At 35.5% G+C, this 72,089-nt stretch overlaps 2 protein-coding genes and 1 long non-coding RNA gene across 7 annotated transcripts; all 3 read right to left on the bottom strand.

Moving 5' to 3' along the window:
- Nucleotides 1-29,954: 29,954 nt before the first annotated feature.
- Nucleotides 29,955-34,558, bottom strand: LOC109158786 (disease resistance RPP13-like protein 4). Its single transcript, XM_019306679.1, has 2 exons — nucleotides 33,863-34,558; nucleotides 29,955-30,074 (listed from the first exon to the last, which is right to left on the bottom strand). Exons 1-2 carry the CDS (start codon nucleotides 34,556-34,558, stop codon nucleotides 29,955-29,957), a joined length of 816 nt encoding a protein of 271 aa, XP_019162224.1.
- Nucleotides 34,559-38,215: 3,657 nt separating this feature from the next.
- On the bottom strand, nucleotides 38,216-68,561 carry LOC109158970 (putative late blight resistance protein homolog R1B-14). Of its 5 annotated transcripts, XM_019306922.1 has the most exons (5): nucleotides 68,552-68,561; nucleotides 65,113-65,118; nucleotides 53,198-53,453; nucleotides 50,129-52,762; nucleotides 49,652-50,021 (listed from the first exon to the last, which is right to left on the bottom strand). In XM_019306922.1, the coding sequence occupies exons 4-5, from the start codon at nucleotides 52,694-52,696 to the stop codon at nucleotides 49,863-49,865; spliced, it is 2,727 nt and encodes a 908-aa protein (XP_019162467.1). In that variant the 5' UTR covers nucleotides 52,697-52,762; nucleotides 53,198-53,453; nucleotides 65,113-65,118; nucleotides 68,552-68,561; the 3' UTR covers nucleotides 49,652-49,862. The 5 variants fall into 5 exon arrangements, 4 of the variants coding, with proteins under 4 accessions (XP_019162468.1, XP_019162469.1, XP_019162467.1 ...); XM_019306923.1 differs by lacking the exons at nucleotides 49,652-50,021; nucleotides 50,129-52,762; nucleotides 53,198-53,453; nucleotides 65,113-65,118; nucleotides 68,552-68,561 and adding exons at nucleotides 38,216-38,546; nucleotides 38,812-38,925; nucleotides 39,038-41,679; nucleotides 43,081-43,193; XM_019306924.1 differs by lacking the exons at nucleotides 49,652-50,021; nucleotides 50,129-52,762; nucleotides 53,198-53,453; nucleotides 65,113-65,118; nucleotides 68,552-68,561 and adding exons at nucleotides 38,216-38,499; nucleotides 38,812-38,925; nucleotides 39,038-41,679; nucleotides 43,081-43,193.
- LOC109158973 lies at nucleotides 45,085-46,546 on the bottom strand. The gene is made up of 3 exons (XR_002050478.1): nucleotides 45,974-46,546; nucleotides 45,760-45,853; nucleotides 45,085-45,228 (listed from the first exon to the last, which is right to left on the bottom strand). It is a non-coding gene; the product is annotated as an uncharacterized LOC109158973 (long non-coding RNA).
- Nucleotides 68,562-72,089: the final 3,528 nt, after the last annotated feature.

Below are 72,089 nucleotides of genomic sequence, written 5' to 3'. Positions count from 1 at the left end.
TTTGATGATACCAATGTAATGTAGAAAAGTAGACCCCTAACTATCAGCTTTTTCGATCGCTGCTTTCGTCCTAGACGAGAGTTGCCATAACTCCTTTGTAATTTATGTTAAGCTAGACAAACACACGAAAATGAGTTATGACTAGTTGTTAGGATCTCCAAGACGAAAGAAGACACAAGGCATGATGAACAACAACAAAAGTTAAGCAGGAGTTGTCAACCATCACGAAAGGACAGTTTTGTTAAAGACGATTCTTACCAAGCATTACTTCTCTTCAACAACGAGAAGAATGTTCTACCTGTCTGATTTGACAACATCCTAGGATAATAAGGACCTCATCTTATGGGACACACTAATCGAGGAGCATTAAATGAAGATGTACCATCTCTTGGAGCTAAAGGACAAAACCCTAATGCTTTCCATACCTTCAACGGCTACATGGTACAACCTCATTAATGGAGCATTTAATGCATGAAGCTCCCCGGTCCTTGTCCATTGGTTAAAAGGTTCGAAAATTTCATCTCCCTCCAACGGATGAATTTTCATCACCTATATAAACCCACCTTCATCAACTAAGAAGGTGCTGGTTCATTATCACTCGACTTACTTACTTGCAAAAGCTCTTGAACGCTCTCAAATCTCCAAAAGCTTTTGTGAACCAGTATTAAGGTGTTAAGTTACTTGAAGAAGGTTATTGATCATTTTCTTACACCTTAAAGAAGTCTTGCCATTTGTTCGAAGAAATCATCTCTCACAGTCAAGACTTCATCGTTGAAGAAATCAAGAAATCATTTTCTACCAACCTCAACTCTAAAGAAGAAGTTGATAGAGGCGGAGTAAACTCGAGGAGTTGAAAAACCTACGAAGGCTGTCCGTCTTAGTGATCAAGGAAGTCTTTGTGTAATTGTACTAAAGAGTGATAGTGCAATCCTTCCATCAGTTGTGGAAGAAGAATGGTGTAGGCAACGTTAGCCAAACCACTATAAAATCTCTTGTCCCTTCTATCTCTTTACTTACGCATTTTATTTCTGCATTCATATCATCCTCTTTATCACCCTTGACGAAAGTTTCCTAATATTGTAAACTAGTGCAAAGCATTTAAAACGAATCTGACTTTTTCGCTGCGCCAAAACACCGAAAGGTGACTTTTAGGACATTTCACGAAAAGAGTCTATTCACCCCCCCCCCCCTCTAGACTCTCGCTACATTCTTTCGGGACCAACATTTGGTAGTAAAAATTAAGAAATTTTGAAATTTAGGAATCTTAAACTAAACTGAATAACGAATCGTTTCAAACCGAACCGAAATCTAATGTTAAACCGAAAAACCAAAACCGAAATCCAAAAAAAAAAAAAAAAAAACGAATCGAAACCCGAAACGTCCACCCCTAGTAGGCACCGTTAAAATTTTAAAATATAGAAAATATATATAGGAAAAATTACATCTTTGGTCCTTGAGTTATACTCAAGTTTTGACTCACTCCCTGAGTTATGACCATATCCATTTTTAGTCCCTCAGTTATGAACCAAGTGGTGTATTTGGTCCCTGACCGTTAAAACTGACCGAAAAATTAAAAAATTTAAAATTTGATGGGTAAAGTAGGAAATTCACATTTTATTCCCTTTTTATATCAAACCCACTTTCAACATTATTTTTCCCTTCTTAGCCTCTTATTTCAAGATTGTTCAATTCTAAAAGCATTTCAATAACTTTAGTATGACTTGTTAGGAATCTGACTCTCGTATAACAAACTTAAAACTTAGCACAAACAAAAAAACAATTGATCATTGTCTTCATACGTGTGCAATACACTATCCTATCAATTTTCAATGTTCTTTACTAAGTAACAAAGATAATCAAACCAGAACTTTTGAGATACAAAATGATATCAAATTTCTCAGGTTGCTTTTATGAGAAATTCAACAATGGAATGACTATTTTTTGGCAAATTACCAACTATAAACGGATTTAGCATGCCTTTACCAATAGTCGTTTGCTCCAGGCTAGGGTGTCACTTCACCATTGACACTTACGTTTAAAAATTATTGTTTGAAAATTATAATTTAGTCATAGTTGATAAGTGTTTTTGTCTTTTGGAAGGAATTATTTCCTCATTTTGTGTTGTCATGCTACTTAAATTTTAAGTTTTGACACTTTAGAAGCAATTATGATTATTTTTTGGGGGGACAAACTTGATGTTCATTAAGATTTTAACTTAAGTCTTAAATCTTAAATTTGAATCGGACTCAATGTCCATTGTCACATATGAACATGAATCCTAGTTCCAAACAATCATTAGGACACAACATGAACAAGGAATCTAACTCCAATAAAACTGTCTTTGAGAAATCAACTGACATGTTGAAAATTGCAACAAATGCCATCAGGTTGTCTTGCACTTAATTGTATTTAATTAAGGCTCTGTTTGGCAAACCTAGCTAAAAAGCTATAAGTTAGGAGCTGAAAGCTGAAAAGGAGTTAAAAGCTGAAAAGCTATAAGCTCGGAGCTAAAAACTGAAGTGCTGTTAAGCTAGCTGTTATGATTGAAAGTGTTTGGTAAAATTAGCTTTTTGATAAACTGATAAATGTAAAAAGACCAAAAATGACATCATCATAAAATTTAAATTAGTTTGTTTACATATTAAAATGTAACATTTTGTCTTTTAAAAAGTAACATTTTGAAATAAAACTATTAGGATAATCATGATCTAGCATCTTATAATGAAGTATCAATATTGTTGCAAATCTCATAATAATAATAATAATAATAATAATAATAATAATAATAATAATAATAATAACAATAATAACAATAATAACATTAATAACAATAATAATAATAATAATAATAATAATAATAATAATAATAATAATAACAATAATAATAATAATAATAATAATAATAATAATAATAATAATAATAATAATAATAATAATAATAATATTTGCGGTGAAAGTTGCGGATAAAAGGATAAGAGAAAATGATTTTAATTGGGAAGGGTATATTATGTCATTTCTTTAAAATAATAAGGATAAAGATGGAAAAAAAGTTAGAAAACTAGGAGCTTATTTTGAAATGCTACCTAAGGTAGCGTTCCAAAATAAGATCTTATTTTAAGCTAGGAGTTTATTTTAGGAACATTACCAAACAGAGCTTATAATTTATTAATAGTTTAAAATAAGCTATAAGCTCCTAAATAAGCTCTGTCAAACAGAGCCTAAATATATATGGGGTACTATGTACGTAACTTTTGGCCCTTATGGATTTTTACTAGTTTTTTACGCGCATTGCGCGATTGAGATAATGCCCAATATATTTTTTTTAAATAAGTACTTTAAAGTATATCAATGCAAGATTATATTGGAATTGTTCATGCATAGATAATTGAATGTTAAATTTGCCTACTTAAATAGACAATTCTAAGTTTACAAATGCAATATAATATAGTCAAGATTAATTATAATTGTCAATAAAATAATGAGCAAAAAAAACATTTTTGGTCCTAGACTTATAGTGGCTTGGACAATTTTAGTCCTTTATAAAAAATTTTGTCATTTTATGGACAGAGTTATTGTGGCAAGGACATTTTTGGTCCTCCTTCTATATTTTTGTTAGATAACCGTCTGAGAGAGGGGTAATTACGTCAGTTTAGGCTATCTCCTTCTATATATTATATCTATATGTGTTTTGTTTTCTTCTCGGTCATAATTCGAAGGAGTCGGAGAGTCCAAGTTGCAGTAAAGGCATGGTTGTGTGCAGAGCATTTCGTAGTGCAAAACTACAAATAAATGAGGGTCGGAGTAAAGGCATGGTTGTGGGACCAAAACCGTCCATCTCACAATAAAGAGATAGCCTAAATTGACATAATTGCCCCTCTCTCATACAGTTATCTAACAGAAATATAGACGGAGGACCAAAAATGTCCTCGCCACAATAACTCTGTCCATAAAATGGCAATTTTTTTTATAAAGGACTAAAATTGTCCAAGCCACTATAAGTCTAGGACCAAAAATGTCTTTTACTCTAAAATAATTGTATAGGTATGATTGAAACCAAATAGGGACATAAGGGAGAGCAAATAAAAATTAGGGCATAAAATATTAAATATATACTAATATTAAAGAGCTAACTGCTGATTGGCAAACAAGGACATTGCGAGATAGAGAGAGAGAGAGAGAGAGAGAGAGAGAGAGAGAGAGTTAATTCCAGCAATGGTCCTCCGACTATATTGATTTTCCAAAATTAGTCCTTGACTTTTAAATTGGACACTTTAAGTCCCTTGACTTTCAATTTCTTTCCAATTGAGGTCCTTTCGTCAGATTAGGGTAAAGTGGACTTTAAATGAAAGGTAAATTAGTCATTTCATCTGTCTAATGTATAATTCTTCGTATTTCTTCCTTGTATACGCGACTTCGGACATCAGATTCACTTAATTGCTTAATCTCTAATGGAATTTTGTTCTTCGAGTGGATTTAGGGATTAAGCAATTAAGTGAATCTGATGTACGAAGTCGCGCATACAAGGGAAAAATACGAAGAATTATATATTAGTCAGATAAAATAACCACTTTACCCTTCCATTGAAGTCTAATTTACCGTAATCTGACGAAAGGATCTCAATTGGAAAGAAATTGAAAGTCAAGGGATGTAAAGTGTCCAAATTAAAAGTCGAGGACTAAATTTGGAAAATCAACATAGTCGGAGGACCATTGTTGGAATTAACTCTCTCTCTCTCTCTCTCTCTCTCTCTATATATATATATATATATATATATATATATATATATATATATATATATATATATATATATATAGGCGGGTTCAGGTGCGGCAGTGTCTTACGGTGCGGCAACACCAATAGTTCACCAAATATGCACCATCAACGTTAGGAAATACACCACACAAAACAGAGTAAACAGAGCCCTGCATCACCAAACACACACCATTAGGTGTGAGTAAAAACACCATACACTGTTCGAAAATACACCATTGGGGGTGGTGAGTTATATGGTGTGTTTTTTTGAGTCTGTGGTGTATTTTGTGATGTTTTATTACATTTCATTGGGGTGTGTTTTTATTACACTGTTGGTGCATATTGTTAACACTGTTGGTGTATTCTGGAATTTGACCACACCGCCGCACCGTAAGACCCCGCCGCATATGAGCGCTCTTCTATATATATATATATATATATATATATATATATATATATATATATATATATATATATATATATATATATATATATATATATATATATATATATATATATATATATATATCGAATAATATTTTATATAATTTTGTGTGTGTATATATAAATATTATTTTACGATATTAAATCGATTTTTGGTTCATTATCACCAACACTAATTATGCCAACTTTGATTGGGATGAGGTTGGAACCTCAGACCTTTCTTATTGAAATCAATGAGTAAGTTAACGGTGAACTAACAGAAATTAACGGAAAAGATAATATTTAACGGAAAAGTTAAGGGATAATCATTTTCATTAAGGATAAATTAGGAAATCTTAAGGAAAAATTAAAATCTGATCAATCTGAGGCATTCATTTGATTAAACAATTTGACCGCCATTTTTTCTACCCATTATAGGCCTAACTCTCTTGGACTCTTATTAGTATAGTAGATTAAATCTTTTCTTTCAAAAATATCTTATGCTAAATTGCCAGCTACCATATTATGGACTATACATAGTGATAACTCATACATTTTTAATTTGGATCAAATAGTCTTGTTGGTTTTATGAATTTTTACCAGTCAACGGGTGGTCAACATTACTGTTAAATTAATGGGTATATAGAAAAAATATAAAGAGAAAATATGGAGAAAGTAAATATGTGTTGTATAGTTCAGAATTACTTGTTGAAAATTGTTCTCCTCCTTCCCATGCAATCATTATATATTGTGCACCAGGGCACCCTGCCTACCCAAAACGACGTCATTTTGTTAAGTTGTGTGGGAGTTGACGCGACAGAGTTTATGAGTATTCTGTGTTGGTCCCAAAAGAGGTAAGGTGAAAGTCTAGAGGGGGGGTGAATAGACTTTCAAACTTTTCCGCACAGCACAACAATTGCTAAGCCAGAGATAAACCAAAACTTTTAACTAGATTGTTAGAGTATGGTGCACAGTGGAATTAAATAAAGATAAAGTGTGTGTGAGATTGTGTGAGTTATATCTCGTGTAGAGCAAGTAAAGAGCAGTAAGTAAAGAAAGCAGTAAAGAACACAAGACAATTATAGTGGTTCGGAGGTGGTGTAATCCCCCTACTCCACTTTCTCTTATCTCCAAGAGCAATTCACTATATCCACCACTTCTTGGTTACAAGATACAATGAATTTCCGCGATCTAGTGCTTTGATCACCAAGCCCGCACTACTCACGCCCGGTGACACCACACTGCTGCTTCGGGTTTCACGTCGTCGCGCTACAATCCCAGGATTTCACGACTCCGCGTTACTTTCCACCCGTCTTCCACACTCCGGTAGAAACGTGTCCCGTGATCTAGTGCTTTGATCACAAAGCCCGCACTAATCACGCCCAGTGCCTCCGACACTGCTGCTTCGGATCTCACAGCTCCGTGTGACAATCCAGAATTTTACAACTCCGTGCTACTTTCCTCCCTTCTCTTGTTTTGCTCCAAAACAAGTGTTGTCTTGCTTCCAACTTCGAGACTCTGTAATTGATCTTCAATGATGCGCTTAGTCTCTTTGATGAAGATGAAACACTCTGGAATGATTTCTCTTGATAGCTCTAAGTGTTTTTTCTCTTTGAAAATGTGACACCCCGAAATCCAAATTCGGTTAAGGGATTAATTAAGTAATTAATCCTATCTCAATATGTAATTTAATTCCTTAAATTCCTGAAATTTAATAGTCGGGGACTAGTAATTGACTAGTCAACCCCATAGTCAAAGTTGTACCTTGAGCTTTGTAAAGAGTTCCCTTGTTCCTTACACCTTTCCATGTTAGTATGGGTATTCTTGACCTTTCACCTTGTGTTAGTATTGTAACCTAACCTAGTGAGAACACCTCATTTCTATCCTTACGCTTTCCAAAATCCTAGCTCCATCTTCTCTCTAAAAAGGTGGGTAGCTTTTCTTCCAAGCCAAGTTGAAACCTTGTCAAGACTTCAAGAGTTGCTTCCAAGATTCAACCTTTCATATATTTGGGCATCTAGGAGGGTAATATCCATGTTCATCTTGTGTTTTTAGTGTTCTCTTAGGTGTCTTTTCTTAAAGATAGGATCTTTATGATCTTTTGGTGTGTTTTTGAAGTGGGTTTGGAAGGTGGGCTTTGATAGGAGCTTGGTGTGGTGTTAAGTGAAGGTTTTTGGTCTACAAGAGGTAATCCATGCTCTACAAAATCTATTTTGCTTACCTATATGAATATTTCTTGCATTCTACATGTGTTTTGCTATGAAATGTGAGTGTTTATGCATTGTCTTGTGAAAATGCATATCTAGAGCTTGTGTTTAGGGTTCTTGTATGCCATTGCTTGGCTATTCATTTGATTCAAGTCACTTTGTTGTATTTGGTGAGATTTGGCATGTTTTGGACTTGAATTTGAGCTTGGAGTTGAAAATCCCCGAAGGGATTATTTTGGACATAGGGATGTACTCGCGGGCGGAACGGTGGGTAGAGCCCTACCCGCCGCCCCACCCGCGGGGAACAAGGCTTGTGGGTGTATGTACCCGCGGGCAGGACCACGGGTAGGGGCCTACCCGTGGGTCCACCCGCGGGGTACACTTTGGTGTACGATCGGGATTTGTTCCCCGTGATTCTTTTGACTCGGTATTTGGTCTTTTGACTTCCCGTTGTTCTTTTGTGGAACTATTTGAGTGTCTTCTTGATGTTTCGTATGTCTAGAACTATATGGTAGGAATCCATGTAGGTTTTGATGTTCTGAATCGTGCTAAGTGTTCAACATTGTGATTCGTTGAACCGTGATGAGTCTTGTGTGATCTTCGGAACTACGTTTGGTTTACCCGTTTGATAAGCATGCTAGTTCGGTGTTTAAATGTTAGCGTGTGTGTTGTTTGTACCTTCTTGTTGGTTGATGATAAGTTGTGTTATTCATCGTTGTTGTTGTTGGACTGTGATCCATTCCTTGATTGAGTATGGTTTCATATCTTCGTTGTGATCTGTTGATTGATTCCTGTTGTGGTGTGATGCGTGTGTGGCTTTACCTGGATTGCACGATTAGTGGTATGAGACACTAGTCACCAAGGTATTGCAGTGGTCCTCGTGGTGGGCATGACGTGATTATGGAGTTTGTGGCCTGAGTGATGGGTCCACGTATTTCTTGGGTGGCATGTGTTGCCGTGTGTGTGAACGGTACCCTCGTGTACTATGAAATTGGTGGTTTGTTGGTGGGGGACGACGGTCCCAGGAGGGAAAAGGTTGGACTAAGAAGTACAGGGGTCCTGGAGGTAATGGTTGGAAGAAGATATAAGGTTGGGGATAACCATAAGGTTGGAACCGAGCATAAGGAAGGCATATCAACTAATGATGGGTGATGTCACGAGGGCTTGTGTAGCCGTTGTTGTGAGTTCTCTTCTTGTGACGTGTGTAGTCACAAGGCCATGTATTGCCTTGACATGTGTTGCCGTTTGTCGTGTCTTATTCCTTTAAGTTATGCATGTCAGGTGTTGGTCTATTGTGTGATGATAGACCATACCTTGAGACTTCTTGTGAGTTGTTGTAGTTCTTTGTGGCTTGGGATGTGTTCCCGTGTTCTTGTTGAGAGTGTTGAGTCTTGTGATTAACTATTACTCTTGGTTTTTGAACTTATATATATGTATTCCGTTTCGCAAATGATTTTACAAATGTATATCTTACCTATGTATGATATTTCACATGTATTGGTGGGTTACCAGCATTATTCGCTGACCGGGCGTCGTCCCATGTTTATTGTGTTCTTTCAGGTGATGTCTAGACGAGTGCGCGGTCTAGTGCTTGCTAGTATAGCTTCTCCTTTACGTTTTGTGGCGTGTGAGCCAGCTTAGATGTAGAACAATGAGACATTTGGTTTAGATTTAAACATTGCAGATGTTGCATGTGCGTTCATCCCTTTGGTGAACGTGGCATAGCACCCCGTATTCCAGTTTATTTATATCTATCTATTTTTCAATCTTCCGCTGTGTTAGCTGTTTGGTTTAGTTATCTGCATGTTTAAGGTTTTAAATTAGCATGTTTCTTTGGGGGTGTTATAGAAAATATAAGTAAAGCACTTGATTTCTATGCTTTGTTTAGCTTTGTTTAAGAACTCTCTGAATATTTCTCTTTTGAAGCTCCCTGAGTTCTTTTTCTTTTCTCACTTCTCACTTGAAGATTTTTGGTATGCTCTATACCAAATGAGATTTTTTCTCTTTGTATTATTGCTATCTTGCTCGTTGGTTCCCCTTCTTCAAGTCTTCATATCTTCATCATTTTATAGCTGGTAATGAGAATCTGTCCGTTGGAACGGACGATCTCATTTTTGAAATCTTGTATCTTTTGTCAGAGATCTTATCTTATCTTCTGGCAAGGTGTCAGAAAGAGATAAGCTAGCCGTTGGTAGAGCTTCAACTTCATGCAAATGAGTACCCAAACTTCATTTGATATTCCTCTGGTTTTCTTGTCAGAGATCTTATCTTATCTTCTGGCAAGGTGTCAGAAAGAGATAAGCTAGCCGTTGGTAGAGCTTCAACTTCATGCAAATGAGTACCCAAACTTCATCTGATATTCCTCTGGTTTTCTCTTGTTTCTTGGAAATATCTGGGTCTCAGTTTTGTGTAGAATGGCTTCTCTGATTAGCTCTGAAGTAGTTCTTGGGATTTAAATACTTCAAAATATTCTTCAATTTAATCTCATACTAGTTAGACTAGTATTTTTCCTTTTTTCCTTGTGTATGTAAGTTTTTCTTCATCTTCTTCATTCTCACTTTGACTTTGACTTCGAAATTGGCTCCCAGACTTCTCTTGGTATTGAATTTCATCGAAATTGGCTCCCAGACTTCTCTTGGTATTGAATTTCATCTCAATGTCTTTTTTTTTAATCGGTCCCCAATTTTGAAATTCTTTTTTTTTTTAATCGGTCCCCAATTTTGAAATTGCATCCCATACTACAACTTGAATTGGCTCCCAATTTCAAAAACTAGCTTGCCACCCAAGTGAAATTGCTTCCCAATTTCCACTCAAATTAATTTTGGCTTCTCAAATTTTTACCTTGTAGAATTGTTGATGGTGAGATTTGAACTTGAGCCATTTCACACAATAAATCAAGCATCTTCCACTTCATCCAAACAACTTATTGGTTAAATCTCCAATCATCTTTGATGTACTCCTTTCTTTCCATAGATGCTTGATCTCCAAGTCAAATTCATGCGATCTTCCAAATTTAATTTTATTTCACGAAAATTCTTCTGGGATATCTTTTTGAGTAGCATTGACGTGAAACTTCATATTATTCATCTTCTTCTATTTGTCATTTTCTCCAGACAAATTCTTGAATTTAGACTTGATATCTTCTTCTTCTATTTTCATGCATCTTCCTCTGTTTTTCTCTTTTGCAATTTAAATAATTTCCCGATCATGGTCTAAGACTCTACTAGACCTATAAACTAAAATTGGGGGATCTACAAATACATATTTGACATATCAAAACCATTACACTTTATTCCTAACAATTTCCCCCTTTTGATAATGCCAAAACCTATACTCAGTCATTGGCTTTAAGTCTTTGAAAAATAATCATTTTGCTCAATTTTATTTGACAAAGCCAAGATGAGTTTAACAAATGGTTTTCTAGACACAATCAAAAGAAACTTGTGAATTAATTTTTAGACAAGCTCCTAAACCCATCTTGATTTATTTTATTTTTGAACATCATTTTTTTTATGTGCGTTTTGACATTCCTTGTCTTTTTAATTCACGAAGGTCTAATTACAAAAGACAAATAAAATACTAAACTCAAAATAGACCATGGGAAATTATTATTGATATATTCTGAATTCTTAGAGAAAAACGCAACAGAGGTTCGAAAATAGCGAAAACATCAGCTTAAGAGATTTTTCAGATTACCTTCTGGGTTTCTTCACTCTCATGTCTTTCTTCAAAATTTCCTTGACATGTTCTCTGAGCTTGAAGAAATCATCTTTGAACTTCGCATTTTGAAATCTCTTTGTAACTTGCCCGGCCATGTAATATCCAAAAGCTTCTTTGATATTATTGCCTTGAAGAACTCCAGCTTCCCACCATAAAACACATTTTTCGAAGCTTCTTTCTTCTCAAAGATTCCTGCCGATATTTCCAGTGAAATCTCTTAGTTCATACCACATCTCGGTTCTTTTCCTTTTGCCTTCTTCTTCTTTATTCTTCTCCGAGATCCATTGGGCTTGATCGGCTGCAAGCCATTTCTTGATCATGCTTGGTAGATTTTCCTTAGTCCATATTGTTGTCTGAGTGGCGGTATCTTTAGAGCATTCAAACTAGCCACGAGTTTCAGCAACTTTCGATGTACTCGTACCAAGACTAGGATTCGCGAACTGAGCAAAACCAATCTGAGATGGTCCTTGGGTCGATATTACTGGCTGTTGTTGACTTCCAAGAATAAATTCTTGTTGTTGCAAAGCCAAGTGACTGAAAATTTCTTCCCCCCTTTTGGCGTTATCAACCAAAAATGCAAGGGTTTTACAATCTCGGTCTTGGTTCGCCTTCACAGTATCAACACTATTGTGTGTTTCAATGGAAACAGCCTGCAAATTTTCCAGCTTGTTTGTTGCAACTGTGAGTTCAACTTCAAGTTTGTTGATTCGGCTTTCTTGATCTTGAATCACCTTGATTTGTCGCAAGTGGCGTTCGTTGTGAATATTTTCAGCTGCTTCACGTTCCTTCTTCATGAGTTGAATCACTTCAAGTAAGCCTTTTGTCAATTCTCCTTTCAAGATCTTTTCAGCTTTGTCAATCTGAGTTTTCAAAATATTTTGATACTCCATTAATTCCTTCAGACTGATTCGTGTATCCGTGTGTTGTTGATCCATCTTTTGATTTTGTTCAATCAACTTCTCTCCAATGGTTTGACAAACAACATCACCGGATTCGGCAACTTTGGCAAATAAGGATGTAAAAATGTCATCTTCTTGATCACTTGTCTGCACAAAATTTTGAGGAGATCCGAATGGACTCCTCCTCGGATCTGTGAGAACGGGTGTGTCAAATAGTTGCATCCTTTCTTCTTCTTCAGGTGATTCAACTTCTTGATTGAGATCACCAATCTCTTCTTCTAAGACTTCTGTTCTTGTATAATTGTCTGCAAATAAATCTTCATTTTCTAGAACAGGGTCCATGATAGGTATGGTAGACTCGGTATGGTGTACTGGCAATACATTGGATAAATCCTCTGTGATTTGTTGTCTACTCTCAGTAGCAACTTCTACTGCAACTTCCATTGGTATATCTCTTCTTATTTCTTCTGACACTTCTCCACTTAATTCTTTTCTTCTTTTATCCCTTTTTGTAGCCATAATATATTTTTTTAAATTTCTTTTATTTCCCTTTTTTTGTTTTTATTCATATTTTTTTTTGTGTGTATCTTCTTGGCTATGAAACATTGTTCTTTTATAAATCTTAGGGATTTTTCATTTTTAGGAGATAGAGATAGAGAGAACCAGAAGCAAAAACATTCATAATTTTTATTTATCTCCTTCTTAGGGAGAAGGAGAGAGAGAAAGAGATAATAGGACACTTTCAGCAGGCAGAGAAACCAGTACTCATGCAATCATCTGAGTCATAACCTATCCCATAGCCTCCTGGCGGTGAATGAGCGTATCCTGGTCCAGAGTCATCACTAGACTCACTTTCCTCGAGCATTGACCCGTTTGAGCTTGAAGATGAGTAGGTTTGATTGAAAAACCTTGTAAAGTCCACAGGAGGACGGATGAACGGGTTGATTGGCATTTGCTGAGGAGGCGGTGGAGGAGCAGGAACTTCTTGCGGCAGAGGTGCAAGAACTGGTAGACTTGGTGGAAACTTCGGAAGGGGTTCTGGTGGTGGAGGATGGTAGAACCCTTCGAAACCAAGAGGGGGTAGAACCGGTCCAAACGTCAGTTGTTTCAAATAATGGAGATATTCTGAATTACTCATATTCAGAATTTCAGCATACATATCAGGTTGAACAACTGGTGAGAACTTCATAAATGGAGGCTCGGACCCTTCCACCTTGTCTTGTTCCGTTGACGGTTTCTTGTCACCATCGCCTTCGTCATATATAAAGCCAGGTTCACGTGGTGGTGATTCTGGTACTGCTCGAATTTGTGGCGACTCCGGTTCATGCTCCTTTTCTTCTGATATTAAAATCAGAGAATTGCTTGGGGTTTCTCCTTCTTTTCTCCGTACGTCCGTTCGCGTTGCCCTTCGAGGTTGTTTGAGAACATTCTCCGAAGTTCTCTAAGTTGGCTTCCTCATCTCGTTCTCTTGTGATTCGTTGGACACTATCTTGCACCTGCAAAAGAGTTCAAACAAACAAAATCTTCCACGAGATATATTGCTCGGCTGTCTCCCGATATATAGGGCGGTCAGGAAGACTATCGATTCACTTGCCGATGGGGAGTTAATATTTCTGGCCGTCGTTTGAGATTTACGGGATGTGACGGATAGCGGCAAGGCTTCTCATTGGTCGAGATGGCGGTGGATGGGAAGAGATTTGATGGGCAACGGTTTAGAGGGGAGAGTTTAATGAGGGGTTAGGTTTTAATTGCTATGTGGGAGACGATTTATATTATTTAGCTGAGAGGAGGTATGGGGGTGCCGATTTGAGAGAGAGAGGGTAAATCTGTTTGGAAAGATTTGATCTATGAGAGGATTATGGGGGGGGGGGGGTGGTTTAGGTTGGGTGGAGGTTTAGAAAGGGTAGGAGTTTATGGTTGGAGGTTTGATACTCAATTAAACTTCTGATTTTCCTCCTTTATCTCCTGATTTCCTTCTCAAAATCGTGTACCACAAATACAATCATACTCAAACATCTCGTTAGTAGCATAAATCAACTATAAATAATCAATCACACATAACAATATACATTAAACATATATACGGTAATTTCCAATCAAAACAAACATATTTTGGAAATTAACAAAATTAACACATATATTCCAAATGAATATTTAGAAACCTCTTCACATAAATTTCACACAAATCAGATTCTAAACATTTTAGAAACTAACAAAATTATTTAACTTTCAGCTCAGATTTCTAAAACATTTTATAACAAATTATAACACATAAACGATATATGCACGAGACACATATATAATTCAATAAACACATTAAATTAGATTTTTAAAGCAAATTGTTCATGCAAACAAATTATTTAAATTATACAAACATGAACAAATACTTGTAGACTAAACAACACATTGAAACATGCAATTTTAAACAAATTGTCAGATAAATCACGAATTGCACATTTTATCAAATTAATTTGCATGGCATATGATCTCACGTTAAATAACACATGCAAATACACAAATAAATTCCTAATACATATTGCAATTTTATCACATAAAAATTTCGAATAAACATATGCATATAATCTCATAAAACAATTTATTCACGTAAAACAATTTATTTTGAGCACAAGTATCAATTTAAATTGAGAAATTAAGTCCACTGATACTTAGCTCATTTCGATCATTCCCAAATCGTGCCTTAAGGTAGAAAATCTCGTTTCGCATAAAGGCTTCGTGAGAATGTCAGCAACTTGGTTTTCCGTAGGGATATATTCGATCTTTAGATTCTTCTTTTCAACGTGATCCCTTATGAAGTGATGTCGAATGTCGATATGTTTGGTTCTTGACTGAAGCACCGGATTGTGAGTGATAGCGATTGCACTAGTATTATCACAATAAATACTAACGTCATCACAATTAACTCCATAATCCTTCAATTGTTGCTTCATCCACAAAATTTGCGCACAACAATTTCCTGCAGCAATATATTCGGCCTCGGCAGTACTAGTTGCGATGGAATTTTGTTTTTTGCTGAACCAAGAAACAAGCCTTCCCCCCAAGAACTGGCATGTCCCGGAAGTGCTTTTTCTGTCTATTTTGCAACCTGCAAAATCCGCATCTGAAAAACCCATTAGAGTAAAATCTATACCTTTTGGATACCACAATCCAACATTGATTGTGCCTTTCAGATATCGTATGATCTTCTTTGTTGCGGTGAGGTGGCTTTCTTTAGGATTTGCTTGGAATCTTGCACACACTCCCACAGCATAAGAAATGTCCGGCCTGCTTGCAGTAAGATATAGAAGAGAACCAATCATTCCTCTATATTTTGTTTGATCGACATCCTTTCCATCTTCATCTTTGTCTGGCCTCAATGATGTGCTCATTGGAATTTTGATCGATGATTTTCCATCAAGGCCAAACTTCTTTATCAAGTCGCGGGTGTACTTTGCTTGATTGATGAATATTCCTTCTTTCAGTTGTTTGACTTGTAAGCCCAAGAAGTAATTCAATTCACCCATCATGCTCATTTCGAATTTATTCTGCATAAGCTTCGAAAATTTCTCACACAAAGAATTGTTAGTGCTTCCAAAAATAATATCATCAACATAGATTTGCACTAATAAAATATGATCACCATCTTGAATTCTAAATAGAGTTTTGTCAACAAGGCCTTTGGTGAATCCGCAGCTTATCAAGAACATTGACAAAGTATCATACCAGTGCTTGTTTCAACCCATACAATGCCTTTTTAAGTTTGTAGACTTTATCACCTTCGCCTTTTACCTCAAAACCTGGCGGTTGTTCGACATAAACTTCATCTTCGAGTAGACCATTCAAGAATGTGCTTTTCACGTCCATTTGATAAATGGTGAAATCTGTGTGTGAGGCGTAGGTTAGGAAAATTCTGATTGCTTCAAGTCGGGCTACTGGTGCAAAAGTTTCATCAAAATATATTCCTTCTTCTTGAGAGTATCCTTTTGCAACGAGCCTTGCTTTATTCCTAACAATCACGCCTTCTTCGTTTGCTTTGTTCCGAAAGACCCATTTGGTTCCTACAATATTGTGGTTCGCCGGTCTTGGGACAAGTTCCCAAACATCATTTCTTTTGAATTGATCGAGCTCTTCTTGCATAGCATTTATCCATTTTGGATCATTTAGAGCTTCGTCCACTTTTTTGGGTTCAATTTGAGATAGATAACACGTGAACAATGCTTTCATGGTAGATGATCTTGTTTTCACGCCTTCATGAATATTCCCAATAATTAATTCTGGAGGGTGATTTTTTGAGTCATCTTAAATCTGGTTCAAATGGGTGCATGGTACTGGGTGGATCCATTTGTTGTGTACTGGCAGTGTTGGTTCGAATTTCCTCAATTAATTCTTCTTGAAACTGATTACCAACTTCACCAGTAACTTGATCACTAATTGGATCACCAACCTCAACCCGTACTGCATCTCCATTTTCACGTGTGGCATCACCTCCAAAATTATTATTAAAAGAATTTCCAACTTCTTCTGGATGAGGGATGAGATTTTCTAGAGAATTAATTTCCAACTCATCCATTCCCTGCAAAACATCATCTTCACACGTATCATTAGTATCACAAAAATCAATATGACACTTGTTACCATTTTGTTCGAATTCTTCGCCCAGAGCGCCATTATTGATCTGTGATTTTTCATCAAATATCACGTGTATAGACTTCAACCACCATTGTTCTTTTATTCAAAACTCTGAACGCCTTGCTGGTAGTCGAATATCCTAGAAAAATTCCTTCATCTGCACGCTCATCAAAAGCTTTTAGATGCAATTTATCATTAATATGAATAAAACATTTGCATCCAAAAATATGAAAATAACCAATATTTGGTTTTCTCCCTTTATAAAGCTCATATGGCGTCATCTTGTACTGCTTATGGATCATGCTTCGATTTTGCGTGTAGCAAGCAGTGTTGATAGCTTCCGCCCAATATCGTTTCGGGAGACCGGCAGCACTAATCATCACTCGTGCGGCTTCTTTGAGCGTCCGGTTTCTTCTTTCGACAAAACTGTTTTGTTGCGGTGTTCTTGCGGTAGATAATTGATGAGAAATTCCATGTGAATTGCAAAAAGCTTATATAACTCCATTCACGAACTCGGTTCCACGATCCGTTCGTATTTTTGATATTTGCAATTCTTTCTCATTTTGTAGTTGCTTCAACAGCTTCCGTAGAACTTGCTCAACTTCATTTTTCTTCTTGAGAAACACGGTCCAAGTATACTTAGAAAAATCATCAACAACAATGAGAGAATATTTCTTACCACTAACACTTATTGGATCAACTGGTCCATATAAGTCCATGTGTAGTAAGCTTAGCGGTCTTGACGTTGACTCATGTGTCTTTGATTTGAATGATGATTTGATTTGCTTTCCGCGTTGGCATGCATCACACACTTCGTCCTTCTTGAAGATAATATTTGGCAAGCCTTCTACTAGATTCTTCTTTGCAAGTTGATTGATAGTCTTGAAGTTTAAGTGGTTGAGCTTTCTGTGCCATTCCCAATTAGCTTCATTCGAATTTCTGGTCATTAAGCACACTGAATCTTTGCTTGTACTCCAATCAACAACATACAAGTTCTTTCACCTTTTTCCAGAGAGTACCACATCATTTGTGAGCTCATTTTTTATTAGGCAATTATCTTTAGAAAATTCTACAAGATAGCCTTTATCACAAAATTGACTAGTGCTCAACAAATTAAATTTCAATCCTTCAACGAAAGAAACATCTTCAATCTTTAATCCATTTTTCTTGATCGTGCCAACTCCTTTTGTAATTCCATAATTTTGATTTCCTCCGAATATAACTTTTGGTCCATCGATTTCTTTGAAATTCACTAGATATGATTTATTTCTAGTCATGTGGCGTGAGCAACCACTATCGATGTACCAAACATCCTACAAAAAAGATTAATTAACTTTAGGTACCCATACTTGCTTGGGTCCTTTACTGTTAGTGATTTTTGGTAGCCAAACCCACCTGGATCCTATTGAATTAAGATGAGGCAGTCTGTAACCATTTGAGACACGATAATCATAACTCACTTTAGAAAATATTTTTGGCGCCGGATTTTGAAAAATATTTAATTTTTATATTTTGGCACCTCGGAAGAGGATTGTTGCTTTGGTCTATAAAAAGCATTACATCTATTACACAACCAATCCTTTTGTGTGGGATAAAATCTCCCAACTCTATTTCTAGAAAAGCTTCCCTCTTTTCTATGAAATCTTTTTGCACTTGACTCTTTGGCATATCTTTGTTTAAAGAATTTATGTTGCTTTACCGTGTAATCGAATTGTTTCGGCCTTTCAACATTCAACATTGCTTTTGTTTGATAGCCAAGTCCTTGTTTCATCGTGCTATTCTGACCTTTAACAAATTTTACCACTTGAACTTTATTATTTAAAGTAGCAGAAGAATTAGTCAGATTTTGAGGGGTTTGAGAACATGTGGAGTCATAACCGATTCCGGTTCTATCTCCTGATGGCTTTTGCATGCTCACAATTTTATCCATTATTTTGGACGAGTTAGTGAACGTAGCAATAGTTGCCCGAAGGTTACGTTCTCTAACCTCTCTTGCTTTACACTCTTCTTGAAGATGAATATTTTCATTCTTCAATTTACTCACTTCAATTAAAGCATCTTGCAATTTTTTATTCATTTCTTCTTTTTCAAGAATTAGAATATTATTGGCGCTTCTTGAGTTGAGGATGAGTGAGCATAATCTCTTGACATTCTCGCATTAGACTGTCAATTGATTCACGAGAAAAGAAAGAATTAACAGAATTAAAAGAATTAGATGTTACCTCTTCTTCCTCTGCTTCAAGAGCCATAAAACAATCTTCACTTGTACTCAACTCAATTGACTTGCATACTAGCGCCGTATCATCATTCGAACATGAACTTTCATCGCTTGATGATGAATCCTCCGAATCATCATTTTCGTTTGGTTCGTTGCTAACGAGAGCTTTTCTTTTGTCGCGCTTGAACCTTTTGCTTTCGGATTTGTTCGCCGTAGATTCAACATTTTTGCCTTGATACTTGCTAACGATCGGATTGGGACAGTTTATATTAAAATGTCCGGGTTTGCGGCAATTTTAGCACAAATTGTTGTTTTCTTCGACTTTTTCTTCTTGTGTTATGCGAGAGATGAATTTTCCACGAGCAAAATTTTTGTTGTCTCCTTTTCGCATAAACCTTTTAAATCTTTTAACAAAAAGAGCAAACTGTTCGTCAGTCATAAAATCAACATTATTTTCTACTGGCCTGGAGGTTGACGGTTGTTCGGCCATTAGAGCATAATTTCGAGCTTCATGAACATCATCATCTTTGGCCTTCATTTCGAACTCATATGCTTTTAGATCACTAAATAATTTGTCCATTGACAACATTCTTAGATCTCGGTGATCGCGCATAGCCGTAACCTTCATATCCCATGCAGATGGTAAGCCTCGTAAGATTTTGAGATTAATTTCTTTTTGGCTAATATTTTTGCCAAGATCACTAATCTCTCCAAGAACTTTGATCATTCGAGCTTCCATGTCTGCAACACTTTCATTTGAGAGCATTTTGAAATCTTCAAACTTCTTCATGGCGATTGTGAGCTTATTGTCTTTCTCTTGTTCATCTCCTTCGCCAATCTTGATGAGAGTTTCCCATATTTCTTTTGCAGTAGCACACTTTCGGATCTTCGGAAATATTGTATCATCCACGGCTTTGAATAGAATATCCTTGGCAATATTGTCAAGATTATTTCGCGTTCTATCATCCGATGTCCATTCCGGTTTAGGCTTTTGTACGTACTGTGGAGCATCCGGAGATATAACAAACGCCGTATTGACTTTTAATATTTCAATAGGGCCAGTGGAAATAACTTCCCACATTTCATCGTGTAAAGCCGATAAGTGTACCTGCATACGAACTTTCCAATCATCAAATTTATCAAGTGAGAATAATAGATTTTGAGCTAAATCTTTCTTCATCATCATCACGAGAGATATGAAAGATTAATCCAATCACACACTTTGTAGAATGGATCAGCCTAGCAGTCAAAACAGTTGACCCAGTTAGGCAACGTGTTTTAATACCAAAGGTTGGTATAAGCTGACTCAAATAGGCTACAGGCTCTGATACCAATTGTTGGTCCCAAAAGAGGTAAGGTGAAAGTCTAGAGGGGGGGGGGTGTGAATAGACTTTCAAACTTTTTCGCACAGCACAACAATTGCTAAGTCAGAGATAAACCAAAACTCTTAACTAGATTGTTAGAGTATGGTGCACAGCGGAATTAAATAGAGATAAAGTGTGTGAGAGATTGTGTGAGTATATCTCGTGTAGAGCAAGTAAAGAGCAGTAAGTAAAGAAAGCAGTAAAGAACACAAGACAATTATAGTGGTTCGGAGGTGATGTAATCCTCCTACTCCACTTGCTCTTATCTCCAAGAGCAATTCACTATATCCACCACTTCTTGGTTCCAAGATACAATGAATTTCCGTGATCTTGTGCTTTGGTCACCAAGCCCGCACTAATCACGCCCAGTGACACCACACTGCTGCTTCGGGTTTCACGTCGCTGCGCTACTATCCCAGGATTTCACGACTCCGCGTTACTTTCCCCCATCTTCCACACTCCGGTAGAAACGTATCCCGTGATCTAGTGCTTTGATCACAAAGCTTGCACTAATCACGCCCAGTGCCTCCGACACTGCTGCTTCGGATCTCACAGCTCCGTGTGACAATCCAGAATTTCACAGCTCTGTGCTACTTTCCTCCCTTCTCTTGCTTTGCTCCAAAACAAGTGTTGTCTTGCTTCCAACTTCGAGACTCTGTAGTTGATCTTCAATTGATAACTCTGAGTGTTTTCTCTCTTTGAAAATATCAAGTAAAGCACTTGATTTCTATGCTCTGTTTAGCTCTGTTTATTTCTCTTTTGAAGCTCTCTGAGTTCTTTTTTCTTTTCTCACTTGAAGATTTTTGGTATACTCTGTACCTGGTTCCCCATCTTCATCATTTTATAGCTGGTAATGCGAGACCCTTCCTCTGGTTTTCTCTTGTTTCTTGGGTCCCCAATTTTGAAATTGCATCTTGAATTGGATTCCAAGACTTCTCCCTTTGAATCGGGTCCCCAAGACTAGTATTTTTCCTTAGACTTCTCCCTTTGAATCAGGTCCCCAATTTTGAAATTGCATCTCGGGTTCCCAAGACTAGTATTTTTCCTTAGACTTCTCCCTTTGAATCGGGTCCCCAATTTTGAAATTGCATCTTGAATTGGCTTCCAAGACTAGTATTTTTCCTTTGAATTGCATCACATACTACAACTTGAATTGGCTTCCAATTTCAATCCCAAGTGGAAATCGGCTCCCGATTCCTTTGAATAATGACATCGACGCCCAAAGTCAAACTAGCCCCCAACTCCATCAGACTTAATTTAATTTTGGCTTCTCAATTTTACAATGGTGAGATTCAAACTTGAGCCATTTCACATAATAAATCAGGCATCTTCCACTTCGTCCATACAGCTTATTGGTTAAATCTCCAATCATCTTTGATGTACTCATTTCTTTCCATAGATGCTTGATCTCCAAGTCAAATTCATGCAATCTTTCAAACTTAATTTTATTTCACGAAAATTCTTCTGGGATATCTTTTTGAGTAGCATTGACGTGAAACTTCATATCATTCACCTTCTTCTATTTGTCATTTTCTCCAGACAAATTCTTGATTTTAGGCTTGATTTCTTCTTCTTCTATTTTCGTGCACCTTCCTCTGTTTTTCTCTTTTGCAATTTAAATAATTTCCCGATCATGGTCTAAGACTCTACTAGACCTATAAAATAAAATTTGGGGATCTACAAATACATATTTGGCATATCAAAATCATTACACTTTATTCCTAACATATAGAAATTATGAATCTACTGTATAGAAATTATGAATCTACTATATTTAAATTATGAATCTACGGTTTAAAAATTATGAATCTACTATATTTAAATTATGAATCTACGGTTTAAAAATTATGAATCTAAAGTATAGATTTTATGAATCTACAGTATAGAGATTATGAATCTACAGTATAGAAATTATGGATATGTAACCGTGCCCACCTTGCAAGGTGGGCACGATTCCACAGCATAACGTTCCTAGCACTATGTGGACCATGGTCCACACAATAATTTGCCCATATTTTGGGCTTAAGCCCTATACGGAATAAGAATTCTAGACTGACTCATATTATTGGGAGTTATTGTTACATTGGGAATAATAAGCCCTGATCATATTACATTATGAATACTAAGCTCACTCGTTGCTCCGTACTGTACATCGGCAAATTATATCGTGCACCAGGGCGCACAATGCATTATGCGCCCTGGCCCAAAACAACGTCGTTTTGTACTTTTTTTTTTTTTTTGGAAATTTCGTTTCTCGTGTCTGATGTTAACTTCTAAAAAAAATTCCGCATGTTTCGAATGTACATAATTGTATAATAGAATACACATACATTTTTTTGAAAAGATAATACACATAATCTAACATAATACATAATACACATAAACTCTTAAATCTTTAAAAAAAAAATAAAATCCCCTCTTTCAAATGTACATAATTGTATAATAGAATCTACATAATTGTATAACAGAATACACATAAACTCGGTCGCGTCACAACTTAACAAATAAACGTTGTTTTAAGAGGGCGGAGAGCACAATGCATTGTGCGCCCTGGTACACAATATAACGATTGTTGTATATCCTTCTTGGACTTCCTTGATCTAGTTACTTTCTTGGCCGATCCATATGAGTCAGGCCTCTGTATACCATCCATCAGGTTCATTAGTACAAAGCCTTCAATAATCAATAGAAACTACTGATGAGCTAGAGAACATGTGATTTGAGTTCAAAATATATTCCCAGGTGAGATGCCATAGCAACCCTAAACACAATTAACTATTTTTTTTTTTTGGGCAAATTACCAACTATAAAGCTTATTTAGCATGCCTTTACCAATAGTTGTTTGCTCTAGGCTAAGGTGTCACTCAACCATTGACACTTAACGTTTAACAATTATTGTTTGAGAACTATAATTTAGTTATAGTTGATAAGTGTCTTTGTCTTTTGGAAGGAATTATTTTCTTGTTTGATAAATAGTTGTTAGCTATTTGGATTAGTGGGTTGACTAGTTGATAGTATTCGTTGATTGTAAAAAGATGTTTGGTAAACTAGTATTTACGCCCGTGCGTTGCACGGAATGAATTTGTTATAATATTTTTAAAATATTTAGATCGATATACAATTGTATAAATTATAACATCGAATATTATATAATATAATTGAAGAATTGAGTTGCACCGATTATGTTTTATGATTTTATCAATGCTTAAATTCGAATAAATAATTGCCCAATTAATAGCTAACGTGTAGATATACGCATTCGGTGCTACAACTTTAGAGATTTTATATATCAGTGTTTAGAATTTGTATTAATTGGGCTAATTAGCTCATTGTCTAGCAACTCAGTTATAGAAATTATTTATACGGAAAATATATTTTCTATGTTGATATATAGCAATTTTGTCATCTTTGTATATAAAAAACCATAATATCAATGACTTGAATTATACATTATTGAAAATCTCTTTTTAGACAATATTAGTAGTAGTAACGGAATTTTATCCATCCTCGTCTAGAGTTAAAACCATCAGGCCATCAGGATGGGTGACTCGGGAAAAAGTCACATACAATTAACCGTGATTAAAGACTGGTTTTTTCAATAATAACTCGATGTGAGTTAGTGTTTGACCCTGACTTTTGTTGATAGTCATGACATATGCGAGCATCAACGTGAATTGTTTTGGTTAGAACTTGAAGGGCAATCTCGTATCAGAATGGTGAAAGACATTTTAATTGAAGATTTTACTTTTATTAATAGTATAAATATAGATTGGTGTAAATAATAATTAATAAATTATTATTTTCTTATAAAATTACATAGAATTTCAAATGGATTTTCTCATTTACTACGCACATTTTGTTTCCGTTATTGTCACAATTATAATGGTTTAATTATTCTCATAATTTGATAACCATTTTCCATTTTTAAGTACACATTGACTTTAATTTGTGATAAGAATTCATTAGATATTAGGGTGTGTTTGGTTCGCACATAGGAATCGAACCGGAATGGGTATCAAATACTTGGTAAGGTAATGGATTTTGGTGAAAGTATTTAACATGTTTGGTAGTAGGGTGGAATGAGAATGGTTACTAATAGTAGTGCTTGAGAATGTGAAACCCTTCTTTTATTTGGGTATAGGTTTTTCAATTGATGGGGTATTCGAAACCCATAATAGTGTTCTAAAAACCTATCAACCAAACAACAACAATCACTTTCATACTTATTCATATGGGCAAAACCCACCAACCAAACACACCCTTAGTTAATTTTCATATAAAATTTTGTTACCAATTAAGCTTTATTAAATTTTTTTTACCAATTAATTAATATTCATATTAATTTGGGCGGGAATGTTGAAGATGAGAATTTTACTTTTATTAATAGTATAACTTGGTGTAAATAATAATTAATAAATTATTATTTCTTTATAAAATTACACAGAATTTCAAATGAATTTTATCATTTGTTACGCAGAATTTGTAACCATTATTTTCACAATTATAATAATTTAATTATTCTCAGAATTTGGTAACCATTTTCCATTTTTGTGTACATATTAATTTTAATCTGCGGTAACAATTCATTAGATATTAGTTAATTTTCATATAAAATTTTGTTACCAATTAATCTTTATTATTTTTTACTAATTAATTAATATTCATATTAATTTGGGCTGGAATGTTGTAAAGGAGAATTTTACTTTTATTAAAGTCATTTCACTAAGAACCTGGATGGTGTGGTTGAGTGAGAATCGTTATGTTGTGCATCCGTGTGTACCATGCATGGTGCACACGGATGCAAAAACGACGTCGACTTAAAAAAAATTTAGAATTGCATAACTACACATCCATAATTTCATAACTATACATCCAGAATTGCATAGCTACACATCCATAACTTCATAACTATAAATCCAGAATTGCATAACTATACATTCAGAATTGCATAACTACACATCCATAATTTTAGAACTATAAATCCAGAATTGCATAACTATACATCCATAATTTCATAACTATACATTCAGAAAATGTGCACAACATAATGTTGTTGACGTAAATCGAAACTGATTTTTTTTTTTAAGTTGGACACGCGTTTTTAGTCAAAACGATGTTGTTTTTACATCGGTGTGCACCATGGTGCACACGGATGCATAGCATAATTTTCCGTTGAGTGGAAGAGACACATCCATCCTTATTAACGAAAGGTCCCTTTGGGAATGGAGCAACTTTAAATCTCCAGGCCAATCATGGAGCATAAATGATATTGTAATAATTAATTTATTTATGATCATTGGTTCACATATTTGATTTATTTATTTTTTCTTTAATTATTCTCGTTGTAAACATAAATGATATTGCAATAATTAATTTATGATATTTATTAAATTCTATTTTTTTTTAAATATAAAATTTTCTCATGTTTATAGATTAAAAAATATTTTAAAATTATTTTTTATTAGTAAATATTTTTATTTTTACAATATTTTCCAGCAACCCAAACACTCCCTTAGTCTCTAATAAAAAATTGAAAAACAAATGTTATTTCATTAAGAAAATTAAAACTAATTAAAGTAAATGTAACCATGTTATATTTATTTGTAACTGTATATTAATTTCATTTTGAAAATCATTGGTTCACATCTTTGAATTATTTATTTTTTTCTTTAACTATTTTTTTTTTTTTTGAGAAAGTAAACTTAATTCATTATATCAGAATGAAGAATGTTTACAAGAAAAGATGGAGGGGAGTCCAGCCACTCCCCGCAACCTGACACAGAAAAGGCCTCCCTAGAAACACAGTGAGCGGCACGATTCGCAGATCGCTTAACAAAGTAGAATTCAACATCCTCAATTTCAGATGCCAAATCCTATACATCATCCACTAAATAGCCAAAAGCTGAACCATAAGACACAGAACGAATAGCATTACACACCAACTGTGAGTCCATCTCCACATCCACACGACCTAGTCCCGTAGCCTTCAGCCAGCTGAGAGCTTCTCTTACGCACAAGGCCTCGGCTTCCTTCACCAAATAAGTTCCTGTTACAAGCACATTCTTAGCCGCCAAGAACCCCCCATTATCATCCCGCAGCACCCAACCTAACCCCATCCGTCCTTCTTCCTGCCGCACAGAAACATCTGTATTTAATTTAAACCTGCCCACCCGCGGCTTCTTCCAGTACACAACGTCCACCGCCCCATTCACCCGGTGTTCCTGATTCGCCCCACGCCACCCTTCCAGAAAGTCTAGGGCACGCTGCACCACCAAGGCTGAATTATGCTCACTGCCCTTCCAGACACTATCATTCCTGCTTGTCCACAATCCCCAACATATCATTACAAACCTTGGCAAAGAGTCAGCACACAACTTACTAACACACCAAAAAAACCAATCAGATATATTATCACCTGCATAAGCATTCAGCTGTGGCACACCCACTAGGTTCCAAACCCGCCTGGCCTCCGCACAGTTAACAAAAAGATGGACCGCAGATTCGGCCGCAAGCCTACGCATATGACAATCAAGTGAACAAGCTACCCTTTTCACAGCCAATGCATCACGTGTGGGAAGAAACTCAGAAGCTAGTTGCCAACAGAAACACTTTACCTTAGGGGGAACATGTAAACTCCATATACGTGACCATGGCCGATCATCCGAAGCAACCATGGTAATCCGTTTGTAGCATGACTTAACAGAATACATCCCCTTCGGATCCCAATGCCAAGTCCATCGATCAACAGGCCTGCGCCAACTAACCGGAATATTCATAATCAATCTTGCATCACGGGAATTAAAAATATCATTGACACAATCATAATCCCATCCCGTACCTTGGTCATTTAACAAAGACGTTACCCGAGCTCCGAAGACAGACTAGTGCAACTCTGTTTCCACATATGGGTTATTGTCATCTGGCAACCAGGGATCCAATCCAATTATCGTGTCCGCCCCATTCCCAACGACCCTCCTACACCCCTCCTTCAACACCCCTTGTACCGCCATAATACCCTTCCAAATGTAAGAGGGATTACTACCCTCCGTTGCATCAAAGAAACCACACCTCGGGTAATAGCGCGCTTTGTAAACCCGAGTCACCAAAGAATGTGGCCTGGTTACCAAACGCCAAGCTTGCTTCCCAAGCAACGTTTTATTCATCTCATGCAATCTCCGGTACCCCAAACCACCACAAGCTTTCGGCTTACACAACCCCTCCCAAGAGCGCCACCGGATGCCCCGACCCCCTCCTACACTGCCAGTCCACCAATACTGATTCATCAACGTCTCAATTTCTCGACACAACCCCACGGGTAACAAGAAAATCATCATTGCAAAGGTGGGCATTGCCTGAATCACATTCTTCAACAGGATTTCCCTACCTGCTCTCGATAGGAACTTTGCACTCCACGATCTAATCTTAGCAAGTATTCGGTCTTTGATGAAACCCAGAATCTCCTTCTTTCTCCTGCCAACTAGGGATGGTAGCCCTAAATACCTTCCACTCGTAACCCCTTCCTCCACCCCCAGTACCTCCACCACCTCATTCCGCACATTCTGCTGTACATTTGCACTAAAGCAGGCAGTGGACTTGTCATAATTAACCCATTGGCCTGAAGCCTTAGAATAAGTATCCATAACATACCTCATCTGCACGCTCTCATCCAAATTCGCCCGATGAAACAAGAAGCAGTCATCAGCAAATAGAAGATGAGAGATCGCCGGGGCTCCTCTAGCAACTGTGACACCATGCAACACACCCCCAGCCATTCTCTTCTCCAACAATGCACTGAGCCCCTCGATTACAAACAGAAACAAGTAGGGTGAAAGCGGGTCCCCCTGACGAAGTCCCCTTCCTGGTAATATAGGCCCCAACTGCCGGTGCTCATGCAGCACACTATAACGCACAGATGTAACCGTCTCCATCATTAAATCGACCCACTGCTTAGCAAATCCCATTTTCAGCATTACAGCCTCCAGATACAACCACTCAACCCTATCATAAGCTTTGGACATATCCAATTTCAGTGCCACGACACCATTCTGCCCCTGCCTTTTCCTCTTCAGGTAGTGGTGCACCTCATAAGCCAACATTATGTTATCCGAGATTAGCCTCCCCGGAATAAAAGCACTCTGCGCACTGAAAATCAATTTATGCAACATATGTTTCAACCTGTTAGCACATACCTTTGCCGCGATTTTATAGACCACGTTGCACAGAGCTATAGGGCGAAGATCGTTCATAGACACCGGACTCGGCTTCTTAGGCACCAACACAATAAAAGTCTCAGTTGCCCTCTGAGGTAGTTTTGCAGTCTCAAGAAACTGCTTACAAAATAACCACACTTCTCCTCCGACAATATCCCAGTAGTGCTGAAAAAACCCCGGACCAAACTCATCAGGACCAGGCGATTTATCAGGATGCATCTGAAAAGCTGCTTCACGGACCTCGTCCATACTCAGCGGCCTTAACAGCCCCGCATTATCCACATCAGAAACCCTTTTTGTAATAACATCAATCACCTCCTGTACATCCCCGTAGTCCGGCGAGAACAACTCCTCAAAATAAGCCACCATCAACCCTCCTAACTGTTCCTCCCCTTCAACCCAATTTCCCTCCCCATCTTGCAACCTCACCACCTTATTCCTCCGCCGGCGGGCTTTTACCGAATTATGAAAGAATCTACTATTCACATCGCCCACCTTATACCAGTGCTCTTTAGCCCACTGCTTCCAGTACAAACTCTGTTGTTCTAGCAAAAACAACTGCTCCTTCTGCGCAGCTGCATAACTTCTCATCCCAAACCCATCACGCCGCATACACAACCTTTCCATCTAGCACTTACATCGGTCTATCCTCCGCTGGAACTCCTTATTATACTGACGACCCCAACGACCAATATCCATGACACACATACCGATTCTAGAGATAGTATCCAAACCCGCAGACCGGGCCCAACTCTGCACCACAATCTCTCGGCACACATCCTCCCGTAGCCACATATTATCAAAGCAAAACCGTGATCGTCTCCGAACCCCGGGTAACACAACTGGAGTCACTAACAACGGCGAGTGATCACTGTAAGGGACAACTAAAGATTGCGCCCGTACACCCTCAAACAGAATAAGCCAATCATTAGATGCAAGGACACGATCCAACTTCTCCTCAATCATATGATCAGTTCCCCTGGATTTCACCCACGTGAACTGATTTCCACTAAAAGGCACATCATGCAGGCCACAATCATCCACCGCTGCTCTAAACCCATTAATCTGCCACTCCGGGTGAGGCACACGCCCCTGTTTCTCTGACTGGTCCAGGAGATCATTAAAGTCACCTACGACAAACCAAGGCAGCTGACTCCGCCCCGATAGTGTGCGTAACATCTGCCAGGCCTCCCTACGTCGGGTTCGTTCTGGATATCCATAATACCCCGTTAAACGCCATTTCGGACTCCCAACATCCAACTCAACCTCCGTGTCCACATGATTAGTAGAATAGCCCGTTACCCTCAACTCCACCGTATTCATCCACAAGACCGCCAATCCTCCACTATGCCCATCCGAATCCACAGCAAACACACTATCATACCGCAACTGTACACGCACCTCCTCCATCCGGTGCCTATCAACAAACGTCTCAACAAGAAAAAGAACACACGGCCTCTTAGAACGGACCAAGTCCGCTAGTACACGAATCGTCGTTGGGTTGCCAAGCCCCCGACAATTCCATAATAAAAGACTCATAATTCTGGGCGGGTCTGCGCCGCAAGACCCGCCTCCAAGCCATTTTTTGAAACCGTAGCATCACAGTCCATACCCGAAACTGTCTCCGACACCACCTCCTCCACCCGCCTCCGTTTCTGCTCCCCAACCACAAAAATTATGATATTTATCAAATTGTATTTAATATATATATATATATATATATATATATATATATATATATATATATATATATATATATATATAACATTCACACATGTTATGAGGGGTTAAAAAATATTTTAAATTATTTTTTATTATTATGTATTTTTATTTTAAAATATTTTCCAGCAATCCAAACACTCCTTTAGCCTCCCATAAAAAACTGAGAAAGAAAAGTCATTTTCATGCTATATTTATTTGCCTCCATTGAAACTCAAACTCACAAGCTTCCAAATGAAAGTCTAACCCAAATACCATTAGACCACATAGTCTTGGTATTTAAGTTTGTTTTTAATTATTATATAATTTATAAATAGAAACGATATTGTACTAATTAATTTATGATATTTATCAAATTGTATTTTTTAAAAATATAAGATTTTACACATGTTATGAGGGGTTAAAAAATATTTTAAAATTATTTTTTATTAGTAAGTATTTTTTAAAAAAAAATAATTTCCACCAACTCAAACACTCCCTTAGTCTACCAAAAAAAAAAATTGATAAAGAAAAGTCATATCATTAAGGGAATTAAAACTAATTAAAGTAAATGTAATCATGCTATATTTATTTGTAACTATATATTAATTTCATTTTGAAATCATTGGTTCACATATTTGAATTATTATTTTTTCTTTAATTATTATAAACATAAATGATATTGTACTAATTAATTTATGATATTTATCAAATTGTATTTTTTTAAATATAATGTTTTACCCGAAATTTTTTTTTTGTTAGTATGAATTTAAAATTAAAATAGAAAAAAATAAAAAGATGTTAAAATTTAAATATTGTATGGTTAATATAATATCTAATCATGTACATATTTAGATAAATTTATAGAAAAAAAATTTATAAACTTAAATTGATTTATTCCAAATTGTATTTCATATATATTATAATTCTAAAAATATGAATAATAATAATAATAACAAAGAGAATTGTACTTAGAAATCAATAAAAATGTAAATTTTAAATTTTGTATGAATAAATATAAACTCTAATCGGACGCATATCCTTATATGATTGTATAATACATTGTATATACACATAATATTTATTAATATGTATATAGGAAAATTTTATAATATAATTTCATTAATTATAATTTGTATTAATAGATTTATACTTTAAAAAATTATATTTAGAAATTTAAAAAGTGTATGTATGTATATTTAAAAAAATTATAAATATTCATGTTTTGTTAATTTTATAATTTTATTTTTTAATTATATTTCATATTTTATTAATTATAATTTAATGAAATTGTTACAAATATTTCTACAGAATAAATTTTATATTTCTAAATTTTATTAATTATAATTACCAAATATTGTGAAATTTACTATAATAATTTCATTAATTATATTAATTATAACATTTGTTCTCTTTTAATATTTAAATACATTTTCATAAAGTTATCATAATAATTACACAAAATAATGAAAGAAAAATTATGAGAATAATTACCTTTAATAAAAATTAGAAAATTATATTAAAATAATCTATATATTAAGGTAAGTATAATTTATTTTGTGCCAATCATATTATATATTAAGTATAAAAATATATATGTATGTAAATTACCATAATAATTACACCGAAAAAGGTAACAATACATAATTATTAGGCAATAATATTAATTATTAAGGCAAGTATAATTGATTTTGTACTAATAATATTATACATTAATTAATAATAATATTGTACTAAAAACAGGAAGTCTATATAGTACAACTCTTTTCTTAAAAGTTAAAAAGAACAACTCCGGAAGCATTGGGTGGCTGCCAATTGTCAATCACCCTGCTTTTATTTTATTATTTATTTATTTATTTCTAGGAAACCATAAAAAGAAAAAAATATATATATAAAAATCTTGTACCAATAATTTTACTCTAATCATCCAACCATGATATATGACATAGTACAATGTGGGGGAAACGAAATAGATTTGAGATGAGTGCATTTTTTGTATTTAACAAATTGTAGCATGGCATCAGACATCAGTCGTGTACTAAATTAAAAAAGAAAAAGAAAATATCAAGATGGTCACAATAGCAAGCACTCAAAGGATCGGGAGCTACATAATCCTTATTTGTATGGCAAATCATCATTCTTCTTTGCTTCACCACCACTCCAAATACCTACAATCATTATATCAACTCGATCACAATATTAGTGTTTTCACACATCTAATAAGCATGTATGTTCTCTCTTATATTTTTAAGAGTAAATACTAGCCAAGTTCCCTCGAGTATAGTGGTTCCGCTATCTATAGTCCTATACTTTCAAATCGACCATTCGTGATCCTCCGAGTTTCAAAATTGACCTGCGGTGGTCCTTCCGTTAAAATTTTCCGTCTCAGGTCGTGAAATCTAAGGATATAATAGTCTTTTGACATTGTTTATCCAATTATTCGTAGCCCCTGACTCACCACTAGCCTCCCCCGTTGCACTACCAGCCTCCCCCGTCACATCACCAGCCTCCGGCGCCACCCCTGCTACCTTCCTCAAATTCTTCCCCCTTCTACAGACTTTCGATTTGTGGCGATTGCATATAGAGAAGTAAAAGGGAACAAACTCATGCTCTAATCTTTGCCAGAATCCCTAAGTTCCTCTTTCATCCACTACAATTTCAATCCAAACCTTATTAATTAATGGTTTCAAAAATTAATTTCTACCTTAGCCTTGGCTACACTTGGTCTTCTTCGCCTCACCGTAGAAGAATCCAACGTCAACAATTTTCCCACCGGCGCACAAATCTGATAAATAATCTGAGCATCAAACAAATGAAAAGGTAGCTTAGGTAAAAGCATATATCCATATCATAGCTACTGGGAAGTCTCTTAGCGTATTCCAGTCTGGCACCCACCGGACGAATCAGACCAGCTTTCCCTCAATGACCACTTGATTCTTCGTCAAAATCTTCTTGCAATCTAGCGCCGACGTAAATCGAATCAGAATATGCATCGCATCAATCGATCCTATGTCCGCCGAGCCTGAGGGATTTTTCTTTCTTTGAAGTAATCATTTTTTCCTAATTCTTTTACTGATCTTATTTTCCTGTTTTTGATTTGTATGCCTTTTTTCAAGAATTCTTGAATACACCCATATGTGCTATTAATATTTGCTGGTTTGATGTTTAATTAACGTTTCAATTTAAGATTTCTTTTTCTAAATGATTTCAAGTTTATCTTGTAGAGTTGGATTTATTCTCTTTTGTGTGTATGTGTGTGTGAGAGAGAGATTAATATATAAAATTGGGCACTAATAAGTTGGTCGAAAACTGAAGTGAAGATCCTCATGCTCATAGTAGTTCTTATACAAATGTAGGAAGCCAAAGATGAGCTAGAGATCAAGTTTAGATTGGCAGATCAATCATACATAGGGCCTAAACGGATAAACAATGTTAAAAAACATTTTTACCCTTATTTTTCACCGCCTAAACAGTTTAAAGTAACGGAAGGATCATAGTGGGTCAAATTCAAAAGTTAGAGGACCACAGATGGTCAATTTGAAAGTTTAGGACTAAACGTGGTGACACCACCATACTCGGAGGACCTCAGATGGCATTAACTCTATTTTTAATGTAGACTCTTAAAATATATCATTGCGAAGTTGAAGATCTGATTTTACCAGAGAAATTAATTCAATGTCGGTATATGATATACCCATAGTAAAATATTTTATGGGTGAAAGGTATAAAAGATGAATAGACTTACATGAAGCAACCACCAACCGAAAGAAGAGACTTGAAAATAGTTTGGAACTTGGATGTCAAAGTGATACTTAATTTTAGGATCTTCATAAACTGATTTGGCTAATGTAATCTTCCCAAGGCCTCCCACCCCACAGATTGCGATAACTTCTCGTTCTATTGACCACTCATTTGTGAGCATGCCCACTATTGTCTTTGCTTCACCCTCAAATCCAACTATAGGTGTATCCTCAGGGATTAAATCGCTTGGGGAGCTAACACCAACCATGACGTTCTCTTCATTGAAATCATTTGTTGATGAACTGAATAAGTTTGGTTTTAGCATCAGGATCCTTATTTCAACTGACTTAATATCTTTAACTACTTGTTGCATGGTCTGATAAAGCCGTTGACAAGCCTCCTCAACTAAACACTGATCTCCTCCATTAGCATTAGCTGCCAAATAAACTAGCCTTAGTTTAGATCCTATTTGACCTTCTGCTTTAGTAGCTACATCTTGGATCTCAGTTTCCAACTTTTCTTTAGCTTCGGGATCTTCGGTTTTCAGGTTAGATTCCTCCAAAAAAGCTTGCAGAAAGTGGAGCTTTTCCCTCAATGACACAATCGTTTCTGTATCATCAAGAACCAAACATGGTTTGGGTTGCAAAAGCTGCTGCTCCACTAACTCCAAAAGGGAGCTTACAACAACAAAAGCCGCCATTCAACAACTCGATCAACAAAGACTAATCATTCATCATCTGCAATATATGGAATCTGCATAATGGAATGGAATATGCCATCATATATTATTTCATTTTTATTTTTTTTTTGAAAAATATACAATTTCATTTTTAAAATAGCAATTGGAAGAGGACTGCAAAATCCAAGTCATATTTAATCTTTCCAGGCATATATAGTCACCATTAAAATATAGCAAATGCCAACAAATGCCATCAGGCTGTCTTGCACTTAATTTGGTTCAAAGATAATGTACGCAAAGTTTGGCTCGCATGCAAACGTGGGAACTATCAAACCCAGACAGATAAAGATACGCGATAAATCGTAATCGGGTTAGTTCGCAGTTAGAATAAGCATGCACAAAATATATGAGCAGTAAGTAAATAGAGAGAGAGAGATTTATAGTGGTTCAGAGGTGGTGTAATCCTCCTAGTCCACTCTTCTCCTTTCACTTCAAGGAGGAAATTCACTATTCTTCGATCACCCAAATACAATAGTGAATAAGTGCCCAACGACACTTCTCCGAGTGTTTCGCACAAAGCTACACTCCTCCAAGGTTTTTCGCAAGCTCCTCTTGTTACTCTGTCTTCCCGAGTACTTCGCACCAAGCTGTACTCCTACACCACGAGAACTACGCACAAAGCTATGTTCTCACAGGGTTTTCACAAGCTCCCCTTGTTACTCTACCCTTTTCACCGAGTGCTACGCACAAAGCTACACTCCAACTGGGTTTTTCACTCTCTCCAGTTACTCTACCCCTTTTCTACACTCAGTAGAAGATTTACAATGAAATACAAAGATTTCTCTCACTCAGACTTGAATTTAATCGTGTATAGCTCAATATATTGCTTCTTGGCTGATTTTAGTATTGCTTGCTTTTCTCTTGCTAGTAGTTTTTCAGCCATAATTCAAGTCATATTTGTCTTCAAGTCTGCTTGGACAATTTATAGCCAAAGAAAGCTATTTGCCCGTTGATCAACTTTCGATCTCGATCGTCCATTTTGAATTGTAGTTGATCAGATAATATTGTCAACTTGATCTGAAATTTTAGGTAGATGTCATTTCTCCTTTTGTCAGATGATTTGAATATTTTGCCCGTTGCCGTGTCTTGAATTTTGTAGCCTCCAAAATTTGAATAAGTTCGGTGCGGCATGCTTGATTTTCTTCTCCTTCATAAATGCTCTGACATGTCAAGTTGATCAAATAATTTTTCTGCTGATTGTTGCTTGAGTATAAAATAATTTCTCCGCAAATCAGCCTTCTCCGAGCGTCTCCGGTTCCACCGTAAAAACTTGATGTTCAGATGAAAATATATCAGATATTTTCTCCTTCATGATCCCTGTAAAATAATATACTGGAACATCTATAAAAACTTCATAGTTGTTCATGGTGAGATGCTCTATTTCGAATTTCAGCTTGGTCCACCATACTTGGTGTGTTTCTCCATATGGTGCATGGCTTTTGTGAGACTTGTGCATTTTCCTTAGTCTCCAATACACTCAAGCTAGTCTCTCATACGGTTTGGTATACTTTGAGCTACACTCAAGCCTCCACCATACTTGGTGTGTTTCTCCATATGGTGCATGGCTTTTGTGAGACTTGTGCATTTTCCTTAGTCTCCAATACACTCAAGCTAGTCTCTCATACGGTTTGGTATACTTTGAGCTAGACTCAAGCTAGTCTCTCATACGGTTTGGTATACTTTGAGCTAGACTCAAGCTAGTCTCTCATACGGTTTGGTATACTTTGAGCTAGTCTCCCATACTGTCCAATATACTTGACCTTGAGCTAGTCTCCCATACTGTCCAATATACTTGACCTTGAGCTAGTCTCCCATACGGTTATACGGTCCAAGCTAGTCTCCCATACGGTTATACGGTCCAAGCTAGTCTCCCAAGCAATTGACCTTGAGCTAGTGTCCCATACGGTTATACTGTCCAAGCTAGTCTCCTAAGCAAGTTAAAAATGCTTCACTTGAGATTCAAACTTTGGATCTTTTAATGTAGCTCACACGCATTTCTTCCAACTCCTATAGCATGGTTCTTGGTGACTTCACTGCAGCATAATTATGTTAAGCTATAATCCTGCTTAACATCTAAAATCAAATTATGATTTTCCAGACTTGTACATGGGTTGCATGATATGGGTGCACCATACTCCGTAGACCAAGACTGACCAGCTAGTCTCCCATACGGTTATACGGTCCAAGCTAGTCTCCCAAGCAATTGACCTTGAGCTAGTGTCCCATACGGTTATACTGTCCAAGCTAGTCTCCTAAGCAAGTTAAAAATGCTTCACTTGAGATTCAAACTTTGGATCTTTTAATGTAGCTCACACGCATTTCTTCCAACTCCTCTAGCATGGTTCTTGGTGACTTCACTGCAGCATAATTATGTTAAGCTATAATCCTGCTTAACATCTAAAATCAAATTATGATTTTCCAGACTTGTACATGGGTTGCATGATATGGGTGCACCATACTCCGTAGACCAAGACTGACTCAAATAGAATAAAAATGGGGACTACTTGATTTTTCAAAAATACATTCGGCTCATCAAAATTTACAATATATTCCTAACAAATGCATTATTATTTATTTGGCTGGCTATGATGATGCTTCCACCTTTGTCTAAACAAATGGTATGGTGTTGCTATGTTGCTCATGTGCTATTATAACACATTTGAGCAATTTGCCCCTATCATTACTTGAAATGAAAAATTGCAATCTGAGCATTAGCCTAATGCCCCTACAACATAATATTGTTACTTAGTTAGCTGTTTATTACTTAATATGTTTCCTAATATTGTTTTAAGTTTTGATATTAACAGGAAGAAGTGTAGAAATGTTGATTGCTGTCAGCAGATTTTCTATAAAGATGTTGATTGGAATGATTGCTAAAGTTTAAGTGATTAACTTCGAATTTTGCAATTTTTTTTTTTTATTTTGAGAAGTTAAGCACTTAAACTTAGATAAATTTTGTTCACTTTTGCAATTTTTGTTGTAAAATTAAATTATTATATGTTTGATGTTTCTGTTATTTAGCTCTAAAAATTATTAAGTTGCTGCATGTTTTATTTTATTTACTTATTAGTTATTACTTATTTTGTTAATAGAGACTTAGAGTATAACAGTATTTTAAACTAAAGTAATATTTTGTTTCAGTTATTTAATTCTTAATGACTTTTTGAAATCTGAAATCTGATCCGTAAAATCCAAAATCCAATCGGATTGACGGATCGGATTATATATATGATCCGTCAGTATCCGTCCGATGCACAAGGCTACATGAATTGGGCTTCAAAAGATGTGCTCTACTATTTCTAATAGAGAGGTTACAACAACAAAAGCCATTGGACAACTCTAAATTGTTCTTGAAACTCAATTCTGTAATCCATACTACTCTGACTAATGGTAAACATAAGTTGTCATAGTTGATTGATAAATTTGTCTTTAATGAATTAGATTTAATCTAACTTTTTGTCCATTAAGATTTAACTTTTATATCAATCATGCATTATCACATAAGAACATCAAATTTATTTCAAAACAATAATCATTAAGTAAAGTGAACAAGTAAGCTAATATACTCAAATAAACTTATGCAATAATCATTAAGTAAAGTGAACAAGTAAGCTAATATACTCAAATAAACTTATGCGTAGCAGTTATGGTGATGAAGCATGGTTCAAATAACATTCAACTAAAACATACACTTTGGTAGGTTCAATACAAATGTCTTCGAAATATGATTACAAGAATAATCAAAGATGAACAAGAGACAAATTGAACAACAATGTGGAGTGGAGAACATCAACGGCAACATTAGCCGCCCTTCAACCAATCAACCAAACAAAAATAAACTCGACATCAGATAAGCAAATGATGACACACCAAATCCAGCCAGCCGGGATCCAATTTCAATTCTATGCAGACAACAACACCTCATTACTAGAGATCAGAGATCTAATTTCTACATGGAGAAAATTAAAGTAGCCAAAGTGAATAATATTACCAAAATTTTAAGATTATATATAACTATAATATATGACGTAAAATATACATTATTTGCTATCATGATATTTCGTTAATGGCAATACAGTTGAGCATTTAAAGTTTAAATAAAAGCATAATATACTTTGGAAAATCCCAAGTTAATGGGTGTAGCTCCATGGAGATACATTTACACTGACATATACAACGAGAGGTATGGTGTAGATGTTTCATGAAATACATACCTTCATTTTCATAAGCTTTTATCAAACACAAAATTAACAATATCTTTCGTCACTGTCTTCCATCGAACATTCAACACTTTCTTCTTCAAAAATCTCATTATTTGGCAAGTCAATCTAGAAACAAGATTCAAAATGAGAATTGGCAAATGCAACAAATTAATCAGATTTGAAAAACCGGAAGCCAAAACTACTATTTGTATATCACAATAAAGAATTAGAGAAACACCTTAGTTCCAAGATCATCAACAAGGAATGCAGGTTGATCTTCCCTCCTCTGAATCTCATAAATTGACATCTTTTTAATTTCATGTGCAGAATTCACAAGAGAAGAAGAACAACTCTCTAGCACAATTGATTTCAATGTTTCGATGTTGGAAAAATCAATTGGAACTTGTTTTAATTCCCAGCAATATTTCAAGACTAATTTCTCCAAAATAGGAAAATGATTAGCACTTGCATTCCAACGTGTGAAATCTAAACGTGAAATAAGAAGCACCTTTAATTTTTTAAATCCCATCTCTGTTTGTTCCCACTTTGAGCCGCAAAAGGCAAAATCCTTCAATTTGAGAGTCTCCAAGTTGGGCAACTTCCCAACAATGTATATCTCCTTCCATGGCAAATAAGTATAACAAAGTGTCAACTGTTTAAGATTTGGAGGAAAATAAGTAGGAAGATAAAAGCGCTCTACCCTTCCTATTTCAACCTTCAATTTCTCAAGTAGATGTAAATGAACAAGGCCCTCAAGACAACCATGCACCAACTCACCTTCAATGTAAATCCCTAGCTCCTTCAATTGTGGAACCATTTTAAAATTTTTATTTTGGTCTGACCTAGCAACTTTCAACCAATAAAGAGTTTGCAAATTTTCTTGAATCAAGCTTGGGAAACACTGTGAATATCTTTTTTCAAGATGCAAGTGCCTCAACTGTAACAAATCTAAAATATTACTTGGCAGTTGCAAACGACACCCTCCCATCCATGAAGAAACAACAAGAGTTTGCAAATTCTGAAGCTTGGAGAATCTAAAGTTGTAAAGAGAACCTATGGTGCTTAAAGCCAAGTATCTCAAATGAATTAAATCCACTATTCCACTAGGTATGCCATGAGAGTATTTAAGTAAAGATAAATCTAATACTCTTAGCAGTTTCAAACATGGGTACACCAATCTGAATCTTGAAGGATAGAAATCTCTTCCAAAGTATAGAATAGAATGGATTTCATCGGAAGTGTGATTCTCATAATATGCTTGAGTGATCGGCCAATAACTTGATTGACAGCTTATCCAACGACAAACTTGTAGAGCATGTTTTTCATTGAGAAGAGACATAATGTTCTTCTTTGTAGCTTCTCTCACACACACCTCATGCACTCTATCATGAATTTTACATCTCTTAATCTTGCCATCAACACTTCGCTTGTCAATTTGAACTAGATTTCTATTAATGAGATCATACAAGTAACTTTTTGCCACTTCTTCCAAACTCTTATTTCTTTCTGGCATTAGAAACCCCTCTGCAACCCATAAGTTAATTAGTTTCTCAACAGGAATACTGCTATCTTCAGGGAAAACTCCAAAATAAAGAAAGCAAGCTTTTAGATGATTTGGCAAGTAATTGTAACACAAAGATGTAATCACTTCCAAATTGCTTTTGTCATAACTTATTCGTGATGTACGCAAAGTTTCATAAACATCTTTCCATATTTCTAATGACTTGTTGGTAGCTAGAATTCCAGCACACAATACAACTGCCAGGGGTAATCCATAGCAATTAAAACAAATACTTGTTCCAAGTTCCTTAAATTCTGTGGAGGGACACACCTTTCTTTCAATTATTTCCCAAGATTCATCAATTGTTAGGAACTTCAAATCAAAAATTATTTCCCAAGATAAGTATGTACACATCTCTCTGAATCGAGAAGTTATTAGAATCCGACTTCCATTGAAATTATTTGGAAAACATAATTGGATGACATCCTGTGCTTCAATAGTCCACCACACATCATCTAAGACAATTAAATACCTCTTACCCACCAAACTGTTGCGTAATTGCTTGGCTAGCTCATCGTCACCTTTGTTGGAGATTTCGCTAGTGACCGGCAAAATACATTCCAAAAGATGAATAAGCATCTCTTTTACATTATGTTCTTTCGACACAACAGTCCATGCTCGAATGTCAAAGTGATACTTAATTTTAGGATCTTCATAAACTAATTTGGCTAATGTAGTCTTCCCAAGGCCTCCGATCCCACAGATTGCGATAACTTCTCGTTTCATTGACCACTCTTTTGTGAGCATGCCCACTATTTCCTCTGCTTCCCTCTCAAATCCAACTATGGGTGTATCCTCAGGGATTAAATCACTTGGGGAGCTAACACCAACCATGACGTTCTCTTCATTGAAATCATTTGTTGATGAACTGAATAAGTTTGGTTTTAGCATCAGGATCCTTATTTCAACTGACTTAATATCTTTAACTACTTGTTGCATGGTCTGATAAAGCCGTTGACAAGCCTCCTCAACTAAACACTGATCTCCTCCATTAGCATTAGCTGCCAAATAAACTAGCCTTAGTTTAGATCCTATTTGACCTTCTGCTTTAGTAGCTACATCTTGGATCTCAGTTTCCAACTTTTCTTTAGCTTCGGGATCTTCGGTTTTCAGGTTAGATTCCTCCAAAAAAGCTTGCAGAAAGTGGAGCTTTTCCCTCAATGACACAATCGTTTCTGTATCATCAAGAACCAAACATGGTTTGGGTTGCAAAAGCTGCTGCTCCACTAACTCCAAAAGGGAGCTTACAACAACAAAAGCCGCCATTCAACAACTCGATCAACAAAGACTAATCATTCATCATCTGCAATATATGGAATCTGCATAATGGAATGGAATATGCCATCATATATTATTTCATTTTTATTTTTTTTTTGAAAAATATACAATTTCATTTTTAAAATAGCAATTGGAAGAGGACTGCAAAATCCAAGTCATATTTAATCTTTCCAGGCATATATAGTCACCATTAAAATATAGCAAATGCCAACAAATGCCATCAGGCTGTCTTGCACTTAATTGTATTCAATTAAATATATATGGGATACTATGTACGTAACTTTGGCCCTTATATGGATTTTTAATCTTTTCTTTCAAAGCCAGGAATAAACTACATTATCTTATGCTAAATTTCCAACTACCATATTATGGACTATATACAGAGAATTGAAGTAAACGACACCTATGTGCTTCCCTTTAATCCAGGTAAGCTCCCTATTTTCCACACAAGATAGCATCTTTAATTTATCTTCAGACCTTCAAGAATATAATTTTTCTTCCATCACCATTTTCGTTTCGGATCACAATAGCAGACATTTCACTTGAACACAACATCAAATATTTGTAAGGCACCTAACAACTAACAATAGAAAAGTTTTCTACATGTTTGGAGTTAAAAAAACTATAAACACACACTACAAATAATGTCCAAAGCTCCCCCTAAAAATAAACTGCCCATATAGCATCACGCTATAACTATACTCCCGCTTTTTTGCATTAAAAAAAAAAAAAAAAAAAAGCCAAAGCATGTGTCAAATTAAAATACCCCAATAGATGAACCAGCCCCAAAAATAACTATTTTTTCCCAAATTACCAACTATAAACGGATTTAGCATGCCTTTACCAATAGTCGTTTGCTCCAGACTAGGGTGTCATTTGACCATTGACATTAAAAATTATTGTTTGAAAACTACAATTTAGTTATAATTGATAAGTGTTTTTGTCTTTTGGAAGGAATTATTTCTTCATTTTGTGTTAGTTTAGATCCTATTTGACCCTCTGCTTTAGTAGCTCCATCTTGAATCTCTGTGTCCAATATTTTCTTAGCCTCGGGATCTTTAGTTTTCATCTCAGATCTCTCCACAAAAAAGCTTGCAGAAGGCGGATCGGAGCTAATCCCTCAATGAAACCGTTTCTGTATCATCAAGAACCAAACATATATGGATTGGGCTGCAAAAGTTGCTGCTCCGATCCACTAACTCCAAAAGGGAGCTTACAACAACATAAGCTGCCGTTCAACAACTCGATAGATCTACCGTTTCTGAAACTAACTCAGATCAAAGTAAACGTTTTATTTATTAATTAAAGCCAAGCTATCTATCAAAGTACAACAAATTCAGACAGCAAATTAAAATGGCAATTCAACTGAGTTATATATGCTATGCTTACAAAGTAAATGAATATTATAATGGCGGCCTGGCGGAAATATACAACTAACATACCTTAGCTTGGAGGAAATGATGAAGATTCAAGAGACGGTGTGAGGTACAGCAGGAGTAGGTGCAGTGTTTTCCAGAAATAATCTCTTCTTTTTTTGTATGATTATTTGGTAATAATCATTCCATCTGCGATATATGGAATGGAATATGACATCATAATTTCATTTTAATCTTTTCAGCTGGCGTAGTCACCATCAAAATTTTTAAATATAACAAATATATATTGGAAAATTTTGGCTGGTAAGTTATTCTTATCCATTCAATATTCTTTCACCTTTAAGGGGTGTTTGGTTGGATGAAAAATATTTTTCATGAAAAATGTTTTCTTTAAAAGTGAAATAAAATGTTGGTTTATGTTGTTTAGTTCGATGGAAAATGAATTCCTTAAAGTTGAGGAAAATGATTTTTTTGTAAAGGGGTGAGATTTTGTTTTTCACGAGGATTGGGAAGAAAAATAACATAAAAAAATAACATGAATGTACCGGTATGTACCAGTTTGTCCTTATGAAAGTTATTAGGGGAAACGGCGCTTTTGGCCCCTTAATTGTTTTAGTTTTGGAAATTTAGCCCCTCTCAATTAATTTGAGCAAACTTAACCCTTTAATTGTTCATAATGTAGCACATTTGGTCCCTCATGTTATATAATTAAAATTATTTTTAATAATTTATATAATTTATTCATTCAAAATTAAAAATATTTTTATAATAAATAAATTTAAAAATTTAAAAATTTAAAAATTAAAAAAAAAAAAAAAAAAAAAAAAAAAAAAAAAAAGAAGAAGAAGAACTGCCACCGAAATAGCCACCGGTGGCTGTTTTTTTTTTTTTTTTTTTTTTTTTTTTTTGCGTGCAGGATTTTGAAAAGGAGGTGCCATGGTGGTTGGAATATATTTCAAGTCTTTTGTTTCTCGCTGTTTTTGGAATATTAAGGGTAAACGCCTACATAAATGACCTTGTTAATATGTTTATTTAAAATTGCATTTTTTCCCATTCTATGGAATCATTATTTTGTTATTTGTATACTGCTGCAATCGTCCACCCTCATCATGTAGCTGCTCTGTTCCTTGCCAACTTTGAACAGCAATTAAAAAATTCAAAAATTCAAAAAAAAACAAAAACAAAAACAAAAAAACAAAAAAAGAAGAAGAAGAAGAAGAAGAACAGCCACCGGAGCGGGTGGCTGTTCTTCTTCTTCTTCTTTTTTTAATATTTTTAAATTTATAAATTTATGTATTTATTTATTATAAAAATATTTTTAATTTTGAATGAATAAATTATATAAATTATTAAAAATAATTCTAATTATATAACATGAGGGACCAAATGTGCTACATTTTGAACAATTAAAGGGTTAAGTTTGCTCAAATCAATTGAGAGGGGCTAAATTTCCAAAACTAAAACAATTAAGGGGTCAAAAACGCCGTTTCCCCTTTCTTAATTATATAGGCACTTATTTATTCATTCATCTTTTTAAGAACGGGAGAAGTGTCAAATAGGCCCATGTACTATTGTCAAGTGCTCAATTCTCACCATGAACTAAATTAAAGGCTAATTAACTACACTTACCTACTAAATTTGTTCAATTAGCATTTTTAACAGGTAATTAACTTTTTTTTTACATGTTACCAATTCAATTATTAAAAAAAAAATTCAAAATTATTTAAAAATTATTTAAAAAAAAAAAAAAAAAAGAATACAGCCACCGGCTGTCCTCGTCGGACAGCCGGTGGCTGCCATTTCAAAGACAGCCGTGGCTGCCCGGCGAGGACAGCCGGACAGCCATGACTGTCTAATATGAGGTCCAGATCTGGACCTCAAACGGCCTGGAACGAGGGCGGCGGCCATGACCGTTTGAGGTCCAAATCTATATTCATAATTACAGAACTCTATATTCACAGTAACGTAACAGTATATTCACAATTTTTCATATCACTGAGTTGTTTTGACAACTTAAAAAAAAAAATTATATTGATGTAATCGAAAATTGTCAAACGATGTCGTGTTGAAACCGTGTCCATCTTGCAAGGTGGACACGTACAGTTCCACGGCATAACAATCCGTGAGATGCCATGCCCATTCAACACACAAGCTAAGGCTGAACTGATCAAATCAAATGGAAATTGAAGCAAATATACAACACTTTGATACACTCTGGATTAGAGATTTAGAACCGAGCATGAAGAATCCGCCTGGGAATTGAAGCAACAGGCCTTCCCTGCAACTTTACCTGCAAATCCCAAATTGACAGGTGTTGGTCAATGGAGATAAAACACACATTGACCACACACAGAGAGGTGTTTGGTATAGATGTTCCATTGGATACATACAACATACCTTGACTTTCTTAAGTTTTTAATGAACAAAAGAATTTTTCGTATTTTTGGTCCCTCGAGTATTGTGACACTAATAGGATTGCTCTACGATTTTCGAACCTTGCAAACTTGGTCCACGACTATCATTTTTTTTAGTATAAATGGTCTTTTTGGCTAAATCTCCGTTCACGGCTCAATTCTGCTATAAAGGGGGGAAAAATGTTCCGGTCACAAATGGACGAAAATTGAGCCAGAAGGACCATTTGTGATAATAAAAAAAAATAGTCGTGCACCAAGTTTGCAAGATTCGAAAGTCGTAGAGCAATCATGTTAGTGCCACAATACTCGTGGAACTAAAAGTACGAAAAACTCAAAACAGAAAATTAAAAAAATCATTAGCCATTTTCTTCCCTAGAGCATTCAAAGCTTTCTTCTTCAGAAATCTCTCTATTAGGCAATTCAACCTGACAACATAATTCAAAATGAGAATAAGAAAACACATGAAATTAATCTGTAGAATGAGAAACCAAAACTAGTATTTCAATATCAAAATAAAATTTTAAAAATTTTAAAAATAGACAGACCTTAGTTCCAAGATCATAAACACGAAATGCAGCAGGTTGATCTGCCCTCCTTTGAATCTCATGTGCAGAATTCACGAGAGATGAATAACAACTCTCTAACACAATTGATTTCAATGTTTCAATGCTCGCAAAAGCAATTGGAATTCGTTTTTAATTCCCAGCAATATCTCAAAACTAAATGCTCCAGAATAGGAAAATGATCAGCACTTGCATTCCAATGTGTGAGATCTGAACGTGCAACATGGAACACCTTTAATTTTTTAAATCCCACCTCCATTGGCTCCCACTTTGAGCCACAAAAGGCAAAATCTTTTAGTTTGAGAATCTCCAAGTTTGGCAATTTTCCAATTATGTTTATCTCCTTCCATGAAATATAAGTATAACAAAGTGTCAAACGTTTAAGATTTGGTGAAAAAGAAACAGGAAGATAGAACCGCTCAACCCTTCCAATTTCAAACTTTAATTTCTCAAGTAGATGTAAATGAAGAAGGCTCTCAAAACAATCTTGAACCAATTCACCTGTAAATCCCTAGTTCCGTCAAATTTGGTACCATTCTAAAATTTTTATTTTGATTTGAGCTACCAAAGTTCAACATATAAAGAGTTTGTAGATTTTCTTGAGCCGTGCTCGGGAAACACTGTGAATGTGTTTTCTCAATGTGCAAGTGTCTCAACGGTAACAAATCCAAAATATTACTTGGCAGTTGCAAATGACATCACCCCATCCATGAAGAAAGAATGAGAGTTTCCAAATGTTGAAGTTTAAAGAATCTAAACTTGTAAAGAGAACCTATAGTGCTTAATGCCAAGTATCTCAAATGAATTAAATCCGCTATCCCACTCGGCATGCCATGAGAGTATTTAAGTAAAGATAAATTCAATACTCTTAACAGTTTCAAATATAGATATACTAGCTTGCATCTTGGAAGGTAGAAACCTCTTCCAAAGTATAGAATGGAACGGATTTCATCAGAAGTGTGAATCCCATAACTTGCTCGAGTGATTGGCCAATGATTTGATTGACAACTTATCCAACGACGAGCTTCTTGAGCATGTTTTCCATTGATAAGAAACAAAATGTTCTTCTTTTTAGCTTCTCTCACACACATCTCATGCACCCTATCATGAATTTTACATGTCTTAATCTTTGCATCAACACTTCACTTGTCAATTTGAACTAGATTTCTATTAATGAGATCATACAAGTAACTTTTTGCCACTTCTTCCAAACTCATATTTTTTATTGGCTTTAGAAACCCCTCTGCAATCCACTTCTTCCAATCAAAACAACTCCCAATGGTATTCCTTCACATTGTGCACTAATTTCCCTTCCAAGGCACTCAAATTCATGGGAGGGGAAACATCCTTTTTGCAAAACATTTGTTGAAAATATTTGCCAAGTTTCATTCAAGTCTTGCAACTTCATATGATGAATTTTTCCAAATAAGTTATTACCCACCTCTTGGAATTGAGTAGTCACTAGGATTCGGCTTCCATTGAAATTATCTGGAAAAGATAGTTGGATATCATCCCATACTTTAGGGGTCCATACGTCATCTAAGACAATTAAGTACCTCTTACCCATCAAACTTCTACGCAATTGCTCTACTAGCTCGGCCTCACCTTTGTTGAAGATTTCACTAGTGACGACCGGCAAAATACAATCTAAAAGATAAATTAATGAGCATCTCTTTTAGACTTTTACATTATGTTCTCGAGACACAATAGTCCATGCTTTAATGTGAAAGTGATACCTAATTTCCGCCGCCTCCCATCCCAAGGGTTGCGATAACATCTCGTTATCATTATATCCTTAGGGTTTAAATAATTTGGGGAGCTAACCCCAACCATGATGTTCTCTTGCTTGAGATCATTTGTTGATGAACTAGCAATTGAACCCAAGTTTGTTTTTTGCATCAGGAACCTTACTTCAACAGCCTTGATATCTATGAGCACTTGTTGCAAGGTCTGATAAAGTTTTTGACAAACCTCAAGTAAACAGTCTCCTACATTAGCTGCCATGCCAAATAAACTTGTGTTAGTTTAGATCCTATTTTGCTTTCTGCTTTAGTAGCTAGATCTTGGATCTCAGTGTCCAATATTTCCTTAGCCTTGAGATCATTGGTTTTCATCTCAGGCTCCTCCAGAAAAGCTTGCAGAAAGTGGAGCTTATCCCACAATGACACAATTGTTTCTCTGTCATCAAGAACCAAACATGGATTTGGCTGCAAAAGTTGTTTGTCCACTAACTCCAAAAGAGAGGTTACAACAATATAAGCCATTGAACAGGCCCGAGTGTGATATACTAGTGGTATTGATATGATATGCTTCAGTTCGAGTCCAAGAAGACTCCTAGGATTCAAGGAAAAAGACAGAAGGGGAGATTAGAGTGTAATGTAAATACAGAAGAAATAGAGAGTGATGTTTGAGGTGCCGGGAAAGGGGAAGAAGGAGTGAGACAATGAACAATTCAAATAATACTAACTAAATATATAGGCCCTTTATGGTAAAATAGATAGCCTATCGGTCAATTTTGACTTATTTGACCACTATTCGCTATTTGACTTGGTTAAACAATCAATATGAGTGTTTAATTAATTAGCTTTTTGTAACAACTTATTGCTCCAAAATGCTAAAATTCAAAAAGCTGCTCAAAGTAGCTTTTTCAATTAACTTTTTAAGAAGTCATTTTGTATGTAATCAGCTATCAGCTAACAACTAATTTATGGGGTGTTTGGTAAATAGTAAAATGTTAGCTGTTAGGGGATTGGGTTAGTAGGTTTGACTACTTGATAACATTAGCTGATTGTAGAAAAGTGTTTGGTAAATTAGCTGTTAGCATTACATCTAAAATGACTTTCTCAAAAAACTGGTCGAAAAAGCTACTTTGAGCAGCTTTTTGAATTTTAGCATTAAACTTCTTTGAACAGCTTGTTGAATTTTAGCATTTCGAAGCAATAAGTTGTTACAAAAAGCTAATCAATCAAACACTCATATTGATTGTTTAACCAAGTCAAACAACTAATAGTGGTCAAATAAGCCAAAATTAGATAAGTTAACTATGTTACCAAATAGGACCATTTATCTATTATTTGAAAATCCTTTGTTTTTCTGCTTAATTATGCTTCAATTTCGAATTAGTTGAATCTGTAACATGATGCAATGTGTTTACAGCGGTGATTGCTTTGAAATTCAGATGTGCAACAACTAAAGGTGACACAGTATATGCATAAAAAGCATATTAAAGCGAAGCTATAAAAGCAAACGAATTCAGACAGCAAAACGACAATTAAGTGAGCTATGATATTACTATCAAAGTAAATGAATAGGATCACCAGCAATATCATCATGACCAGGAGAAAATCAGAAAATATACAACATATATACCTGGGCGGAATTGCAGTGCGTGCCAGAGATTGCAGTCTGTAGAATGATGATGATGATGATGATGATGAGAGTTAGCTTAAGGTAATGACATAAATGGTGTGAGCTAGGACTGCCCATCAATAGAATCTGCATAATGGAATAGGACTGCACAACCAAGTCATATTTTTAATCCTTCCAGTCACAGTCACCATTGAAATATAGCAAATGACAATTGCCATTAGGCTGCCTTGCAGTTTTGGTCTTTGACCGTTAATCTTTCTTTCAGAGCACGAAATAAATTGTATTATCATATGCCAACTATCACATGGGCTATAGTGATAAATTTTCAATTTGAATCAAATGGTTGGTTAGTACAAATAAATCAAGCGTTCAATACAAATAACATATGAACAAATCATTTGAGTGTGAACTGAGCACAATGAATCCCTGGGAATTGAAGTCAACATTAGAGCCACCAATTTCTTCTTGGACCCAACCAAACCTAATGAAAGCAATTTCTCAGTCACATTTTATTCATCTTTAGAGCATTCAAAACTTTCTTCTTCAGAGCTTTCAGCACTTTCTTCTTTGGCAATTCAACACTTTCTCCCTCTGCAGTGCTTTCATTATTTGGTAACACAACACTTAATTCTTCAGAGCTGTCATTATTTGGCAATTCAACCTAGAAGGTAATTCAACATGAGAACAATTAAAAAAAAAAAAACTAAAGATTAAACAGAAGACACAAAATTAATATTTCAAAATCATGAATGGGAATAGGAGGAAGACCTTAGTTCCGAGATCGTGAATACAAATTGTACGAGGAGCTACCCTCCATCGAAAGTCGTATGCAGAACACACAAGAGAAGAATAACAGCTTTCTAACACAATTAATTTCAATGTTTCAATTTCTGCAAAAGCAATTGGAACTTTTTCTAAATCCCAGCAATATCTTAGGACTAGGCACGTGAGAACTGGGAAATGATCAGAAATTACAGTCCAGAATCTGAGATTTGAACACGAGATAAGCAGTACATTTAATCTTCGAAAACCCCCCTTCTTTGGTTCCCACTTTGGACCACAAAAAGCAAAATCCTTCAATTTCAATAACTCAAGGTTGGGCAATTTGCTAATTATGTCCATCTTCTCCCAAGGAAGATAGGTATAACGAAGTGTCAACTTTTTTAGGTTTGGTGGAAACCTCTTAGGAAGATAAAAGAGCCCATTTCTTCCCATTTCAAATTTTAACTTCTCAAGTAGATGTAAATAGATGAGCTTCTCAAGACAACTAGGCGCCAATTCACCCTCAATGTAAATCCCTAGTTCCTTCAGGTTTGGAACCATTCTAAAGTTTGGTTTTTGGTCCGAGCTAGCAACTTTTAACCAATAAAGAGTTTGCAGATTTTCTCGAACCAAGTTTGGGAGGTATTGTGAAGATCTCTTTTCAAGGTGCAAGTGCCTTAACTGTGGCAAATCCAAAATATCACACGGCATTTGCAAAGTATATCCTTCCATCCATGAACAGACAATGAGAATTTGCAAATTTTGAAGCTTAAACAATCGAAATTTGTAAAGAGAACCTATAGTCCTTAAAGCTAGGTATCTCAAATGAACCAAATCCTCAATCCCACTAGGGGTGCCATGAGAGTATTTTATTAAAGATAAATCCAATACTCTTAGCAATTTGAAACATAGACCTGCAAACTTGCATTTAGAAAGGTATACATCTTCACTTGTGCGGAGAATAATGGAACGGATTTTGTTGGAAGTTTGGTTCCCATGACTTGCTTGAGTGATTGACCAATGACTTGATCCATAGCTTACCCAACGACTAGATTCTAGATTATGATTTTCATCAATGACGGACAACAGGTTCTCCTTTTTAGCTTCTCTCACACAAATCTCATGCAATTGCTCATGAATCATACATGACTTGCTTTTGACATCAATACTTCGCTTCTCAATTTGAACTAAACTTCTAGTAATAAGATCTTGCAAGTAACTCTCTGCCACTCCTTCCAAACTTTTATTCTTCTCTGGCTTCAGAAATCCCTCTACAATCCATAAGTCTATTAGTTTCTTAATAGGAATGTCACTACCTTCAGGGAGAACTCCAAAATAAAGAAAGCAAGCTTTCAAATGACTGGGCAAGTAGTTGTAGCTCAATGAAAGTATTCTTGAAGTTCTATTATCATCACTTTCTATTCCATCCAAAGCTTTAGCAACTTGTCTCCATATTTTTAATGACCTTTTGGCAGTGGTTAGAAGTCCAGCAATCACAAGAATTGATAGTGGTAATCCACGGCATTGCTGAACAATATGTAACCCAAGTTGCTCAAATTCGGGGGAGAAAAAAATTCTTTCCCCAAGCACCTTCGACCGGAATAATTTCCAGCTACAAACTATAGTTTGCAATTTGATGAAGTGCGGAAGCACACCTGGGCAAATATATGCAGCCACCTTTTCTCGCCGAGTAGTTATCAAGATTCGACTCCCATTAGAATTATCTGGAAAACATCCTTGGATAGCATCCCAAGCGGCGGTGCTCCATATGTTGTCTAAGACAATGAAATACTTCTGACCCATTAAACTTTTGCGTATATGTGCTGCTAACTGAGCATTGTCTTTGTTTGAGATTTCACTCGTGATTGGCAAAATACATCTTAAAAGACCAATGAGCATCTCTTTTACATTATGTTCTTTAGACACAACAACCCATGCTCGAATTTGAAAGTGGTCCTGAATTGTGTAAAGTGTATACAACTTTTTGGCTAAAGTAGTTTTTCCTATACCTCCTACCCCCACAAGTGGGATAACTTCAACTTCTTGTTGACAAAAATACCTTTTCCTTATTGTGTTTATTTCACTGTCGAACCCTACAATAACTTCATCCTCAGAATCTAGAGCATTTTGTGAAGTTCCCACAACCATGATGTTCTCTTCCTTGAAATCATTTGTTGAAGAACCAACAAGTGAGGTGATATTTGTTTTTAGCACCAGGGTCTTTAGTTCAATTGCCTCAACATCTTTTACTACTTGTTGCAAGGTCTGATGAAGTCCTTGACAAGTCTCAACTGCACACTTCCCCCTGTTAGCTGCCAAATAAACTTCTCTCAATTTTGACTCAATTTTACCTTCTGCTTCAGCAACCACATCTCTGATCTCTGCATCCAAAATTTGCTTAGCCTGAGGATCATCTGTTTTTGTCCCAAATTCCTCTAGAAACGCTTGCAAAAAGCGGAGCTTGCCAGACAACAACATGATCATTTCTCTATCATCAATAATCAAACATGAATTGGGCTTCAAAAGCTGTTGCTCTACTATTTCCAATAGAGATGTTACAACAACAAAAGCCATTGGACAACTCTAAACTGTTCTTGAAACTCAAATCAGAGATTTAGTCCCAATTGTTGTATCAAAAAACTGGAACGGGTATAGCAGAGATGGTTAGAACAATTGAACAAGAAATGCTTTGGCCATAGCATAAATGGTGAGAAGTGTTCTCTTTAAATTCAACAGTTGTTAGTCTCAACTAGTAATACAATTTCTAGGTTCTGAAATAATATATCATTCTAACTTCAAAACTAAAATAGTTGCAAAATATTTTATATCTAATCAAAATATCGCTAGCTTTACCAAAACTTTTAATTTGCCTAATTTCCAGTAGAGAGTTTACAACAGCAAAAGCTATTGAACAAATCTGAAGTGTTTCTGAAACTCAGATCAGATATCAGATTTATCGATCTCAAGTTTTAGACATTCGTGTTAATTATGCATAGTCAAGACTGCAAGCAACAAGCTCCGCTAATTCGCTAAACCATCAAATTAATCTTTTGCAATGAATGTAAAAGAACTAACCTTCAGCTCAAACCATGCGTTAGAGCTTCACAGCCCACATCCAAAGTTGAAGCTATTAATCAATCAAAGCCTTCCTAGCTCCTTCTCTTTCTTGAAAATTATTGTCTCACTGTTTCCTCTTTGGTACACTTTATCTGCACCAAACTCTGTTCAAATATGTGTACGAGCGTCGGTTGAGAAAAACAGAGGGTTTACCGAAATGGGTTTCGGTGGAGTGTTGCCGGAAAGGCTGCGACTTGCTAGCAGGGGTGAGTATCTGTAGTTAAAAAACCGACGAAAGACGGATTCATCAACCTTCATAATCGATATAATCAAAATTGACGGTTTTGGATGAGTTAAATATAACCAAATGTTTTTAATAAAATAACTAAATTTATTTTATGTACTAGTATTTGCACCCGTGCGATGCACGGAATAGATTTGTTAAAACTATATAAATTTATATATAATTATTTAAATTAGAGCATCAAATATTATATAGTGCAATTAAAGATATGGTTTAGATCGTTTATATATTTTGATGATATCATTTCTTGAATTTGTGCAAATAATTGCTCAAATTAATAGCTAATGTCTAAATGTACGCATGCGGTGCTATAACTTTAAAGATTTTATTTATCATTGTTTAGTATTTTCATAAATTAGGCAAATGTGCTCGTACTCTAACAGCTCAGATATAGAAATGAATTGCTATCCTTATTCATTTGTATGGAAGATTTTTTTTTTTTTTTTGTCTAGATATATAACAATTTTTTCATTTAAAAAAAAAAACTTAATATCACCGATTATATTTACACATTATTGAAACCTCTTTCTAGACGACATTGGTAGTTGCAACACAATCTTGTTCATCTTCCTCTAGAGCTAACACCTTCAATGCAACAGGACAAGTTACTTGGGTGAAAATATATAATGGTAGAATCTCAATTAGTTATCCGTTTATATTTTCAGTCAATTAGAATATCAAATGCAGTGCTATTTTTACATAATTTTTGTTCCATTTGTAATTGATAATGTAGATATTATTATTGAAATATTTCCGTTCTGTTTTTAATTTACTTTTACTATTTTTTTAAAATATGCATTTACTATTGATAATGTAGAATATTATTATTGAAATATTTCCCTCCAATTTTTAATTTCCATTCCATTTTTAATTAAAATGCAATGATTTGACCATTTTTTTAGTCAATTATGGATCATTTTTTATTTGCAGTCAATTATTAATATTCATTTCCTCTTATAATTTCAGTCAATTAATAATATTAGATTCATTTTCAGTCAATTTTTTTTTTTTATTTTTAGTCAATTAGAATATAAATCCAATGATACTTTTACCTAATATTTTCAGTTTCATTTTTAATTTTCATTGACTATTTATAAATAGTTATGCTGTGAAACCGTGTCCACATTGCAAGGTGGACACAATTCTATTTTCATAATTACTGAACTATATGTTTATAATTATAAAACTATATATTCATAATCTCTGAACTTCATATTCATAATTATTGAACTCTATATTCACAATTACAAAACTCTATGTTCATAATTATTGAACTATATGTTCATAATTATAAAATTATATATTCATAATTTTTGAACTTCATATTAACAATTATTGAATCTCTATATTCATAATTACATAACTATAAGTTCATAATTATGTTCACAACACTATATTCATAATTATAGAACCATATGTTCATAATTTTTGAACTATATATTTATAATTATGAACAATTTTGGAACCGTGTCTACCTTGCAAGGTGGACACGGTTCCACAGCATAATTTTTCAGGTCAATAGTACTCAAAAAAAATAAAAAATAATAATAATAATAATAAAAAGAGCATTTGGACTTCTCAATACTTAGCCACATTGATGGTCAAACAATTGTGTTTGTAAGAGAAGTAATATATAGAGGAGTTCAAAGACTCCTTTTTCCAAACATTTTCAATATGGGATCAAAATGATCCAACATCATTTACAAAGGGATTCCATGGCTCCCTTTTGTCTTCTTCTTATTATTTTTAATTTTAATTTTATTTTGTATATTGTTTTGTTTGTATTATTATTATTATTATTATTATTATTATTATTATTATTATTATTATTATTATTATTATTATTATTATTATTATTATTATTATTATTATTGTTGTTGTTGTTATTATTTGATTATTGAAAATTTGTCAACATTTTAACAAATTCGTCATTTTAACATTTTAACTTTAATCAAAACATCAAAAAAATTATATAATAACTTGGTAATTTTCTCAAAACTGCTAAAAACTAATACAACACATACATTTTGGGTTAATCTTTCGTAACCCACCACTAATAATAAATAATAAATAAATAATAATAAATAAATAAAAACTAAAATAAAAAGACAAAGTTAAAACTTCTTAAATAAGAACATTTTGACCTCTCAATCTTTGGACTTCTCAATACTTTTGCCCACATTGATAGGCAAGCAATTATGTTTGTAAAAGGAGCATTGCTCTTCTTATATAGAGGAGCTCAAGAGCTCTTTCTCTAAACATTTTCAATGTGGGATCAAATGATCCAACATCATTTACAAAAGGGAGTCCATGGCACCCTTTTGTCTTCTTCTTATTTATTTTAGTTTTAATTTTATTTTGTATATCGTTTTGTTTGGATTACTATTATTATATTATTATTATTATTTTTTATTTGATTATTGATAAATTCACCAAAATTTTAACAAATTCGTCATTTTAACATTTTAATCAAAACCCCCAAAAAATTATATAGTAACTCAGTAATTTGTTCCAAATGGCTAAAAACTAATACAACACATACATTTTGTGTTAATCTTTCACAACCCCCATTGATAATAAATAAATAAATAAAAACTAAAATAAGAAGAGACAAAGTTGAGGCTTCTTAAATAAGAACATTTTGACATCTCAATACTTGCCCACATTGATGGGCAAGAAATTATGTTTGTAAGGGGATCAATGATCCTCTTATATAGAGGAGCTCTCTCTTTTCAAACATTTTCAATTTGGGATAAAAATGATCTCAAAATCATTTACAAAAGGAGCCCGTGACTCCCCTTTGTTTTTTTTTGTTTTTGTTTTTGTTTGTTTTTGTTTTTTTTTTTTTTTGTATATAGTTTTGTTTGGATTATTATTGTTGTTGTTGTTGTTGTTGTTATTGTAATTTGATTATTTGACAAATTCGTCAAAATTTTAAGAAATTCGTCTGTTTAACATTTATCAAAATACCAAAAATATTATTTAATAACTTAACAAATTTGCTCAAAACTACTAAAAACTAAAACAACTCATATACATTTTTGGTTAATCTTTCTCAAACCCCCTAATAAATTAAAAAAAAATTTAAAAAATTACAACAACAAAAAAAAAAAAGTAAGAATCAATTAAGATAAGTTTTTTTAAATAAGAGACATTTGACACGTTGGGTTTTAATAGGTTGTGGAACCATGTCCACCTTGCAGTTCTATGTTCATAAATACTAAACTATAAGTTCATTATTATAAAGCTATATATTCATAATCTTTGAACTTCATATTCATAATTCTTGAACTCTATATTCATAATTACATAACTCTATATTCATAGTTATTGAATTATATGTTCATAATTATAAAGATATATATTCATAATTTTTGAACTTCATATTCACAATTATTGAATCTCTATATTCATAATTAGATAACTATGTGTTCATAATTACGTTCACAACACTATGTTCATAATTATAGAACTATATGTTCATAATTTTTGAACTATATATTGATTATTATATTCATAATTATGAACTATTTTTGAACCATGTCTACCTTGCAAGGTGGACACAGTTCCACAGCATAATTTGTCGGGTCAATAGTACTATAAAAAACCTTTGGACTTACCTTTGGACTTCTCAATACTTACCCACATTGATGAGCAAGCAATTGTATGGTTATATAGAGGAGATCAAGAGCTTCTCTTTCCAAACATTTTCAATGTGGGATCAAAATGATCTCACATCATTTACAAAGCGGAGCCACCTTTGTCTTTATTTTATTTTATTTTATTTTTATTTTTTATATAGTTTTGTTTGGATTATTACTATTATTATTATTATTATTATTATTATTATTATTATTATTATTATTATTGTTGTTGTTGTTGTTGTTGTTGTTGTTATATTGTTATTATTTTAATTGTATTTTATACTTGAATAATTATATATTTATTATACTTGAACAATAATATTATCAATTATATTAGATTATAGAATATAATATAATACCATACATAATATTACCAATTAATATATTTTATTTAATTTCCATTTGACATTTACTTACCAAATAAGTTTTGAATCTCTATATTCATAATTACATAACTATATGTTCATAATTATGCTCACAACACTATGTTCATAATTATAGAACTATATGTTCATAATTGTTGAACTATATATTCATAAATATGAACAATTTTGGAATCGTGTCTACCTTGCAAGGTGAACACAATTTCACAGCATAATTTATCGGGTTAATAGTACTAAAAAAAATAAAAATCTTTGGACTTCTCAATATTTGCCCACATTGATGGGCAAGCAATTCAATTATATTTCAATTATATGTTTATAAAAGGAGCATTGCTCCTCTTATATAGAGGAGCTCAAGAGCTCCTTTTCTAAACATTTTCAATGTGGGATCAAATGATCCAACATCATTTACAAAGGTGAGTCCGTGACACCCTTTTGTCGTCTTCTTATTTATTTGAGTTTTAATTTTATTTTGTATATCGTTTTGTTTGGATTACTATTATTATTATTATTATATTATATTACTATTATTATTATTATTATTATTATTATTATTATTATTATTATTATTATTATTATTATTATTATTATTATTATTATTTATTTGATTATTGATAAATTCGCAAAGATTTTAACAAATTCGTCATTTTAACATTTTAACTTTAATCAAAATCCCCAGAAAATTATATAATAACTCGGTAATTTGCTCCAAATGGCTAAAAACTAATACAACACATACATTTTGTGTTAATCTTTTACAAACCCCTTTAATAATAAATAAATAAAAACTAAAATAAGAAGACATAGTTGAAGCTTCTTAAATAAGAACCTTTTGACATCTCAATACTTGCCCACATTGATGGGCAAGAAATTATGTTTGTAAGGGGATCATTGATCCTCTTATATAGATGAGCTCTCTCTTTTCAAATATTTTCAATGTGGGATAAAAATGATCTCAAAATCATTTACAAATGGAGCCCGTGACTCCCCTTTGTCTTTTTTGTTTTGTTGTTTTTTTTTTTTTTGTTTTGTTTTTAATTTTAATTGTATTTTGTATATAGTTTTGTTTGGATTATTATTATTATTGTTGTTGTTGTTGTTGTTATTGTAATTTGATTATTTGACAAATTCGTCAAAATTTTAAAAAATTCGTCTGTTTAATATTTTATATTTTATCAAAACACCAAAAATATTATTTAATAACTTAACAATTTGCTCGAAACTGCTAAAAACTAAAACAACTCATATACATTTTTGGTTAATCTTTCCCAAACCCCCTAATAAATTTAAAAAAAAAAATAAAAATTAAGAATCCAGTAAGATAAGTTTTTTTAAATAAGAGTCATTTGACACGTTGGGTTTTAATAGGTTGTGGAACCGTGTCCACCTTGCAGTTCTATGTTCATAAATACTGAACTATAAGTTCATTATTATAAAGCGATATATTCATAATCTTTGAACTTCATATTCATAATTATTGAACTCTATATTCATAATTACAGAACTCTATGTTCATAGTTATTGAATTATATGTTCATAATTATACAGAAATATATTCATAATTTTTAAACTTCATATTCACAATTATTGAATTTCTATATTCATAATTAAATAACTATGTGTTTATAATTATGTTCACAACACTATGTTCATAATTTTTGAACTATATATTAATTAATTATTATATTCATAATTATGAACTATTTTTGAACCATGTCTACCTTGCAAGGTGAACACAACTTCACAGCATAATTTATCGGGTCAATAGTAGTACTATAAAAAGCCTTTGGACTTCTCAATACTTGCCAACATTGATGGGCAAGCAATTGTATGGTTATATAGAGCAGATCAATAGCTCCTCTTTTCAAACATTTTCAATGTGGGATCAAAATGATCCACATCATTTACTAAGGGGAGCCACCTTTCTCTTCTTCTTAATTTTTTTTTTTAATTTTAATTTTATTTTGTATATAGTTTTGTTTGGATTATAATAATAATAATAATAATAATAATAATAATAATAATATTATTATTATTATTATTATTATTATTATTATTGTTGTTGTTGTTGTTGTTGTTGTTATTGTTATTATTTTAATTTTAATTTTATTTTATACTTGAACAATAATATTTTTATTATACTTGAACAATAATATTATCAATTATATTATATTAAAGAATATAATACCATATATAATATTGTCAATTAATAGATTTTATTTAATTTCCATTTGGCATTTACTTACCAAATAAGTTTTGAATCTCTATATTCATAATTACATAACTATATGTTCATAATTATGCTCACAACACTATGTTCATAATTATATAACTACATGTTCATAATTGTTGAACAATATATTCATAATTATGAACAATTTTAGAATCGTGTCTACCTTGCAAGGTGAACACAATTCCACAGCATAATTTATCGGGTCAATAGTACTAAAAAAAAAAACTTTGGACTTCTCAATACTTGCCCACATTGATTGGCAAACAATTATGTTTGTAAAAGGAGCATTGCTCCTCTTATATAGAGGAGCTCAAGAGCTCCTTTTCTAAACATTTTCAATGTGCAACATCATTTACAAAGGGGAGTTCGTGGCACTCTTTTGTATTCTTCTTATTTATTTTAGTTTTAATTTTATTTTGTATATCATTTTGTTTGGATTACTATTATTGTTATTATATTATATTATATTATTATTATTATTATTTATTTTTTTTTGAATGCTTATTATTATTTATTTGATTATTGATAAATTCGCTAAAATTTTAACAAATTCGTCATTTTAACATTTTAACTTTAATCAAAACTTCCAAAAAATTATATAGTAACTCAGTAATTTTCTCCAAATGGCTAAAAACTAATACAACACATACATTTTGTGTTAATCTTTCACAACCCCCATTAATAACAAATAAATACAAACTAAAATAAGAAGACAAATTTGAGGCTTCTTAAATACGAACATTTTGACATCTCAATACTTGCCCACATTGATGGGTAAGAAATTATGTTTGTAAGGGGGATCATTGCTCCTCTTATATAGAGGAGCTCTCTCTTTTCAAACATTTTCAATGTGGGATAAAAATGATCTCAAAATCATTTACAAAGGGAGCCGTGACTCCCCTTTGTCCTATTTTTTTTTCTTTTTTATTTTTAATTTTAATTTTAATTTGTTTACAGTTTTGTTTGGATTATTATTGTTGTTGTTGTTGTTGTTGTTATTTTAATTTTAATTTTATTTTATACTTGAACAATAATATTTTTATTATACTTGAACAATAATATTATCAATTATATTATATTATAGAATATAATACCATATATAATATTACCAATTAATAGATTTTATTTAATTTCCATTTGACATTTACTTACCAAATAAGTTTTACTACAAAAGTTTTGGGGGGAAAATTTGTTAGGAGTATTTTACGTATATATATATATATATATATATATATATATATATATATATATATATATATATATATAGATTTGACTAATGCTAAAAGTTTAAAGAGTAAATACCCAAAATGGTCCCTCGACTATAGCTAAATTTACAAATTGATCCTCAACTTTCAATTTCAACCAATTAAGTCATTAACTTTGTAATTTTAACACAATTTGGTCATTTGTCTATTTGACCGTTTGTTGACTGTGATTTTTTAGGATATATATGTAATTTCATGGTCCATCGTCGATTTTTAAGGTTCTGGTTGCATTTTCAGACCCACTGTTACATTTGAATCCAGTGCCGAAAGCAATCTACCAAATCCGGTCGCCTTTCTTTATCCTCCCTTTGGATTCAATGTAGTTGAGTTCGTACCAGAGCGAAGAAGACGACGTGTTTCCGAACCAGTGCAACGTCATCCTGGAGGGCTCCACGTGCTTCGACGAGAGCTGAAGGTTCTTTTGGAGATCGTCGATCACGGTCAACAAACGGTCAAATAGATGGAGGATCAAATCGTGTCAAAATTACAAAGTTAAGGACTTAATTTGTTGAAATTAAAAGTCGATGATCAATTTGTGAATTTAGCTATAGTCGATGGACCATTTTGAGTATTTACTCAAGTTTAAATTATTAAATGAAAAAACCGATATCTTACTATTTATAATCAATCAATTAAAATTAATGTCCTAAAGTATAATAGTTGTTTAGTAAGATATAAATGAACTATATTTATTTTTCTATGGGTTGCCCCCTTCTTATTAATAAAAAAAATAAACTATATTTATACATTATCTAAAAACATAATAAGTCTCAATCAATATTATATCCATGATTTATGTCTCTCTCTTTTTATATGCTAATAAATGTATACATTTTTACTTTAAATGTTGTACACTTTAATGGTATTAGACAAAATTGTCCATATTACATTATTGTTAAACAAAACTATCCTTACATCGTTATAACACTGTTACTTTTTAATTCTAACATTAATAACTCCATCATAAAGACCCTATTTCTAACAGTCAACTAACAGAATTTTTAACAAAAGACTGAATTGTGTAAAATCATCAAAGTCGATGACTAAATTGAGTACAAAAAGTCATTTAGGACTAAATTTGATAAAACCACTATAGTCGAGGACTATATTAGGTATTAACTTAATTTCATATTTTATAGAGTTAATTACCAAAATGGTCCCTTGACTATTGCGAAATTACCAATTTGATCATCGACTATTTTTTTTTATTCAATAAAGTCCTCGACTTTGTAAATGTTAACTAATATGGTCTTCCGTTAGGTTTGTGGTCTAACGGCTGTTAAAGTCGAGGGTAATAAAGGAATTACACCTTGCTCAGACCAAAGGGCTATCGCAAGAGGATTCATAGCCGAGGCTGGTGCAGTCGGCGTAGCTGCACGCGTAATTCATGCTCTGCAGAAAGTTAGGGTCCATCATATTGGCGTCCGGCGCCATTACACACCACTGCCGAGATAAATATCGCACTCCCTTGCTGGGGTGAGTCTGCGGTTGTTCCCCAAATTGAGCTGGTACTTGATTGTGCCGTCGTAGTTGAACAAACCCTCGTGCCTCTCGAAGTTCCCCGGCTCAATGCACTTTTCATCCTCGTCAATGAGCCCGAAGAGATACATATCTGTCGCGCGACGTCGGTCATTTTGGAGTTCCAAGACCCTGATTTATGCGGTCCATCAGCCCCCGATTGAACTTCCGCGCATACTCCACATTCGCGTTCTTGTCGCCGTATGTCGGCCACCCAACTTCCCCGATGATTATGGACAATGAAATGAACCTGTTTTTCTCCAAAGCCCATACCAACGCATCGCAATTGACATCCAAGATATTGGTGTAAGTAGTGGAGCCGTCGACCACCGGAGAAGATGCGCCGTTGAAAAAGGCATAATCGACTGGAAAATGGGGATTAGCGTATAGGCTTATAAAAGGGCAGATGTTAATGGTGAGTGGATCGGCGTTGCCGTTCAAAAACTTGACGATTGAGACCATAAGCTGGTGAAATTCCTTTATTACCCTCGACTTTAACAGGTGTTAGACCCCAAACCTAACGGAGGACCATATTGGTTAACATTTACAAAGTCGAAGACTTTATTGAGTAAAAAAATAGTTGAGGGAGAATCAAATTGGTAATTTCGCAATAGTCACGGGACCATTTTAATAATTAACTCTATTTTATATTTTGAAAAAATAAAATACTCTGTAACATTGAAAGAATAATTAATAAGAAAACATTTCAACAGGTGTTACTGTTAATTTTTATCGTGTTCCAAGTTATTAAGGTAAAATTATTTTGTAGACTATGATCCATATAGTTGTGTGAGCCATGAATAAAATATCTATTTTTAATATATTAAATATACTTTAAAAAAAATTAATGTACATTATTTATATACTGAATATACATTATTTGATACTTTGTAGTATACAAAATAATGTACCTTCAATAATGTACATTTTAATCATGGTTCTCACAATTGTGCTGACCATGATCCATGGAATAATGATCGGAGTTGTCTTGTTTAAATTCGTGTATTAATGGGTCAACTCACTTAAGCCAATTAATAAACATTTAACCTATTAATATTAGTATTAGTAATAAATTTAAAATATTATTTTATCTTTGTATGAATATTATGATATTTTTTGAAGTAAATATCTTTATTATTTTGAAGATTTAATAATAATAAAAAGTTAAAGTTTTTGTTTGGAATAAGAGTCAAATAGGTCATCAAAATGCAACAATAATGTAATTAGGCCACTGAACCTAAAAAAAAAAACAATAATTGAGTCCCTAAACTAACCAATTCATGCAATTATGCCTATTTACAGATTTTGCAGGTTAGTAGCAGGTCACCCAAAATTTAAAATATTTTTTAAAAATTATTATTTAAAAATAATAATTTAAAATTAAAAAAAAAAAGTTTCCCGTTTCCGCCGAGGACGAAGGGTTTCTTCGTCTCCATGGCCGGAGACGAAGAGACTCTCCGTCTCCGACCATGGAGACGAAGAATTTATTTGTCTCCGGCCATGGAGACAGAGAAACTTTCGGAGACGGGAAACGTTTTTTTTTTAATTTAATTTATTATTTTTAAATAATAATTTTTAAAAAAATATTTTAAATTTTGGGTGACCTGATGACCTGTTATTAACGTGCAAAATCTGTAAATTAGACTAATTGAATGAAATTTGTTAGTTTATGGTCCTAATTGTTATTTTTTAGGTTCAGTGGCCTAATTGCATTATTGTGTGCAGTTCGATGGCTTATTTGACCCTTTTTTTTTTCTTTTTTTCTTTTTTAAGTAAATAATAGTAACAAGTCTAACGCATTCTAAATGGGTTATCGCGTCATATCGTGTTGGGTAGACTTGAAATTTGTGAACTCAACATGTCTATCATGTTAATCCATTTAAACATTACATTTGTGTTTATAACTATATATAACATGTTAACCTTAGTTGCTCATGTCAACCCATTAACGAACTCGTTTAAATGAATTGTCATGTGTACCGAGTGAATAAGAAGGCATGAGTTTGTTCATAAGATGTGATTGATAAAACTTGTGATCATGTTTTAAAAAGGAGTAAATACCCAAAATGGTCCCTCGACTATAGCTAAATTCACAAATTGGTCCTCGATTTTTAATTTCAACCAATTAAGTCCTTAACTTTGTAATTTTAACACAATTTGGTCCTTTGTCTATTTGACCGTTTGTTGACTGCGTTTTTTTTAGGATATATATGTAATTTCGTGGTCCATAGTCGGTTTTTTAAGGTTCCGATTGCATTTATAGACCGCACTGTTACATTTGAATCCACTGTCGACGCTGCACCCCATGCCGGAGAGATTATAGCTTTTGATAGATAGATCGCCGAAATCCCTGCAGTGGCTCTTCGAGAAAACCGTGACTCCCAGCGATGTAGGCAAGCTGAACCGGCTCGGGATCCCCAAGCAGCAAGTGTAGAAGCACTTCCCCCCTCCGAAACGGCGTTGTCACCTCCAAGAGTGTTCTCTAAGCTGAACCGGCTCGTGATCCCCAAGCAACAATTGGAGAAGTACTTCCCCCTCCGAAACAACACGATGTCACCTCCAAGAGCGTTCTCTTGAGCTTTGCACGTGAAGCTACATATATATCCCCAAAGATCGCGGTCAACAAACGGTCACGGAGGACCAAATCGTGTCAAAATTGCAAAGCTAAGGACTTAATTGGTTGAAATTGAAAGTTGAGGACCAATTTTTGAATTTAGCTATAGTCGAGGGATCATTTTGGGTATTTACTCTTTAAAAAGCTAGGATATGTTTACTTCATTTTTCTATTTATACATTTCTAATTTTCATTCTCATTTTTTATTTATCATGTTTACTAACACTTTGTTTTTTTTGTTTTTGTGTGTGTGTGTGTGTTTTTTTTTTTATTTTTTTATTTTTAAAGAATATGGTAGTATAAACTTACATGTTCAATTTTAAGTGATTTTTAAATCTCATATTTAAAATATTTAAGGTCACCCTCTTATGAAAATACCATCCCACATAAAAACTATTGAATGGAGAAATCGTAGCCATAGAAATTAAGTAACAAATGGCTATGATTAAAAGTCAAACACTCTAAAGTTTTGCGCCTAATTAGCAATCCAAATCCTCATAATATCAATCAAGGGTCAAATATGTCCAAACAAAATTTCAAACATCTGTCAAAATAGGGAAGTTAACAACAAAATATATTATTTTTTATTTATTAAATCCGTTTATTTAAACAACAAATTATTGTTATTATTATTAAATATAACAAAATCTGATTATTTTAGTAATGTATGGTGCTTTAATTTAGCGAGACAAACACGTGGACACAAAGAACAACAAACGGGGTGTTGTGTTGTGCTCTGGGAGACTGTATGCATTTGCTAAGAGCATCAAGTAGGCAAGTAGCTAATGAGGTCTATAAGAAACGTAATTGTTATGCATATTTATCGCGAGCAAAATTAAGTGGCCAATGTCTTAGCCAAGGTAGCCTTGAATGGTGGTAACCGTAACTAGTGCGAATTCAATGAACCTCCTACCCAAGTAAGAGAAGCTTTCTTCAACGACCAACTAGGACCCATTGTTCAATGTCACGTTATTGTTAGGAGTAGACCTGACAATTCGTGTATACAGATTCGTTAACGGGTCGACACGATAACGATACGAACACGATAAGGCTAAACACGGACACGACACGTTAAAACTAATGGGTTCAAATTTTTAACACGAACACAATTTGTCAATGAGTTGACACGATAGACACATTTTGTTAACATGTTTCGGGTCGTGTCGACACGATATGACACGAAACTCATTTAAACCCGCTAAAACTATTAATATATTTTTAAAAAACTAAAATTTAAATTTAAGTTATATAAAAAAGAAATAAAACCAACAATTCAATCCATCAAACAAACTAAACAAAATATTCAATTTATAACATTCATAAAATGATAAAATAACATACAAAAATCATAATTAAAGAAGTCCATGCTAGTTTTTAGAATAAAATTGAACACAATAAAAATTCAAATTTCATATTGTTGAACATCAATAATTGGTATATGATCTTGGCCTAATGTAGTAAATTCATCATTAGTCATATTCATGATATCTTTTGTAATCTCATTCATGAAAATGGTTCTTAGCGGGTTATAAACAGGTTTGTGTAAACGGGTTGACACGATAATATTAACGAGTTAAATGGGTTCTTAATAGGTTTAACGAGTTGACCCGTTAAGACACGAAACATAACGAGTTCTTGACGGGTCAACCCGTTAATGACCTGGGATACGTTAAGGCTAAACACTAACCCGTTATTTTCGTATCGTGTTAACGAGTCGTGTCCATAATTGCCAGGTCTAGTTAGGAGGCGATAACCTTCTCTGAGTCCTCTTTCCTTTGATAAAAAAAAAAAGTTAAAATACACAATTTATATATTCAATGTTCACAATTTACATATTAAATATTTACAATTTACATATTAAATGTTTACAATTTAATACTAAATGCTCACAATTCAAATTATGAACATTCAATATATAAATTGTGAACATTCAATATGTAAATTGTATATTTTATACACGAGTTCACCTTGCATGATGAACTCGAGTCCATAGTATAACTGTTGAATAGACAGGCAAATTATTGTGTGGACCATGGTCCACACAATGTTATGTGGACCATAACATAAAGTACATTTTTAATATACTAAATGTACATTATTTTTGTATTGAATGTACATTATATGATATAATGTCCACTCGGTACAAAAATAATGTACATCCCCTGAATACAATGTACATTATTTTTATGTTGAATGTACATTATTTTTGTACTGAATGTACATTATTTTATAGTATACAAAATATGGTCAACACAACTTGTATGGACCATGGTCCACACAATAATTATTGGAATATACATACCACCCCCCAAAAAAGCCAAAATGAAACGAATATGGCCCAATACAAATACATATGTTCATTGATGGGGTAAGGACCCCGGCCCAAGAGATAGGGGCCCAAAGAAAATAGAAGTGGGCCAGCATCGAGAGGAGCCCAAAGAGCGGTCGGGCCGAGTCCAGGAGTCGGCCGAGGCCCAAGCCCAGGAAAAGACCCGGCTCGAGGAGCCGTTGAGGGCATTAAAGGGGTTCCTTTAAAAGAGAGCCGTTGAAGCATTGAAGACAGGACCCGGTCGGGCTGTTACAAGCCTAGGAGAGCCGTTGGTCGACCGAGTAATGGCGTCCAACGGCTCCATATCTTGATTAGCCTTGAAGTCGGCCATTAAGGGCCTTCAAGTCGGTAGAGGAGGAGCCACTATATAAAGGCTCCTCCATCCTTGTAAAAGGTAGACATTTTCGGACACCCGGAAGAGGGGAGAATAACAAAGAAATTCCGAGCACTAGCATTATCTCTGAGTTAGACATATATATTATTGAGAGGTGTATCCTCCGACCAAAGGTTGTGTTGGACCTCCTTGGGCCCGAAAACCCTGAAACGATCACTGGCGCCGTCCGTGGGGATCGAAACGAAGAGTCACGTGCCCTCTCGAGTGAGGCGAGTCCGAGGAACGACAGCTAGAACCTCAGTCGAATTAGGAAAACTCCAGACATGGCAGGAAGCGAGGAACAGTCGAGCCGTCACGACAACGGACGGGAAGCCGACCTGAGAAGCCAGCTGAATAGGAGAAATGCTCGGAGCCAAGAAAACGAGACGACACCGCCGCAGATAAACCCGTAATTGCCTCAGGTGCTGCTCACCCCGGAGCAGTTACGCGCAATCGGACGCGCCTGCGCCGAAGCGAGCCTAGGAGTGAGAGAACAGTCCGTCACTCGCCAGCCGCAACGCGAGTTGCAACCGCCTCAGAGGCCCGACAACCGGCAATTGAGCCGACGAGCTGAAAGCCAACCGGTACAATCCGTTCATTCCCGGCTAGGTCCCAGCGTTGGGCGTTGGGCGTCGGTCGGCAAGGGAACGATTAGGCCGGAAGGAGCCCAATCGTGCCCCGTTAGCCGCCCGCGATCGACAAGCTGCACGAGAGAAGAGCCGAACCAAAAGAGCCAGGACTGAGACTCGTCGCGTGGAGCAACCTCCCCGCAACCCCGTCCAACCGGCTGAGTCTGAAGTCGGCGAAAGCACGGAATCTACGGGAAATCGCACCCGAGAGAGGGTCGAAGTGGCTAACTTAGTACAGGAGGTGCGAAATCTGAAAGAACGGATGGAGGGAAAAGCCAAATCCCCAGGACGTACGTTGCTGACCGCCTTACCCTTCTCATACGAGGTTATGGCTTTTAAGATACCGAGTGACTTCAAGTTCCCGGAACAAGCCACGTTCGATGGAACCGGCGATCCCCGCGAGCATTTGCTGAGCTATCAGGCCAAGATGCAGGTTCTGGGGGTACGAGATCCGGTCATGTGTCGTGCTTTCTTACCCACGTTGAAGGGTCAGCACAAAGGTGGCTGGTGGCGCAGCCCTCAGGGTCGATTCACAACTTTGAAGAGCTGGCAGACCGCTTCATGAGCCATTACGCCGCTAATATTAAGCCACAAAAGGACCTAACTCACTTGGGTGACATCCGTCAAGACGAAGGCGAATCTTTGAAAACCTATCTGGCCCGCTGGCAGAAAGAAATCCAGTCCATAGAGGAGGTCGAGGACCAGACGGCGCTCACCTTCTTCATCGAGTCGCTGCGGTCCGGCCAGCTGTACCGAGACCTGAGGGACAATCGGCCGGCCACCTACGCAGAAGCCATTCATATGGCCAACAAGAGGGCCAATACGGAGCAGGCTATGAAGTACAAGCGACAGCGCGAAGTCGGCGGATCCGCCAGCGGAAAGAGAATGCGAGCGGAAGCCAAAGAAAGGCGCCCGGACGTGGCTCGGCGACCCGAAGTTAGACGGCCGTACGACCGACCAGTGGTCCACGCCTATCGGCCGATTCCCGAGCGTCCGGTCCACGAGGTACAAGCGGTTGCCCCGCCTCTGCCTCCGCCGACCGACGATTGCGCGACAAACGAAGAGATGGGTAAGAACACTAAGTATTGTCGTTATCATAAATCTTATACTCACAGTACGGAGGAGTGCTTCTACCTGAAGAAGATCATGGAGGGCATCATCCAGCAAGGAACCCCGCCTCCTAACCAGTGGAGGCGGAGGCCGGGCAGTCGAAGGGATGAGGAACCCGTCGCCGTTGCCGAAAGCAGTCGAGGCAAGCAGCCGGTTCCCGAAGAGGAGGAGGCTCAGTGGCGCCAGAAACCGGTCATCAACATGATAGTCGGCGGGCCGGAAGGTGGTGATTCAGCGAACACCCGAAAAGCTTGGGCCCGGCAGTTGTACGTCGGGACAGTATACGGGCGTGAGGAGAACTCTAAAAAGGTGTGTCGAGAGCCCATCGTGTTCACCGACAGAGACTTACCAGCCGGAGAAATACCGCATCGAGACGCGTTGGTTATAGCCATGGACGTCAGCGGCATCGTCGTTCGGCGAATCCTGGTGGACACCGGGAGCAGCGTCAACGTGCTATATCTAGAAACCTTCACCAAAATGGGGCTGACTCGAGAACAGCTGAACCCCGTCAAAACTCCCCTCACCGGCTTCACAGGGGACTCGGTGGAGGCAGAGGGGTCGATCACACTTCCAGTGGAGATTGGCACGTACCTGGACGTACAGAAACTCAGCATGAAGTTTATTGTGGTAAACCTGGCCTGCTCGCATAACGCGATACTTGGCCGACCGGGTCTGGAGGATTTAGGAGCCTTGATCTCAATTGAGCATCTCTGCCTGAAATTCCGCACACCGAATGGAGTAGGCACGGTGCGCTGTGACCGAAAGATCGCCCGCGACTGCTATCTGCAGGCATGCAGAGGGATGGGCAAACGCGAGATGCAGATCCATGAGATCACTGAGAGGCCCCCGAAGAAGACAATACTACATCGCCCAGAGCCTGCTGTTGAGTTGGAGGAAGTCGAGATCGACTCTACGCGGCCGGACCGACGGGTCCGAATTGGAGTCGGCCTCTCTGAGACATTGAAAAAAGAAATTGTGAAGGTGCTCCGGGAGCACCGGACGGTTTTCGCCTGGGGCCCAGAGGACATGCCTGGCGTCGACCGATCAATCATATCGCACAAACTCGCCGTAGATCCGGAGCACCGACCGGTCGTACAGAAGAAACGATACCTAGCCAACGACCGGAGGGAATTTGTGAAGAAGGAAGTTGGCACGCTACTAGCGGCCGGGCACATCCGCGAGGTTAAGTACCCGGAGTGGTTGGCCAATGTGGTCCTCGTACCCAAGCCCCCGGCGTGGCGAATGTGCGTGGACTACACCGATCTTAATAAGGCTTGTCCGAAAGACCCGTTTCCCCTACCTCGGATCGACCAGTTAGTCGACGAAACGGCCGGGTCGGCGCTACTGAGTTTCATGGACGCCTTCAGAGGGTACCACCAAATATTTATGCACCCGGCGGATGAGGAGAAGACCGCCTTCCTGACACCGGACGGAGTTTACTGTTACCGAGTCATGCCCTTCGGACTTAAAAATGCCGGGGCTACGTACACCCGAATGGTCGCCCGGTTGTTCCAACACCTGCTTGGGAAATCGATGGCTGCGTATGTCGACGATATGCTCGTCAAGAGCCGGGAGGAGGACAAGCATGCGGGGGACTTGGCCGACTGCTTCAAGGTAATGATGAAATACAACCTTCGGCTGAACCCCAAAAAGTGCGCGTTCGTCGTCCAAGGTGGCAAATTCTTGGGCTACATGGTCACTAAACGAGGCATCGAGCCTAATCCGGAGAAAGTACAGGCCATCATCGACATGCAGCCTCCTACAACCGTCAAGGACCTACAACGGTTGACTGGCCGATTGGCCGCCCTTAGCCGCTTCTTGAGCAAAGCGGCAGATAAGACCGTGCCTTTCTTCGAAGCCATGAAGAAGAAGGAGGGATTCGCTTGGACTGCCGAATGCCAACAATCGTTCGAGGAGTTGAAACAGTACCTCTCAACGCCCCCAGTGCTGTCTACCCCCCAGGTGGGCGAGCCCTTATTCTTGTACCTCGCTGCCTCAGCCAAAGCAGTGAGTTCGGTGTTAGTCCGAGAGGAGGACCGAGTCCAGCACCCGGTTTATTACGTAAGTCGCTCGCTGAAGGCCGCTGAGACGCGGTACACCGCTCTGGAAAAGATTATATATGCATTGGTAGTCACCGTGCGCAAGCTGGCACCCTATTTCCAAGCCCATACCGTTCGAGTTTTGACAGACCAGCCGCTCGGAAGCGTGCTAAGAAACCCCTTGTCCTCTGGCCGACTTGTAAAATGGGCCGTAGAGTTGACTCAGTATAGGATTGAGTATCAACCCCGGCCTTCCATTAAGGGTCAAGCCTTGGCCGACTTCCTGGTCGAATTCACAGCAAGTGAGGAAGAAAAGGAACACGCCTCGGAGAGCTGCCCAGGCGAGTGGTGGGAAATGCACGCGGACGGAGCATCGAGTCGACAGCACTGTGGAGGCGGTGTCATGCTCATCACTCCGGAAGGATTCCGGCTATATTACGCTCTGAGATACTTGTTCTCGACATCAAAT

The sequence above is a fragment of the Ipomoea nil genome, unplaced genomic scaffold, assembly GCF_001879475.1.
Source record: "Ipomoea nil cultivar Tokyo-kokei standard unplaced genomic scaffold, Asagao_1.1 scaffold2826, whole genome shotgun sequence".
Classification (NCBI taxonomy): domain Eukaryota; kingdom Viridiplantae; phylum Streptophyta; class Magnoliopsida; order Solanales; family Convolvulaceae; genus Ipomoea; species Ipomoea nil.
Note: the sequence above shows the minus strand (reverse complement) of the source record. Positions and strands in the feature narration are given on the sequence as shown.

Bases quoted from the DNA above. Each gene is read 5' to 3' on its own strand.
- LOC109158786 (XM_019306679.1), bottom strand. From the start codon at position 34,558: ATGGCGGCTTTTGTTGTTGTAAGCTCCCTTTTGGAGTTAGTGGAGCAG. The intron at 30,075-33,862 runs GTAAGTCTATTC...GTTGGGGAGCAG, and splicing joins TCGGTTGGTGGTTGCTTCAT to AAACGGAGGCGGGTGGAGGA.
- LOC109158970 (XM_019306922.1), bottom strand. From the start codon at position 52,696: ATGGCTTTTGTTGTTGTAACATCTCTATTGGAAATAGTAGAGCAACAG. The intron at 50,022-50,128 runs GTCTTCCTCCTA...ATTACCTTCTAG, and splicing joins TTCACGATCTCGGAACTAAG to GTTGAATTGCCAAATAATGA.